Source organism: Mustela nigripes, chromosome 4 (genome assembly GCF_022355385.1).
Source record: "Mustela nigripes isolate SB6536 chromosome 4, MUSNIG.SB6536, whole genome shotgun sequence".
Classification (NCBI taxonomy): domain Eukaryota; kingdom Metazoa; phylum Chordata; class Mammalia; order Carnivora; family Mustelidae; genus Mustela; species Mustela nigripes.
The window spans coordinates 191,760,668-191,825,412 of record NC_081560.1 but is presented as its reverse complement, the minus strand read 5'-3'; the positions used below and the strand labels follow the sequence as shown (position 1 = coordinate 191,825,412).

General features: G+C 57.4%; 6 protein-coding genes and 1 long non-coding RNA gene across 19 annotated transcripts in view; 5 read left to right on the top strand and 2 right to left on the bottom strand.

Moving 5' to 3' along the window:
• The first annotated feature begins 7,731 nt into the window (after window positions 1-7,731).
• On the top strand, window positions 7,732-10,972 carry LOC132015468 (olfactory receptor 226-like). Its single transcript, XM_059395964.1, has 2 exons — window positions 7,732-8,203; window positions 9,410-10,972. Exon 2 carries the CDS (start codon window positions 9,445-9,447, stop codon window positions 10,360-10,362), a length of 918 nt encoding a protein of 305 aa, XP_059251947.1. The 5' UTR covers window positions 7,732-8,203; window positions 9,410-9,444; the 3' UTR covers window positions 10,363-10,972.
• Window positions 10,973-12,925: 1,953 nt separating this feature from the next.
• SPRN (shadow of prion protein) lies at window positions 12,926-14,646 on the top strand. The gene is made up of 2 exons (XM_059398918.1): window positions 12,926-13,176; window positions 14,102-14,646. The coding sequence occupies exon 2, from the start codon at window positions 14,117-14,119 to the stop codon at window positions 14,558-14,560; it is 444 nt and encodes a 147-aa protein (XP_059254901.1). The 5' UTR covers window positions 12,926-13,176; window positions 14,102-14,116; the 3' UTR covers window positions 14,561-14,646.
• Window positions 14,647-14,657: 11 nt separating this feature from the next.
• Window positions 14,658-17,021, top strand: LOC132016913 (uncharacterized). Its single transcript, XR_009404056.1, has 2 exons — window positions 14,658-14,998; window positions 15,393-17,021. It is a non-coding gene; the product is annotated as an uncharacterized LOC132016913 (long non-coding RNA).
• MTG1 (mitochondrial ribosome associated GTPase 1) lies at window positions 17,012-31,512 on the bottom strand. Of its 10 annotated transcripts, none has more exons than XM_059398908.1 (12): window positions 31,331-31,500; window positions 30,035-30,135; window positions 27,367-27,438; window positions 27,183-27,248; window positions 25,112-25,192; window positions 24,537-24,593; window positions 24,119-24,209; window positions 22,720-22,781; window positions 22,148-22,244; window positions 21,826-21,907; window positions 18,054-18,166; window positions 17,012-17,668 (listed from the first exon to the last, which is right to left on the bottom strand). In XM_059398908.1, exons 1-12 carry the CDS (start codon window positions 31,440-31,442, stop codon window positions 17,535-17,537), a joined length of 1,068 nt encoding a protein of 355 aa, XP_059254891.1. In that variant the 5' UTR covers window positions 31,443-31,500; the 3' UTR covers window positions 17,012-17,534. The 10 variants fall into 10 exon arrangements, with proteins under 10 accessions (XP_059254891.1, XP_059254893.1, XP_059254892.1 ...); XM_059398910.1 differs by having other exon boundaries at window positions 30,047-30,135; XM_059398909.1 differs by having other exon boundaries at window positions 27,367-27,471; window positions 30,071-30,135; window positions 31,331-31,499.
• A 2,122-nt stretch (window positions 31,513-33,634) lies between these two features.
• PAOX (polyamine oxidase) lies at window positions 33,635-43,679 on the bottom strand. Of its 2 annotated transcripts, none has more exons than XM_059398906.1 (7): window positions 43,351-43,679; window positions 42,324-42,810; window positions 41,359-41,558; window positions 39,450-39,702; window positions 36,733-36,848; window positions 36,205-36,362; window positions 33,635-34,034 (listed from the first exon to the last, which is right to left on the bottom strand). In XM_059398906.1, the coding sequence occupies exons 1-7, from the start codon at window positions 43,532-43,534 to the stop codon at window positions 33,891-33,893; spliced, it is 1,542 nt and encodes a 513-aa protein (XP_059254889.1). In that variant the 5' UTR covers window positions 43,535-43,679; the 3' UTR covers window positions 33,635-33,890. The 2 variants fall into 2 exon arrangements, with proteins under 2 accessions (XP_059254889.1, XP_059254890.1); XM_059398907.1 differs by having other exon boundaries at window positions 36,733-36,845; window positions 43,351-43,678.
• Window positions 43,680-50,750: 7,071 nt separating this feature from the next.
• ECHS1 (enoyl-CoA hydratase, short chain 1) lies at window positions 50,751-58,486 on the top strand. The gene is made up of 8 exons (XM_059398905.1): window positions 50,751-50,899; window positions 52,092-52,289; window positions 52,751-52,878; window positions 53,630-53,729; window positions 54,979-55,083; window positions 55,533-55,652; window positions 57,063-57,130; window positions 57,979-58,486. Exons 1-8 carry the CDS (start codon window positions 50,812-50,814, stop codon window positions 58,042-58,044), a joined length of 873 nt encoding a protein of 290 aa, XP_059254888.1. The 5' UTR covers window positions 50,751-50,811; the 3' UTR covers window positions 58,045-58,486.
• Window positions 58,487-63,449: 4,963 nt separating this feature from the next.
• The window catches only part of FUOM (fucose mutarotase), a 7,412-nt gene continuing 6,116 nt past the window's right edge, over window positions 63,450-64,745 (top strand). Inside the window, exons 1-2 of one of the 3 annotated variants that reach the window (XM_059398903.1) lie at window positions 63,452-63,570; window positions 64,331-64,399. In XM_059398903.1, coding sequence (XP_059254886.1) covers window positions 63,486-63,570; window positions 64,331-64,399 — 154 coding nt within the window. In that variant the 5' untranslated portion in view covers window positions 63,452-63,485. Of the gene's footprint in view, window positions 63,571-64,330; window positions 64,400-64,745 lie in introns of all 3 variants that reach the window. The other 2 variants (XM_059398902.1, XM_059398904.1) reach the window with 2 other exon arrangements.

The window sequence follows — 64,745 nt, the reverse complement described above, 5'->3', positions numbered from 1 at the left end:
AAATGAAATCTTGCCATTTGCGACAACATGGATGGAACTAGAGCATATCATGCTTAGCGAAATAAGTCAAGCAGAGAAAGACAACTATCATATGATCTCCCTGATATGAAGAAGTGGTGATGCAATGTGGAGGGTTTAGGGGGTAGGAGAAGAAAAAATGAAAGAAGATGGGATGGGGAGGGAGACAAACCATAAAAGACTCAATCTCAAAAAAAAGACTGAGGGTTGCTGGGGGGAGGGGGGATGGGAGAGGGTGGTGGGGTTATGGACATTGGGGAGGGTGTGTGAAATGTGTAAACCTGGTGATTCACTGGCGATTCATTGTACCCCTGGGGATAAAAATACATTATATGTTTATTAAAAATTTTTAAAATTAAATTTAAAAAAAGATAAGCAGCTTTTGCAAAGGAAAGGAAACATTCAACAAAACTAAATGCATCCTATGGAATGGGAGATGATATTTACAAATCTCTTATCAGATGAAGTTAGTATCCAAAATCTATAAAGAACTTATCAAACTCAGCACTCAAATAATCCAGCCAAGGGGCACGTGGGTGGCTCAGCAGGTTAAGCCTCTGCCTTCAGCTCAGGTCATGATCTCAGGGTCCTGGGATCGAGCCCCACATCGGGCTCCCCTCCCTGCTCAGCGGGGACCCTGCTTCCCCCCTCCATCTGCCTGCCTCTCTGCCTACTTGTGATCTCTGTCTGTCAAATAAATCAATAAAATCTTTTAAAAAGAAGAAGACATGGGGTGTGTGTGTGTGAGAGAGAGAGAGATGTATATACATATATATATGATGGAATATTACCCAGCCATCAAAAAAATGAAATGTTGCCATTGCAATAAGGTGGCAGAACTACAGAGAATTGTCTAAGTAAAATAAGTCAGAGAAAGACAAATGCCATACGATTTTACTCACGTGGAATTTAAGAAACAAAACAGATGAATAGGAAAGGAAGGAAAAATAAAATAGGATGAAAATAAAGAGGAAGACAAACCACAAGAGACTGAGGGTTGCTGGACGGGAGGGGTAGAGGGATGAGGTAACTGATGACGGGCATTAGGGAGGACACGTGACGGAACGAGCTCGGGGTGTCACCTGCAACTGATGAATCCCTCAGTTCTACCCCTGAAACTAATAATACAGTATACGTGAACTAAACTGAATTTAAATAAAGAAGTTTTTAAAAGAATAACAATGTGTCTGTTAGCCATTTGTATGTCTTCTTTGGAAAAGTGTCTGTTCATGTCTTCTGTCCATTTTTTGACACAATTATCTGGTTTTTGGGTGTTGAGCTTGAGGAGTTCTTTATAGCTCTGAGAAACAAACTGAAGGTTTTGGAGGGGATGGGGTGGGTGGATGGGGGAGCCTGGTGGTGGGTACTAAGGAGGCACATATTGCATGGAGCACTGGTTGTGGTGCATAAGTAATGAATCTTGGAACACTCAAAAAATAAAATAAAATTTAAAAAAATAAATAAAGTAAATAAAAGAATAATGACATATCTCCTTTTCTTGCAAAATTGAGAAAAATGATTTTCAAATCAATATAGATTAGCAATGAACCCAGAATAACCAAAACAATCTTGAAAAAGAGCAATATTGTAGGACTCACACCTCTTGATTTCAAAACTTACTACAAAGCTATAGTAATCAAAAGAGTATGGTGCTGGCATAAGGGTAGACCTACAGACCATTGGAATAGATTCGAGAGTCAAGAAATGAGCCCATATCTAGGATGAACTTTTTGACCAAAGTACCAAGACCATTCCACAGGGAAAGAACAGTCTCTCCAACAAACAGGCTGGCACGACTGGACATCCATCTGCAGAAGACTGAGGCTGGGGCCCTACCTCATGCCATATGCCAAAATTAACTCAAAATGGATCAACAGTGAAAATATATTAGTTAAAACTATAAAACTCACTAAAGAAAATACAAGATCAAATCTTTATGACCTTGGACTTGGGAAAGGATCCTTGGATATGACACCAAGAGCTACAAAATGAAGAAGAGATGAATCAGCATTCATAAAAATTTAAAACTTTTGTGCATCAGAGAATAGTACTGAGAAATTAAAATGATAACTCACAAAATGGGGTAAAGTATTTGCAAATCTTGTGTTAATAAGGGTCTAGTATACAGAACATATTTTTTTAAAAAACACATCTCAACAACTAAAGGACAAACAATCTAACTTTAAAATGGGCAAAGGACTCGAATAAATATTTCTCCAAAGAAGACATACAAATGGCCAACAAGAACATGAAAAGATGCTCAGTGTCATTAGTCATCAGGGAAATGTAAATCAAAACCATGAGATACCACTTCACACCCACCGTAATGCCTATAATTTCTGTAATGGAAAAGGACAAATGTTGGTGAGAATATACAGAAATTAAGATCTTTGTTTACTGCTGGTGGGAATGTAAAATGGTGCAGCCTCTGTGAAAAACTGCAATAATCCCTCAGAAAGTTAAACATAGAATTAGTATAGGACCCAGAAATCCCACTCATAGGCATATATCCAAGAGAACTGAAAACCAATATGCAAACAAATACCTGTACATGAATGTTCAGAGCAGTACCACTCACCGTGGCCCACAGTAGAAACAGCCCTAACGCTCATCAACAGATGAGTGGAGAGGTAAAATGTGGTAAACCCTTACAATGGAATGTATTCAGTCATAAAAAGGAATGACGTCCTGGCCATGCTGCAACACGGACGAACCTTGAAAACATGGTTAATGGGAAGAAGCTGGACACAAAACCCTCCGAACTGCAGGATCCCGTTACAATAGGTATTTCCCAGACAGAACGCAAGCCGGTGACTGCCAGTGCTGCAGGGGGAGGAATAAAGAATGCGGCAGAGCTTCCTCTTGGGGCGAAGAGAACACGCTGAGCCCAGACCAAGACCACAAGGGCACAACATCACTGAATCCCGCTGAAAAGCTCTCACTAGTGCATGTTATGTTGTGTGAATTTCACTTCAGGAAAAAAAAAAAGGAAAATGAAAAAATGCCTAAAAGAAGGAAATCTTAAAGCATATCCATGAATAGTAGAGATGCATATTATTCTGACCTCAGAGTAGCCAAGAATTTCCTTTAGAAAATGTGAATCATAAAAGAAAATTTTTAAATTTCTGATAAATTGTTAAAATTAAGACCTTTAAGGGCGCCTGAGTGGCTCACTTAGCTAAGTGTCTGACTCTTGATATTGGCTCAGGTCATGGTCTCGGAGTCTTGAGACCAAGCCCCGTGTCAGGTTCTGTGCTGGGCACGGAGTCTGCTTAAGATTCCCTCCCCCTCCCCCTCCTCACCCGGCTCCCTCTGCCCCTCCCTCTGCCCCTCCCCCTGCCCCGGCCCCTCCCCCTGCCCCGGCCCCTCCTCTCCACGCCCTCACTCTCTTCCGTCCACTCCACCAAAAAGACACCGCTAACATCGGACCAAAGAAGATGTACAGATGGAAAATAAGCATACGAAATGAAAAGTTGTCAACAAAATATGTTACTAGAAAATTGCAAATTAACACGAGATACTACTACTTGCCTATAAGAATGGCTAAATCTCGAAAACCTGACAATGCAAAATGGTGGTTCGGGTGCGGAGCAACATTGCTAGTCAGAAAGTGAAACGATAAGTTCACTCTGGAGCATAGCTTGGCAGCTTCTGATACAACTAAACATACTCTTGCACGTGATCCAACCATCACACTCTTAGGTATTTACCCAACTGATCTGAACACTTACGACCACACAAGAAAAGTGCACAGGAATGTTGCTACCAGCTTTACCCAAAGTGACTCAAAACTAGAAGCAACCGATACATCCTTTAATAGATGAATGGATGGATGAAGTCTGGAAAGCCTGCATACAGTATGATTCCAGTTATATGACATTCTGGGAACGTCAAAACTAAGGAGACAGTAAAATGATCAGTTCAGAGGAGAGGAGAGGGTTTAGAAGGTAAATCTCAGGGGACTTTTAGGGCAGGGAAACTATCCTTTAGGATCGTGTAATGATGGAGACATGATACTTGTTGAAACCCATTGAACTTTACCACACAAGACGTGAATTCCAATGTGTGCAAATTTTTAAAAAGTCACTCAGAACATTTGGGGATCCGGGATGGAATGCAGAAAGTGGCAAACAATCTGACCATAGGAGTGGGGTGTGAGGGTGCCGATCTGAATAACCCTGGAAATGAGTGGAGTCTGTAAGACCCACAGCAAGAGAAACCACGCGAGCATTGCACCCCAGCTGACAAGTCAACCATCCTGTTGCCACCAGGCATGTACACTGGAGTTGAAGAGTCAAGTAGGCAGATGTTGGGTGTACAGACCTGTAAGGGCAAGAGGCTGGAATGACCACACAGTGGTGGATTAGAGGTGGGTTAGAGGAGATGTAGGTAAGATCTTGTGCTCAACGTAACATGGGTACAGGCGGCTCCGTACAGAAGTGGCTGCAGATGTGTGCACTGACTGGACAAATATTCGCACATAACCCTCTCTTCTCTGTCTGCTGGGAGGGCCTGGAAGCCACAACACTCGGGAGCAACGGGTTACCTAGTGGGGGCCCAGGTGTCCGTGTCTAGTACAAAGCACCGGATATCCTTGGGGAAACAGCTGAATCTACAGCTGGGAAAGGAAGAATGCAGGATGAGCCTGGCACATCGCCTCGTGCCAGAAATGTAGTAAGTGTTCGGAAAGACAAAAACACAACGGTGGGGTATGTCAAAGGGGCCTGGGAAACAGCTGAGTGCTCTCGCCAGCCAAAGCTAGGCCAACAACAAAAGAAGCACAGTAGTACTGGAACATAACCCAAGGTATGAGACAGCTATCCATGAGTCTCTAATGATATAAACTGATATAAATGGAAAGAACAGATAAACGTCCCACAGGAAGAATTCCAAATAGTCTGTGTACATGTTCCTCTCTCCAGGAGGAAGAACACAACTTCCCACCCCTTCAACACGGGCTGTGCACAGCGACCTCCTTCCAAAGAGGGCAGGATAGAGGGGGTGTGAGTAACCTGACAGTGAAGAAACCCGACACATGGCCTCAGCCCAGGACCAGCCATGGCCATCCGTGCAGATAACATGCGCCCTTGATATGGTGTACTGGGAATGCCGCTTCTCGTCTATGGTCTTCCTCTGAAGATTCACAATCCTTATCTAGTCATGTGAAAAACATGAGACTCATCCCAGCTGAGGGACACTGTACAAAACAGATGACCAGAACGCCTCAAAATTGTCAAGTTCGGGGCGCCTGGGTGGCTCAGTCGTTGGGCAGCTGCCTTCGGCTCAGGTCATGATCTCGGGGTCCTGGGATCGAGCCCCGCATCGGGCTCTCTGCTCAGCAGGGAGCCTGCTTCCCCCTCTCTCTCTGCCTGCCTCTCTGTCTACTTGTGATCTCTCTGTGTGTCAAATAAATAAATAAAATATTTTTTTTAATTGTCAAGTTCATAAAAAATAAAAATAAGGGAAGTTTGAGAAACCCACAGCCAAGAGGAGCCTAACGAGATATGACAACTGAATGTAACGCGGGATCCTCTATTGGATCCTGGGACCCAAAAAAAAGGACATTGGATAGAAACTAAGGCAATCCAAACAAAACGGAGGGCATCTGTGATGAGCCCCAGGTGTTGTATGTAAGTAATGAATCACTGAATTCTACTTCTGAAACCAACATTGCACTGTACGTCAAGTAACTAGAGCTTAAATAAAAAATTAAAATTAAAATGGGAAATGGAAATTAATACCTAACTGAAAAAGGAAATCCAAATAAAGTATAAATTTTAATTGATAAGAACATATCAATATCAGTTCATTAATTCAAGAAATGTACCATGCTAATTAATGTAAGTTACTAGCACTAGAGGAAACTGGTTGTTGCGTGTATGAGAACTGTCTGTAATACCTTTACAACTTTTTCATAAATCTAAAACTGTTCTAAAGTAATTTTGAAAACTGTTCATCAAAACACATTCTATGGGGCGCCTGGGTGGCTCAGTGGGTTAAAGCCTCTGCCTTCAGCTCAGGTCCTGATCCCAGGGTCCTGGGATCGAGCCCCGCATCGGGCTTTCTGCTTAGCGGGAAGCCTGCTTCCTCCTCTCTCTCTCTCTGTCTGCCTCTCTGCCTAATTGTGATCTCTGTCAAATAAATAAATAAAATCTTTTAAAAAACAAACAAAAAAAAAAACCCACATCCTAAAGGAACTAAAAAAGAGTTCCTATAACCTGAAGAAAGATAGTTGCAAAAGATGCTAAAACTTATAAACCACTCATGAAAGGAATCAAAGATACCATAATTACATAGAGAAATGTACCATGTTCATGTTCCCACACGAAGATGAAAGGTAATTCAATTTTCAACACACAGTGCCAGGAAAAATCATCTATCCATATGCAAAAAATGAACTTTGCTCTGGAACCCACACTCAAAATGGACCAATGACCTAAGTATGAAGCCTTAGACATATGGAGAAAATGTTCATACAGCAAAAACTTCTTCAATACAACATTAAAAACACAATCCATAGAAGAAAAAAGTACAACTGATTTCATCAACTGCAGAACTTCTGATCTTTGAAAGACTATTGGTGGAGTCGAAAGACGAGCCATGATTGGGAGGGTGGCGGAGGGGGCGGATTTACAAATCAAATCCCTGATGGAATATCTGTGCTCAGAATTTAGAATTCTCGAACTTGAAAGGTAAAGAAACCGACAGAATAAGCGAGTGGGTGTAAGAGCTGAACGGGCATTTCACTGAAGACTGGGTAGTGAGCACACAGTGAACAGCAGGAGTCGGCGGGAAATGCTGGGAAAAACCGTTAGGAGCGGCACCTGGCTAGCTCAGTCCAGCGTGCGATCCTTGATCTCTGGGTTGTGAGTTTGAGCCCCACACTGTTTTCAAAAATCTTTTAAAAGATTTTTTTTAATCTTTTTTAAAAACCCAACACCACAAGGAGATACCCCTACAAACTTTTTAGAGTGACAGTTTTTCAAACTCTATACCAAAGGCAAAGTGGCATAGCCACTCTGGGCAACAGGTCAGCAGCTCCTTCCACAGTGATACTGCATGTGTTTAACAGCTGTTTCTGGATGTTGGACAAGAGGCAGTGCAGGACCGTGTCCTTAGGGGGCGGGTAAAGGGACAGGAGTTCCGGGTGTCACGCGTGGTTTGGGAGCCACAGGGAGGAGACACACACCGGAGCCGGGGGACACTGAGGCAGGTGTCATGCAAGGGATGACTGCACTTGGACCCCCACTTCTAGCCAAGGTGGGATACAGAAACTGGATTTACCGTCCCACCTGGAAGGAAACAGACAAAATTGTGAAAGAAAAGGGAAAAAAGTGGTTTTCAAGACCCCGAACGTGAGGCAATGACAGATAGCGACCCTGAGAGGAGGGAAGCGAAGACACGGGCTCAGCTCTCCCGGCTCTCTGCGGCACTCTCCGGCCGGCAGACACGGACAGGGGCCAGGCAGAAGGAGCCAGAGCCCCCCAGCTGCCCAGACGGGCGGACCCCAGGCAAATGCAGCTGCCGAGAAGAGCAAGATCTCAGTGACAGGAAAAGGCAAGACCTGAAGGACGACATAGAGCAGGACACCCTTCCTGCAGGCCGAACACAGGCGGCACTAAAAGATCGTGTCCTAACCAGAGCACTTGAAGCAGCAGCGGAACCCCAGAGCGTGGGCCCTGGGAGACGGGAGCCCAGGGTCGGGGAGGAAAGGAGCTGAGGTTTACAGGTGGTTGGTTAGCTGCGTTACTTTGTAACCAGATGAGTAAAGGGCGCGCCTGAAAAAGAAGCAACTGAGCGTCCGCGGAAGGGCCCTGAGCCCGGGGCGGGTCTGCGGACCGGCCTCCCCCGCGCCTGGCCGCCTGGAGGGCAGGCGACCTGCAAAGACCTATTTGCCGCTGAGGAGAAAGGGGGCAGGTCGGACCCATCCCTCCGGGGACCCCGCCGCGCCCCTTCACAAACTGCTCGGAGAGTCCTGAGGGTCCCGCGCCCCTGGGACTTTGCAGTTCGGGTGCTCCCGACCTGGCGCCGCGCACCTGGGAGGGAGGCAGCGCCGCGAGCGAGCCCGATAAAAGCCACCTGGGTCCAGAGGCAGCGGGGCCGAGGGAGACGCGGCGAGCCTTCCCCAGACCCTCGGAGACCTGCGGAGACCCGGCGGAGGCCGCGCATCTTGTGCGGGGGCAAGGTTGTGCTTGAGGCAGGGGCCTGGGGGAGGCGAGGCGGCCGGTTCCGGGAGGGTCTCCAACACCCTCCGTCCGCCTGGGCGGCACAGAGCGCGGGGCAGGAGCTCCTGGACCCCGGACCCCGGCGGCCTCAGCCCGCGGGTCCAAGAGGGTCCCAGCGACCGAGGCCCCACCCTCTGTCCTGCAGACGCTTCGCCGAGAATTTGGGGGGCGGTCCTCATCGCTCCGCACCGGGGCCTGTGCCCCCACCCGCTCAGAGCGGCCTGCGCAGCCCACCCTCCGTCAGCCAGCTCCCCGCAGGGCTGAGCGGGTCGCGGGGGGCGGGGGTGAACCAGCGCGGTCCCTCCCGGGGTGAGCAGGAGCTGCCGGCTCCCCCTCCCCCCGGAGCGGCGGGAAAGCCTGGAGGAGCCCCTGGGCCGCAGGTGACCGGTGGGGATGGTCACCCTCTCCCTGAGATACGGCTGTCCTTCAGACACCTAACTTCAGTCCCAAACACCACAACCCCTTAGCGGCTCTGAGAGGACCGCTCTGTCGACCCCCTAAATAGCCATTTTGCTCCTCAGAAAACACAGGTTAAAGGCCTCAGGCTGGCTCAGGCATGGTCTACTTGAGGACATTAGAGCTGGGGATGACCCCCCCCCTTCCGCAACCCCCCTGGCAGCTTGATTCAGCCCTAGAGAGCTCACTGGTGGTCAGACGGAAGTGGTGTCCTTCCCCAGGAAGGAGCATTCTTCTGGAAGGAGACCTGGGTGAGGCCAGGAAAGTGCCTGGGGACACAGCCCGAAAAGACACAGTGGGCAGAATGGGTCTTGTCTCTTGCTGTGTGTGTTGTGCACACCTAGGGGTGTGTGTGTGGAAGTATGTATGCACCTGCAGAGGAGATGTGGAAGGGGGTGCACACCTGGGAGTGTGTAAGAAGTGCACACCCGGGGGTGTGGTGCGCCTGGAAGGATGTGCATTTGTGCATACATGTGCACGTGCATGCACACACACCTGGCCCTGCACTGGCGGGGGGGGGGGGGCAGGTGCAGGAAGAGCTTACGCCTGCGGCTTCTATAGGAAATAGGAGTAAGAGTGTTTGCACCCAAGGCCCCTCTGCCGGTGCTAGATCTGGGAAACTGCATGTTGGACTGGGGGTTGGGGTGACAGGTCAGTAGGGCAACCTTGGAGAGCGGACATAGCACACCTGCCTCTCTCTGCTGTTCCAGGGTGCTCAGAAGAGACCTCCCCACCAGGGAGGGCGATGAACGACTCCACTGAGACCCTGGTAACAGAATTCATCTTGCTGGGCTTCCCAGAGCTGTGCCATCTTCGGGGACTGCTTTCCGGGTTATTCCTCACAATCTACCTGGTGACCATCCTGGAGAACCTGGTCATCGTGCTGACCATCCGAGCCAGCCAGCAACTGCACACACCCATGTACTTCTTCTTGGCCAACCTGTCCGTGCTGGAGACCCTCTACACCTCAGTCACCGTCCCCAAGCTGCTGGCTGGCCTCCTGGCACGGGTGAGGACCATCTCCTTCTCAGGATGCCTCAGCCAACTGTTTCTCTTCCTCTCGCTCGGCTCCTCCGAGTGCTTCCTCCTAGCCACCATGGCCTGTGACCGGTACCTGGCCATCTGTCGCCCACTGCACTACCCAGCCACCATGAACTGGCAGCTCTGTCTGCGCCTGGCCCTCAGCGCCTGGCTGGGCGGCTTCCTGGCCTCTTTCGTGTCCATGGCTCTCATCTCCCGCCTCAGGTTCTGTGGCCCCAATGTCCTCAACCACTTCTTCTGCGACATCTCACCCCTGCTGCAGCTCTCCTGCTCTGACACCACTACCATCGAAATTCTGGACTTCGTGGCAGCCCTGGCTGTGCTCGCAACCTCCCTGCTGGTGACCATGGTCTCCTATGCACACATCCTGGTCACAGTGCTGAGGATCCCTGGCTGGGCCGGCCGCCGGAAAGCCTTCTCCACCTGTGCCTCCCACCTGGTGGTGGTGGCCACCTTCTACACCACCACCATTTTCATGTATGCCCGGCCTCACGCTGCCAGCTCCTTCGACATCAACAAGCTGGTGTCCGTGATCTACTCAGTTGTGACGCCACTGCTCAACCCCATCATCTACTGCCTGCGGAATCGAGACATCAGGGAGGCTCTGACCAAACTCCTCTGAGCCCCTGGTCCCTCCTGAGCACCATCTGCAGGAGGCCAGCCCCACTTCCCGGCCCTCCTGGGTCCTACCTGCCCTGTTCCTGAGCCCATGTGGATGGCCTCCATTGCCTAAGCAACCAACCTCAGCTGGCCAGACTGTGAATGAAGTGTGTGGGCAAGGCCAGACGGTGCCACAGGCCACACACTTGCCGCTTTTCCTCAGAAACAGGACTGTCATTTGACTTAAAACTTGATGGGTCTAGTGAGTAGACGGCATGCCCATACTTGGCTTTTCTGCCTTTTCTTTGTTCTCTGGCACTTAGTGGCAGAAATTGGGTTGATCCAACACCTTCCTTCTTACTGGGCTGCTGTCCCTGGTCAGGGCGAGTGGTTCTGACTCGAACCCATTGCTTCCCACACCCCAAGCCCTCCCCTGCCCTGGCCCTGGGCGCGATGTGTTTGGTGTGCGCCCTGGGACAGTACGCGTGTATCTGCAGGCGTGCCGGCTTGCTTGGCGTTGAGAGTTTTGAATTCATGGGAATGGTTTGGTGCTGTAAATATTCTCTTACTGTGCTGCTTGATTATTTTGAGGTTATGTCATTAAGTACATGAAATTTAGAACTGTGTTGTCATCTTCCTAAATTTAACCTCTTGTCATTAAGAAGTATTACTCTTTGTCTTCAGTGACACTTCTGCCTTCCTCCGTCAAGCTTCAAGTCCACTCAGTCTGATGGCAGCAGAACTGTCAGCCTCCCTTCCGTTCGTGGCTGCTTGTGTGACACTTTCTGCGCCTCTTGGCTTCGGACCACTGCTGTCCTCGGCTCTGTAAACCACACTTCTGGGTTGTCAGCTGCTCCCTACATCTGTGGAGAAGTCAGTTTGTTTTTACTCCTTTTAGGTAATTGGGTTTCCCCTACTTCTGGAAGCTTTCAAGGTCTTCCGACAAGAAGTGTGGTGCCTGGTCCCCAGGGTGTGCTTTTCTCTGTCTTTATCATGTCTGGAGTGTGTGATGTTTCCAGAATTGCGCCTTGCCTCATCAGTTTTGAAAATGTCCAGCATGTGCCCCTCAACACTGCCTCTGCCCCAGCCCTTCGCTGCTCTCCTTTGGTTCCCCACGTCCACATGGGGTCCCCATGGGGTCCTCATGGCGGGCCTGCGGCAGCCTCCCCTGTGCGCCGCAGCCTGTTGTTTTGCTTTCTCCCCGGGCTTTCTTCTGGGCATCTCCTCATCTTCCAGGTCACTAACCCTCCCTGGCCAAATCTAACCTGCGCTTTTAAGTGTATCTTTTCAGTTCTAGAATTTCCACTTGGTTCTTTCCATTTCCCACTCTCTGTCCCCTCCTCCGTGTTGTTCTATTCCTGTAGGTACGTGTGCATTCCTCCGTGAGTCTGTTAGCGATCCTGGTTTGCCTGCGCGGCTGTTTCTTGCCCAGACTAGTAGTCTTATTGCCCTGACCTTTTATAGCGTCTTAATATCTGACAGGGTGCCTTCTTCTTTGATCTTGTTTTTCAAAATGACTTCTATGAGTACTTCTTTCACTTTTCCATATGGACTTTAGAAACCCTCAGGTTCTCTATGACTTTCCTCAGGCCGCCGTAACAGAGTGCCATAGTTGGGATGGCTTAACACTAGAAACTCATTTTCTCATGGTTCCGGAGGCTGGAAGTCTGGGACAGCATGTGCGCAGGGCTGGTTCCTTCTGAGGCCTCTCACCTTGGCTCACAGATGACTGCCTTCTCCCTGTGTCCTCACGTAGCTGTCCCTGTGCTTGTCTGATGTCCTCTTCTTGTAAGGACAGCAGTCAGATTTGATCAGGGCCTGCCCTCCTAATCTCATTGTACCTTAATTACCTCTGTAAAAACCCCGTGTCCAAATACAGTCCCATTCTGAGGTCCTAGGGGTCAGGCCTTCAATACAGGAATTGGGTGGCCAAGACTGTGCGTGGAGCAGCAGTTCAGAGCCTCTGGGAATCGAGGGGGTCTGATGGAAGCTAAGAGAGGTCACATCACACCAACAAACTGGTCCCATCAGGTCACTGTTGAGGAGGTCCTGCAGTCCACCCCTAGAGCCATCAGGAGAGCTGGGTGTCCCCAGGCAGAGTGGCTGGGTGGGGCACCCACAAAGGTGGAGAGCAAGATGGCGCCATGTCAAGGAGTCCCAGGGTCCTATCCAGCTGGGACTGGGAAGGCTGGCTGGCTGGGGCACCTTGCTGGGCAGTGGCCACCGGGAGGGCTCCCTGAGGGGTCTGAGCAGTGGCACTGCAGAATGGTTAGAAGGTCACCCATTTCCTCCTTTCTGGATACCAGAGGGATAACCCGGCACCTCCCAGTGAAGGGCACTGGACACCAGGATCTAGGGCTCTGGGGCTGCCCTAGCATTCTGTGGCCCGTGTCTGGGACACCGCCTGGGGCAGGGATGAAGATGGGGTGGGGAGGGTGGGAGAGGGGCGGGGTGTGCGAGGGAGGGGGGAGGAGGGGCGGCGTGAGGATGGGGGTTGCTGGGTGCAGGAGAATCGGGATGGGGTTTGTGCTCACTGGGTGGTGGGGACAGAGTGGCGCGGACGCGCGTGGAATCAGGAGGTGGGGTGGGGGCAGGAGTTGGCGAGGATGAGGTGAGGCCGAGCGCTCCTCTCTGCCGGCCTCTTTCTCCGCCCTTCCCGTCTCCCGGGGGATGAGCCTCCGCGTCTGCCCGCCCCCATCCTAGGGCGGAGGCCTCGCGCACCGCCCAGACTCGGCGCTCGGGTGCGGGGTCTTCGCCGCCGCCCGCTCCCTCCCGCCCTGCCGCGGCCCCTGGGGCAGCCGCTCCGGCCCGCGGTTCCGACAGAAGCCCGCGGAGGGTAAGGCCGGGCGACGGGATCCGGGCGCACCGGAAGGCTGGGGCGGGCACCCGCGGGGCTGGGGATGGAGGCGCCGCGTGATGATCGGAGGCCCCGGGAGGAGGGTCGAGCCGCTACCCGGGTCCCCCGCGCCCGGATTCGGCCCTGCGTCGCGTCCCGGTCCCCCGGCCCAGCGGCTCTGCCGAGCGGTCGGGGGTGGGGGGTGGAGCGTGGTGCGGGGGCGGGGCGGGAGGGAACTGTGCCCTGGGTCCCGGCCTGCGGGGGCGGGGTCTGCCCTGTGTCGCGGCCGCGAGTCCCTGCGCCGGCCCGCGCCCGCGGTGAGGCCAGGACCCCCGCTCTGGGTCTGCGCGCTATGCGCGCTGCCCCCAAGGGCCGGAAGAGCCCGACAGAGGCTCACGCTTGGTCCTTTCTGCAGACGGTGATCTGGGTCCCTGGGGACCCTCGGTCCCTGAGACTGTGTCCTTCAAGTACATCCCCCACCTCAGTGTGGCCTCTTGTCCCAAGCCGTGGAGGTCGTCCCACGGCCTGGCCCCTCCCCCAGGCCTCAGCGCCCGACCGCAGGGAGTTCACCACCCTCCAGCCCCAGGCACAGAATAACCCCGAGGTGCTCAACCCTCTCACCCTCCGGGTCGCCCCTTCCTGGTTCCCGAACAAGACTCCCACCCTCGGTCGAGGCCTGAACGCCGCCCCTCCCAGCCCACCCTGGCCCTGAGCCAGTCGTCCGCCGGATGCTGAGGGCTCCCTGTACTGCCAAATGCCGAGTCTCCTGTCCCCAAGCCCTGGGCCCGCTGGTCCCCCAGCCCGTGTCCAGGCCCTGAGCCCTTGTCCCAAGCCCTGAGCCCGCTGGTCCCTAAGCCCCTGGGCCCAAGGCCCCTGGTTCCCTGATCCTCGCAGAAGCTGAGGTCCTTTCCCCGTTCTGCCGCAGGTTTGCTCCACAAAGATGAACTGGACGGCCGCGACGTGCTGGGCTCTGCTGCTAGCCGCCACCTTCCTCTGCGACAGCGGTGCGGCCAAGGGAGGCCGTGGAGGGGCTCGCGGCAGCGCCAGGGGAGGGTTGCGCGGAAGCGCGCGCGGGGCCCCGAGGGTGCGCGTGAGGCCGGTGCCCCGCTACGGAGGCTCCTCCCTGCGCGTGGCGGCAGCGGGGGCGGCGGCCGGGGCTGCCGGGGCGGCCGCCGGCCTGGCAGCGGGCTCCAGCTGGAGAAGAGCCCCGGGCCCGGGGGAACACGACCTGGAGGACGAGGACGCGGGACCAGGTGGCAACAGAACGGGCCAAGGCGTCTACAGCTACCGGGCATGGACTTCAGGCGCGGGGCCCACCAGCAGCCCCCACCTCTGCCTGCTGCTGGGCGGCGCTCTTGGCACCCTGGGGCTCCTGCGGCCCTAGGCCCTGCCGCGCTCCGGCAAGATCTGGCCCCCAACCAGTGCCCTCCGGCAGGCCTCTCCAACCTGCCCCAGAGACCTCCAGCTGCTGAGCACCCCCTTCCCACCGCTGCCCACTGCCTCTGAACCAGGGAGCCCAGTTCCACCTCTCACCCAGAGGCGGCCTCCTGCTCACAGCCCTCCACAGCCTCTGCAGCTTCCCCATTTCTCACCCTACCAGAGGCCCAGGGCCCATCAGCTCCAGGATGCCCCACCTACCACCAGGTCAGGGTCCTCCCCAGCCAGAAACGTGGTGCCTGTGCTGCCGTGACCAGCAGTCCAGCATCTCTCCCCAGCTGCCCAGAGAGATGTGCCAAACCAGGATGTTCAAGCCATCCCAGCTCCCCTGACCCCATCCTGGACCCTGGAGGGGTGTGGACAGTGCTGACCACCAAGCCAAGAGGTGGGCCCTGAGGACACTGTGGCCCTCCCCCACAGCAGCAGCCAGTACAGACTGAAGGCCTAGTGGCTCTGGGGAAGAAGAGGTTTCTCTCACAGGTTCTCGTGTGCCTACCACCTGTCCGCAAAAGGCAGTCTGGGGATTTCGGGGCCCACACGTGCCCATCATGGGTTTCTGGATAATGCCCAGGGCACCCCTGCCACAGCGGCTGCCCCAGAGCCTTGCCAGCCACCCTTGGGCCCAGAGGCATGCTCCCTCCCTGGACACTCTCAAGACCATGGACCCATTGGGGCCACTGCTCCCACGTGGAACAAGTCACTCAACTCTTCTTGGGACCTATTTTAGGGGGGAAAAAACCACATTGTTTAACTTTCAAGAGCTTTTCCTTTTCTTTAAGGTTTAGGTTCACATTCTGGAATCAGTGCTCGCTGGTCCTCAGGGACCGCACGGCCGCTCCCACTGAAGAGCTCTCCCAGGACAGCCAGCCGTGTTTTGGGCAGATCAGCAGCAGGCAGCCCCCCCGGGGAAGAGGGGTGTGAATACGGCCGGCCCGATCTCAAATCGGAACCAGCAACCAGCATGGCCACGAGGCAGGTCCCTGGAGGCGGACGGCGGCCAGGCCCAGCACCCGGCAGGCACAGCCAGTCGCGAGAGTGCTTGGGCTCAGCAAAGCAAGCCCCCCCACCCCGCCCGGAAGCCGAACCCCCGCCCGGAAGCCGAACCCCCGCCAACACCGAGCATCTGAGACCGTGCTGGGGCCAGGACAGACTCCCCGAGAGGACTCTGAGGAAGCGCCAGGTGGGCCCAGCAAGGGTTTGCCTCTGGCGCCCCAGTACCCTCCGCAGAAAGCCGGTCCTTTGGTTCTCAGGCGCCCAGAGGCCCGTTTCCCTCAAGCCTCAGGCCTGGGTCCCGGTCCACAAGCCCTGGGGGTCTAGGCTCTTTACCACTTCCTCCACCCCATGTCCCACAGCAGGACAACCTCCCAGGCCTAGACCCTCTGGATCGCCCCGTCCTTCGGTGCTCACTGAAAGCCTCACCTGCCACTGGGCTGCCCCCCAGAATATGCCCTCACACCCGCCCCTGGACCATGGGGCCTTCGGACTCAGCTGACCAATGCCAGCACCTCCCATGGGGGAGGGGGCGGGAGGGCCTGCCCGCTCTGCTTTCCCGCAGCTGACACACAGGTCTGGTTAGGGTGAGGGTCTCCAAGCTACCAGCAGAACCCTGGACCAAGCATCGCTCTCCAAGGCCAGGACCCAGAGCTGCAGGACACAGCTCTGCCTGTACCCACAGCGCCAGCCTTCTGGGGGCACAGCAGGCCCCGACGCCACGCCATCCATTCTGGATCACACCTGCCGCGACCAAAGACCAGCACGGCGGAGCCCTGCCTGGGGCCTCAGGAGCTGTGCAACCAGCCTGCCGCCGCACCCTTCGGGCAGGACAGCCTTGCACAGGGACTCAGCTCTATCTGAGGGGCCAGGAGCGGGGGCCCAGTCAAGAGCTGGGACGCCGGAGTCAAGAGCTTCCACACCAGCCTGACTCCAGGAGTGTGTCTGGCATTCGGCACCGCCGCACGCTGGCGTGCTTCCCGCGCTACTGGTCAGGGTTCCAGCGGGAAGCAGACAGTGCCCGGGGCCGGTCTCCTCAGGAGAGGCCAGTGTGTGCGCTCCGGGAGTGGACACCTGCAGGAGGGGAGGTGCCCCACAGACACTCTGGTGTTTCCAGGAAGGCCACACCCCCACGGGACACCAGGTCCGCCCGGCCCCCTCCTTCCTCTGCCCTTTGCTGGAATGCAGGCTGGTAGCTCCAGGTCCGTGGGGAAGAGTCCCACCGACCTGTTGGCTTGAAGGTGCTCGGAGGCAGCAGGAAAGCTCTCGAGTCTCCACCGACCACACCAGCGACCATCGCAGCCCGTACGCGGCTGGGGACAGACCGTCCGTGGGTTCTGCCACGGATCCTGGAACCTCTGTCCGTTTTGTGTGCACATTTTAGTCGTGTCGTGAAATAAACACTCTGTTGGCAAACAGACCCGTCTTTATTGCAGGACCCAGGGCGTTAGGAGGACCTAACACGAGAGCCCCGACAGCATGGCTCACATCCTGACTGCTCTGGCTGAGACACGGGCCTTAACGCGTGGGCCCACGGTGCTACTGCGCACAACAGACGCGCCGCCAGCAGAGACAGGCCTTCTAAAACATTTAACTGCAGACTGCACTTTCAGCTCCGGAGAAAACGTCAGCTTCTCCCTAAGAGATACTCAGCAGGTGTGCGCCGCACAGGGACAGCTCCGGCATGTCAGCAGTCCCAATGTCCAGACCCTGGGCACCGTGCCCTGTGACCAGCAGCTGGCCAGGCTGTGCGGTGGCGGCAGGTACAGGCTCCTTCTTAGAGACAAGACCCGAGTACCGTATGGGGACCAGCATGGAGATTCTAGGAAAGGGAGTCCCAGCGTCAGCTTCTTGGGTGTGAGGGCCTGGGATATCCCAATCTCCGGTGTCGAGGGCCAGGCTGGGGTGAGGCCCCTGCCAGCTGGACCCACTCAGGGGGCTGCCAAGGGGAGGCTCTGCAGGACATCCCTGTCCAGCATCACTGGGCCGAGCAGCCCGCTGCGGAAGGTCCGGAGGAAGTCTCGGGCTGCCGCGGGGTAGTTGGGCTGGATGACGTTCACGTCCCCTGGGGGAAACAAGACGGTCTGGGAAGGAAGGCCCCTCTGTGCAGGGCAGGCCCGGGATTCAGACGCACCCCTCCCTGCCCATCCTCAGGGACTGGCGGTGGGAACCGGTGGAGCTTGGGCCCCAGGGCATATTCAGAAAGAAACCGGAGTCCGGGCCATGGCACCCGGACCTCAGAGGCTCCCAAGGGGTAGGACACAGGATGTACCCAGCACGAGGCAGGGCCACTCTGCCCTCCTCTCCAGGCTGGACCCCGAGCCCCACCCTTGCAGCACCTCGGTTTCCAAAACAGCCACGTGTGCCCGCCATGCCCTCCCCAAGAGCCGCAGCCGCTCCACAGGCTGGTTGTCCACGCCCAGCCCGGGGCTGAGGCCTCCGCATCTCACCTGTGCCTGTGAACACCTTCACCTTCTGCGTCTTTCCCAGCCTCACAGCCACCCGCTTCAGCACACTGGTGATGTCATCACAGGCCCCGTCCAGGCCGTAGTGCTGCACGTACCTACACACACACCCATAGTCAGGGAGGGACAGCCAGAGCTGACCTGTGCTGGGCCATGCCCAGCTCTAGCAAAGACCCCTCCCACGGTCCCCACCCTTGGCCGGCCATGGCCAGGTGCCCTGAGGCCAGCTTCCCTGCAGGAGCCCGTGGCTGCAACATCCACCCCATTCCTAAGCAGGCCCGGGGCCTGGAGCCCTGGGTCAGCATGGCCAACCACCAGAGGCAGCCGCATGAGGTCAGGAGCACCAGGGTCACCAGCACTCTCTCCAGTGGAGAAGGAAGAGGTGTGCCTGGCGTTTTCGGCAGCCTGCGGACCAGCAGACAGCGCCCACCACTTCTGAGAACCGCCCAGTGGCCCCCGTGAGCTCCCTGTCCCACACAACTCCGGCTCTGGGCCCGATGCAGGAGGCCAGCATGGGGCCGGCACGGCCTACCCTGAAGGGCTGAAGGAGAAAAACCTCACCCACAGCCAAGCACCTGCCGAACCCCAGGGTCCGGGAAACTCTAGCCTGGACGGCCCCACAGGCAGAGGAGACAGTGGATCTGCCCCACGGTCCGCAGTGGGGAGCGGGGCTCAGGCACGAGCAAAGTAAGACACAGACCCAGCCCCCATGTGGGCATCAGAGTGTCCATCTCAGAGGGGGTCTGAACCCTGAGAACACAGGTCCCAAGTCCAGCTTCGGAGGGCGGCAGCCCCACAAGGCCTTCTGTCCTGACGATCTTGAGAGCCGTCCCCGGAAAGCTCTCTCACTAACACAGCCGGGCGTGGCCACCCGCAGGGACTCTGGAAATGCTCTAGAAACGCTGCAGGACTGCAGATGCCCAAACAGACTCCCACACAAATGAGGCAAAAAAATTAATTTGAAATTCTACCTCCATGCAAAAGAGAGTAACAGGAACTGGATTTACCTCCCCTGAAACAACCAAAGACACACAAAACGGTTTTCAAAGCACCAGACATCAAGCTATGAACATAAACAGGGACCCGGCGCTGTCCTGCTTGGCACCTCAGGACCCCACGGGGCCCAGGGGGCTGCTGGAGCACAGACGCCACCAGCAGAACCAGAGAGAGCAGAGCTGCCCGCAGAGGGAGTGCCGAATTCCGCCAGCCTCCGTATTTAGCAGATGAGGGCTCAGTGCACGTGAGAAAGGGAATCCTCCGAAGCCAGAGGCCGGGCGAGACCCCCAGCAGGGCAGAGGGACACTGGCCCACGCTCACAGAGCCAGGAGCAGGTGGAGGGGACACAGGGCAGGGGAGGGCCCCGTCCCACGCAGGGCAATGGCTCCAGACCCACAGGCCTGGAAGGAACTGCTTCCGGACAATCGTCCCAAGCGAAACTCAAGGATTCGTGCAGAACTGGTAGACGCCCGTCACCCAAAGAGACAGAAGTCCAAACGCCCAGCAGCCAGGCATCCACCACGACACACGGACAGTGGGGAACAGACTCATCATGAGGAGAAAAGCCGAAACCGCCCCAGACGTCAGGGTTAGCAGAGACGGCAGAGCGGTTTGTGTGACCACGGTCCACGTGTCACGAACTCAAGAACACAAACCATGTGACACGCGCTGTGAGACACACACTGGGGGCGCGAGCAGCGGGTCAGACATGCAGGGGCACAGGCGCGTGTCCAACCCACGGGCACCAAGTCCTGACGACAGGAGAAGGCAGACGCTGAAATCACAGGAAGAAACGGTGGTCGAAAATCCGAGAAAAGCTACAAAGCCACAGATCCGAGAGCACCACAAACTCTCAGCTCAAGAAAGGAGAAGAAAGCCGCGGTCATAAGACCAGCTATTGGAACAGAGACAGACATGACCCACTACTCATCAGAAACAGGGGTGAGAATGGGGTGGGCCAACCTCTTTCCAGTCCTGGAAACAGCTGTCCATCGAGCCTATCACGCTCAGTGCAAGTATCTTTCCAAAATGAATGTGAAAGAAAGACGTCTCTGAACAACCAAAATCTGACCGTTCAGCAGCAGCACAGGCGCTGCAAGAGGCTGACGGGAAACTCTCCGACCTACGCCAGGCAGCGTGTGGCACCGCGAAACACCAAGCATCGGATCAACAGCTAAGGTCTGTTTCTTACGCTTGAAGTCTCCGTAAAAGCCAGACGGTGCAGCTCAGGGTGACAAGACACATCCCAGTAGGACACAACAGCAAAAGCCCACAGATCCAGCGAGGAACGGAGACGCGCCGGCGTACGGAGCCTGCACTCGAGACACACTCTGGTGTCGCTCAGAGCTGCTCCTCAAACACCCGGGCAACCCCTCCAGGAGTTACAGGCGACAGGCTGACGGAGGGGACAGAGGGACATGGTAACGTCCAATGCATCCAAGAGAGGGCAGAGGGAGGGAGAGAGGCAGAGGATGCCCAGCAAGGGGACAGGCAAAGACGGACAGACGGAACAGACAGCGAGACAAGAGATTTGGGTTTTTTTTTAAGATTTTATTTATTTGAGGGGCACTTGGGTGGCTCAGTCATCAGGAGTCTGCCTTCATCTCAGGTCATGATCCCAGGGTCCTGGGATCGAGCCCCACGTCGGGCTCTCGGCTCAGCAGGGAGCCTGCTTCCTCCTCTCTCTCTGCCTGCCTCTCTGCCTGCTTGTGATCTCTCTCTGTCTGTCAAATAAATAAATAAAATCTTTAAAAAATAAATAAATAAATAAAATGAAAAACAGAAATGGTCAGACTGGAGAAGAAACTAGCCCTCACTGTACGCAGCCTGCGAGAAACACATTTTTAACATAAAGACACAATTAAAGCAAAAAGTGAGAGAAGAAAAGGCCACCGCATTGACACCAAGAGTGGCCACCGCGTCCTTGCCAGACGAGGCAGATGTCCGAGCAGCGAGAACTGCCAGGACCAAGGCAGCCCTTCTGAGCGACGAGGGCATCAAATCAGTGACACGAAGACCCGCAGACCGTCCCCTGCACCTCCCGGCACAGCCTCGGAGTGCGGGAAGCAAACACACAGATCCGCAAGGACAGACAGACCAGCCACAGGCAGAGACTTCAGTACCGTCTCGTGGCACCTGGTGGCAGAAACAGAAGAAAGCCGGCAAGGCAGAAAGAGGGAAACAGGAAAGACCGAACAGTAACCAATAAACTAGAAGACAGAAAGACAATGGAGAAAGTCACTGTGACCGAAAGCTCTTGGTAGAAATCAGTAGAACTGACAAGCATCCGGGGCACTGAGGTCCTCAACACGACACAGGACGTGCGGGAACTCCCCGCTCCCCGCAAGAACAAACGGGTGCGTCCGTCTGTACCACGGAACACGGTGCGGCGGCCGCCAGGAAGGAGCGACACGCCACACAACACGGAGCAGTCTGGGAGCTATCTTGTCAAGCGCAGGGAACCACACCGTGGGACTCTATTCCTAGGACATTCGAGGACAGGACAGAAGGCAGATGGCCGCCAGCTGTGGCACCGGGGTCAGGAGACCGTCTATAAAATGGGAGCAGGAGGGTAGGGAGGAGCCGTCCCCAAAGAGCGCAAGAAATTGGGGGTTTTCTTGACTGTGTAAGAGTCAAGCGTGTCACACTGCACAGAACGTGCGGAGTTTACCTAAGAACACAAGAATGCTGCTGTTTTCCTTAATGATGTCTGTCCAGGATGAGACAGGACGGCCCGCCCAGCCCCCGACCCCGCACTCACCCAAAGAGCCGGTGCCTGTTGAGCGTGTAGAGAAGGTAGTCGGCCAGGGTCTCCTCCCCCACCAGGTGGTCCAGCACGGTTCCTGGAACCAGGAGGCCAGGCTGAGCCCCGCAAATGCGCCCGGCATCGGCACTCAAGCGACCCCTCCCTGCTCAGCCTGAGACACTGCGGCTCCCAGCAGCCCTGCCTCAGCGGTAAGCTCTCCAGGCCTCGGTCTGCAGGGTGAGCGCAGGGGCTGGCCCGCCTCAGCTGGCCCACTTAGAGCAGGCCCAACCCGTCAGGCCCGGCGGCAGGAGGGGGCGCTAAGGGGGCCCTGACTCACCGCACAGGGCCAGCTTCAGGCCCATCTCCACACTTTCAATCCGTGGGGACAGCACCCCAGGAGTATCCAGCAGGAACATCAGTGGCCGGTCACACACCTGTAGACAAAGAGGGCAGTCAGGCCAGCCGCCCCCTCCAGGTGCTCTGCTGGGTGGCCCCCAGAGGCAGGCTGCTAGGTTCTGAGGCTCTGAGGAGGTTCTGGGGCCCCGTCCCAAAGGGTTCGTGCTCTTCAGGAAGCTCTCCGCTTCCCCACACCATCAGTTCCCACTGAGTTTGGGATATAAATCTGGGCCTCGGGTTCTCCTCCCAGGGCATAAAGGGCGCATGTGGACAGGCTGAGCTACCCGGGGAGAACAGGCCACCGAGTGACCTTGGGCAGGTGCTCGGCTCCCTCCTCCATGAAATGGGGGTGACAGCATGCCCTCCCCCGGGTTTGATGTAAGGGCCCCCAGTGTGTGGCACATGGCGAGCACTCGGGGGGAGCACAGTGGAGAAGACAGGCCACCCCACAGCCCTCGGGAAGCACCAGGCATGTGCGTGCGGCACTCGAGACCCTGCAGCCGAGCCCCCTACCTGAATTCTGGACATCACAGCTCTGGTGATCCCGGGCTCACCGCCGACCCTGGTAGCTTTTCCTGCAGGATGGAAACAGGCCGTCAAAGGTAGCCACACACAAGGCCTGGCACAGAGGCTACAGGGTAAGAAATGATACACACAGAACCCTACGAAGGCCCACAGGGGCTTGGGCTCGAGTCAACTCCAAACCCGCTCACAGCAGTGACTCTTCCACCAAAACTTCTTCCCAACACCTGCCCAGGGACCAGCAGGCAAGCACCTGACCATGAAGGTCCCAAAAGAGCTCTCGTGGTAGCACGCCAGCTGCTGCCTCCAGGACCTGACCCCATGCCTGATACCAACCCTGCACCCTGCAAGTCCGTCCCCACAGTGCTGCCCGCAACAGGCCTGTGAGCTGAGTTCCTGTCCAAGGGGCCCAGACAGCTCCAGAGTAAAGAGATCCACCTGTTTGCCAGGCGTGCGTGGAAAAGCAATTGTGGTCCAGAAACCCAACAGAGTATGACTCAGCCTTGGAAAGAAGGCAGTCCTGCAGCAGCCGCAGGACGGACCCGAGGACATTACGCTGACCACTAGCGCTGACTGCACACATGTGAGGTCCAGAGAGAAAGAACATTACTGGTGCCCAGGGCTGGTTAGGGTTTGTTTAAAGCCGTCCAGCTGGAGACAATGGAAAAGCCTAGAATAGTGGGATGGACGGACAGCACTGAATATACTTCATGCCACAGCATTTTTAAAAAGCTATAATTTTAAAAAAATAAACTTAAAAGAACAGACGGTTTGCCGAGTCTACAATGAGGACCAAAAATGCCACCTGCAGACTCGCAGTTCAGCTGCACTGGGCTGGGGTCTGCGCACGGCAGCCCGCTCATCACGGCTCTGGAGAACAAGGCTAGCACGGCTCTGGCGCGAACCCTGAAAACCCTGAGTGCCACAGAAGCACGGCGGCGTAATGGGCGCGTCTGCGCAACCCTGACACCGGGCGAGCACAGTCGGGAGGTGCCCAGGAGCTCCCGGAGGCCATTCCCAAGCCGGGAGGAGGCAGATTTCCAGCTGGAGAGGGGGCCCTCACCAAATGTCTCCTGCCTGACATCAGGTCCCACGTGTGCAGTGGCGGCCTGAGACCTCGGTGAGGACAAGACCGCCGCAGAGCAGAGAAGTCATCCCCGCGTCAAACACCAACATCCCACGTTCAGGAAAGAAAATACATTCAGTATAAAACGGGTAAGGATGACTCTGTGTCACCCCTTAACCTCACATCGGACACTTCAGTGGGTCCTTTCAGGGCAGAGACAACCCCGAGGGGCCGTGAGGCTCCAGCTATGGCCGTGTTGTCTGTTGTCAGGACTGAGACAACTGCTCACGGGGAGATGAAGGGCCACAGCAGCAAAGAAAGGACCTTTCCCGAGGTGCTGTCTCCTGAGTGCGTTGATGAGTGAGGACTTGCCCACGTTGGGGATCCCAATCACCATGGCACAGTACTCCAGGTTCTGCCAAGGCACAAGAGCAGGGAGTCAGGGGTCTACCCAGACCACCCACGGCCTCCTGTGGCCCATGCTGGGGAACCCACAAGCCGAAGTTTGTGATCAGAGGGAGGAAGACCAGGGTGGAGGCCCCGCCTGGCTCAGCAGGGCCACCCCACCCTTCCTGCCTCGAGAAAAAGAACACGCAGGGCAGCTGCCCCTGACCCCCAGGCACCTGCAGCAGCCAAGGGGTCGTGGCCCAGCACAAGGACTGCTCGGCCACTGCTAGCCACTGAGCCTTGACCCCTCAGCAGGAGGCACCAGCCCACGGCCAGCCCGGGCGCCACAACCAACCTCTCCTCGATGATAGCGGTAGCTGCCCTCAACCAGTCCTCTGACCAGCGGTATGACCTGCAAAGCACAAACAGCAGACACTGGCCTTTTCTGGACTTCCGGGGTGGCGTCTGCCCAGGTCCAGCATCCAGGAAGCAGGGCTGTCCCCATCAGGATTTAGAGTGTGCTGGGGCCCGGAGATGGGGGGAGGTGGTGACCTGTGGCCCATCCTGTCCCTCCACCATCAGTGAGTGGGTCCGTCCCCCAGAGGGCGACAGCTCTGACTGCAGCCACTCCAGCCACGCTGCCTATCAGCCAGTGAAATGATCCTCCAAATACGGCTGCAGACACGAGGCCCCAGACCCTCCAGAAGCCTGTGGGAGCCACAGCCCCGAGTGCACGCAACAGCCCACTGCACTCCTCAGACCGTCACAGGCTGCCCAGAGCCCACTTGCTCTCGCCCAGAGAGGAGCGTGCCCCTGGGCCCCCAGCAAACCCTGGACTGTCTCGAAATTCTGCTTCTTATAATAACATGAGCTGTGGGATTTCTTCAACGTATCTAAGCGAACGCACTGGGTGTGAAACAGAGTGTGTACCTGCTTGATGTTCTCCTCCTTCACGCAGTTGGTGAAAACAACATTTTTTAGGCCTTCTCCTTCTAAGTGTTGTATGATTTTCTGAAAGAGAATATTTCCATTTCATACAGTCAATGCAAAGACGGGTGGTATACTGTGCTAAAATCCAAGGATCTGAAACTGATCCCACCCCCACCCCCGCCACAGGCCAGGCTGTTCCCTGGCTTGGAGCCACCCCAGCAGGGTCTGGAGACGAGGCAGGCTGCGGGGGGGCAGCGGTGCAGGCGCAGGGGCCCCTGGGAGGGGGAGTGAGGGTTAGGGTTAGGGTTCGGAGGCCCTGGGAGGGCAGGAGGGACGTGTCCCAGTCAGGGGCCTTGTACTCCGGGCTCCAGCGGGGACCAGGGTTCAGCACAGACGTCACCTGCCTCTCGGGACTCAGGACCTCCGTGTGCAAGGGGCCACTTCCAGCAGCAAACAGCCTGTTACACCCGAGTGTTCTGCCCAGCCCCCCTGTAAACTGAGGCATGACCCAAATCCAATCACAGAACATATCTGATGTTCTAAAAGCCCAAAGGTAACCTAAGGTTAATACGAAGTTACCGGTCTCAGCATTAAGCAAAAGCAGTGTAGGAACCCTGGTTTTTAAACCAGTATGAGGACATTCAATCAGCTACCGACCTAAACATATGGTTGATGCCTAAATGAACAAAAGGTCACTCACTTGTTCGGGTTTATATTTTAGTTATTTGTTGGGTGATGCAGGTTAAGAGACAGGCCACAGCAGACACATCTGAAGCCACGCTTTGAAGTACATAAATTCACAACGGTGCTGACCCAGCACTCGAGGTCGACACGAGGGGCGTCCACTCGGGGCTCCACCCCTCCTCTCCAGGACCTCTGCCACAGTAGCACCTAAGAACAGCTCCCTGCCTGGGGAGACCCACTGTGGTGGGTGGAGACCCACATCAGTGCCCAGCACTCTACAAAAATTAGCATTTAAGGGCAGAAGCAATCACTGATTAAGACTCAAACCTCAACCAATAAAAGCAAAGCTTGTGGTTAAATGACTACATGTGCACATGTACTGAGACCCACAGACACCCAGCTCCTGGAGGGCCTGAGCTGCCCGATCTGCACAGCGGGAAGGCTTGAAATGACCCCAGCTGCTTGCACCTGGCTGAGGGGTCGCTGCTGCTTGGATTTTCAACGAACAGAACTCTGGTGGCTTCCGTGTTGGATGTCTCCCTGGAAACCTTGACACAGAGTCTTGTGGCTGGGGCTTATGTGACTCAAACATGCCACGATCAACGAGGAAACCTGAACCAAGGGGCGCCTGGGGGTCTCGGTCTGTTGAGCGTCTGACTCTTGGTTTTGGCTCAGGTCATGATCTCAGGGTCCTGGGATCGAGTCCCTCATCGGCTTCTTCCTCAATGGGAAACCTGCTTCTCCCTCTGCTTCTCCACCCCCAATCCCGCTTGTGACCTCTGTCTCTCTCAAATAAGTAAACAAAAGGAAAGAAAAAAGAAACAATCCTTTTTAAAAACAAGAAAAGAAACCTAAATGACATTCTGGAAACAAAGAGCGAACTGCACCACTGACACCCTGACGGCAGCCGGGCTGCAACCCACAAGGCTTTGGTGCAGCCCTTTGGGCAGGAAGGGCAGAGGAGAGCGCTTGAAAACATGTCCAGACCTCCATGTTTCTGAACTTCTGCAACACATGGGAAAGCCCTGTCCTCGGTCACCTGGTGCCTCGTGTCCCGATCCTGCCTTTGAAGAAGTTCCTTGGGGCCTCCCCACGCTTCTAGTTTCCAGCTCAGTGGCTATGCGGGGCTGGCCGGCTGGTGCGGGTGCCTGGGACAAGCGTGGCCGTCACGGGAGACCTCTAGGTCAGTACCTGTGGCCTGAGCCTGTGGCCACTGGCCTCACACAGCCACTGAAATGTAGCTCACCAAAACGATGTAAACTGTGAACGTTGCGGCTGCAACAGGAGCCACATGTCAAGTGCTCCCTGCCAGACGGGCCAGAGGCCACACGGTGGGCCACGGGACTCCAGCCCCACAGCCTGGCCATGTCCCATGGGAGAGGCTCACCTTGGTCTTTTGGACCGTAGACATAGAGGGAGGCTCGTCATTCTGAGAAATTGCATGCGAATACCTCTGCAAACAAAGTGCTGTTTGCCGAAGCAAGCCCGTCCGGGGGAACCAACCCCGCATGCGTCTGCAATCCCAGACGCGGGAGCCCTGACGCGGACCGCGCCCTGACGGGCACCTTCACCTGCTGCTGCTTCAGATCCGCCAAGTCCATTTTGTTGAGGACCAGCACGTGCGGCTTAAGCCCAAGAGTTTCCTGAAACAGAGGATTGCGGCCTGAAAGTGGAATGTGCGGAAATTAAGGAGAAACCCCGTCAGTGCTGTCCCGGCCCATGGACTGACCTCGTCCACCGCACCACCCAACTGACGCCACCTTCAGAAGGAAATCTGTAGAAGGGACTGAGCAGAGCAGGAAGCCCGGTCTCAGCCCGGCCAGCCAGCCCAGCCCCACACTCCTCACACTCCCCGCCGGCTGGGGAGAAGGACACCTCGTCGCCGCCACGGTCCCACAGCAGACATGCAGGACAGCGGCTCCCGCGCACCTTCCCAAACAGGAATGACAGGGCAGACAGAAGGCAAAGCTCAGTGGGAGGCTTCAGAACTGGCTCTTTGTTCAGCTGCCAAGGTGCAGGAGTCCAGAATGAATGACGTGACCGCCCTACGGTGCGGCCAGTACTGCCCTAACCAGTCTATGTCCCACCACTGCCACCCTCTGGTGACCGCCAAGGAGATGAGGGTCCCCCGTGGAAACCATCCCTGAAGGTTCTGCCTCCTCGCCAGCACTGTCGGGCCCTTCCGCCCTCAGCCAGGGACCCTTAGGGAATCAGGACAGGTCCCACCTTATGGGACCCGAACACGGGCAGAAGGATGGCCCCTAGTTATCCTCTGAACACTAAGCCACTACCACTGCTCCGTCTCCTACTGAGTCCCCAAGGCCTCCAGCACACCCTGGGTCTGGACACCTGTTAAGGGCTGTACCCTCACCCACACAAAAGGACTTTCCACAAATCTCACTTTTCGCTCAAGGGTTAAGCAATACCAAAAGCCCAGACTCCATCCCAGGATCCCTAACGCAGCCTAGGTCTCCTTGCCATGTCCTGGGGAAAAAGACAGAGGTCTAGAAACCAAAAGGACAGATGTCCACTCACTGCACAATAACAACTATAGCTTTGCTGTTTTTGCTAATCAAACACAGGACTGCCCAGCGTGGACTATCCTGTAAACTGACATAGTTAGCCTACAGTAAATAAACTTGACATCTTGGTACACAAGTTCCAGAGTCTGAAATAGTGAACACGGTCCCTCATGTGACATCCCTGGTAACAACTCCCACAGCAGCATCTCCATCACATAAAGAGAGTCCAGACACACTCAAATACAAGAAGAACAAGGTCTGAAAGGTACATTCGTTACTGAACAAGATCACTGGATCTTGCCAATGCACACCTCAGGCCCGGAGGAAAACCCCACTGGCCAGCACGCTTACGTGAAGCTTGCATACCTCACCTAGAGAACCCACTGCTGGACTGGACTGGAAGGTCTGGGTGTGCCAGGCAGAGGTCAGAGCAAAGATGCTGCCCTACACACCAATGCAGAGTGTCAAAAGACACGGGCCTGGACCCCACGCCAGAGAGGCTGGTTAACTGGTCTGGAAAGGGGCCCAGACCAGGATTTTTTAAAGCCTGCTGGAGAAACCCTAGTGTGTAATAAGAGCGGAGAGCCACTGCTTCAAGTGCCAGTAACTGAGAGGCGAGGGCACCAGCCTGGTACAGCAGACCAGAGCAGAGACCAAAAGAGGAGGTAGACACAGACCAGGTAACATCAGGAATGCCTCCTGCTGCCTGAGCGCCACGCAACCCAGGACGAAGGGTCCTGGGTCCTCTTCCCACTAGGGTGCCGCACCCAGGTCTGGGAGAGTTGGGAGCAAGAGGGCTCACGACAGAAGCAACTCCGTGACACCAGCTGCATGTCCTATAATTCCACTCAACTCTAACACGATCTACATGGATAAAGAGTCAGATCCCACAGGCTAAGGGCTCAGTCCCCACATGCCCCCAAGGTACCTACCACAGTCCAGGCCATCACTTGTGCTTCTGACCCACGACCCCTCCTTGGATTCAGTGAGTTTGCCAGAGTGGCTCACGGAACTCAGAGAAAACTTTACATACGAGATTCCTGGCTCATTATAAAATGACGACTCAGGAATAGCCAGATTCGGCCACATTCGTACAAGTGCTGTGTAGGATGGAGCACAGAGTCTCCGTGCTCTTCCTGTGCCCCTCGGGCTCAGTCAGTTAAGCATCCAACTCTCGATTTCAGCTCAGGTCGTGAGATCAAGCCCCATATCAGGCTCAGCACTGAGTGCAGAGGCGGCTTGTGAAATTCCCTCTCCCTCTCCCGCTCCCAGCCCTGTACTTGCTTGTGTGCCACACCCCCCTTCTAAATAAAATCTTTTTTTTTTTTTTTAATAATAAACATGCCTCTCTTCCTCTATATCCATGTTTGCCAACCCAGAAGATCTCCAAACCTTGTCTTTTTAGGTCTTAATTGAGGCTTCATTATACAGGGCTGATTAATTAAATCATTGGCCATCAGCAATCAATCCAACCTCCAGCCCCACACCCTCCCAAAGGTCAGTGGGTCCAGGGGGTGGAACCAAAATCTCCACTCCTCCGACCGCAGTACTGTTCCACCGGCAACCAGCCCTCAAACCTAGGTGACTTAGTGGCTTTCCAAGTCACCCCATGGACAGACACCTTTATCTGGCTCATCACCTGGGAAATACCCAGGGCTTTAAGAGCTCTGTGCCAGGAACAGGGACAAAGACCCAACATACACATATTTCTTTTTACACATCTTTTTACAGGATCACAACCACGGAAGGATATCCGGGCGTCATGGACCTCGATGATACAGTCCACCAGCTTCAGGCTGCTCTGCATCTTCTTCAGCCCTGGAAAACAGAAGAAACCTAATGGGTTTAAACAGAACAGGTTTACGGGGCGCGTGGTGGCTCCGTGGGTTGAGCGACTGCCATCGGCTCAGGTCATGATCCCGGAGTCCCAGGATCGAGTCCCGCATCGGGCTCCCAGCCCCATGGGGAGTGTGCTTCTCCCTCGGACCTTCTCCCGCTCACGGTCTCTCTCACTCTCTCAAATAAATAAACAAAATCTTTAAAAAACAATAATAAACAGGATAGCTTTAATGACCCGCCACCACAAACCATCTGCGGGACCTGCCCGACAGGTGCCCGCAGAGCGCCTCCTTCCCGTTCACAGCGGGGCCTCCGGAAAGGGACAGGCCAGCCAGAGGGGCAGCAGCGCGTCCGGGCCCCACTCCCGGGGCTGTTAACCCCCGCGGGGCCGGTCTCAGCTACCGAAGCGGCGCCCCCGCCCCCGCGACGCGCTGGGCCCTCCACGCTGCACCGAGGAGCTGCTGCCCAGCGACCCCGCGGCCCCTCCCGCGGCCCCCCCGCCCCCGCCCAGGGGCCCCCCACGGAAAGCAGCAGCGACCGCACCGCTCACCGCTCAGGCCCCTCACGCCGCCTCGCCGGGGCCCCGAGGGCGCCCTGGAGCACCGCACAGCCCCACCCGCGCGCACCGCGGGAGCCGGAGCCGGAGCCGGAGCCGGAGCCGGAGCCCGCCGCGGGACACGGACGTGCGCGGCCCAGGCCGCGGCCCCGGCCCCGCGCCCCGCCGGCCCCGGCCCCGCCGGCCCCGAGCGCGAAGGGAGCGGCGCAGGAGCGGCCACCGCGGCCGGACGCCGAGCGCTCCCCGACGGGCCGGTAGACCAGGAAGCGCCTCCTCGGGCGGTCTGGCGGGGCAGCGAGGCCCCTGCGCGGTACACGTGCTGCGGGGACCACGCGGCTCGGAGAGGACCCGCCGCGGCCACGGCGCCTCGTCCCCAACGTCCGAGCCGGGACGCGTCCCCGGGTGGCGGCGGGAAATACGGCGGCGAAGGGACCTGCGGGGACCCGGGCCACCCCAGGGCACCCTGCCGTGCCCCGCCGCCGCCCGCCCCACGCGCCGTCAGCCCGCCGAGCCAACGCGGCCGGGGACGCCGGGGCCGGACGCCGGGGCCGGGGACGCCGGGGCCGGACGCCGGGGGCGCACTCGCGGGCAGACGGACCCCGCGCCGCCCCGCCTCACCCTTGGCCATGTGTCCCGGGAACCAGCGCGCCACGTCCCGACCGCGCAGGGGGAAGCTCTCCCGCCAGGCGGCCCCCGCGGCGCTGCAGAGCGCGTGCAAGGCCACCCGCATGGCGCCGCGTCCCAGGCACAGCGCGGCGCGGGGGGACCGCTCCCGCGACGGACCGGCCCGCCCGCCCCGCGACCCGGCCCTGCAGTTCCGGCGCTTCAGGGGCCGCTCAGCGACTCGCGCCGGAGCACTACGGTGCCTTGGGCGGTGCCTGGAGCCCGGGGGCGGAGCCGCGGGGGCGGAGCCGGGCGGCGGGGGCGGGGCTACCAGCCAACCTGGGACCTTGTGCAGGCCAGGGACTTCCCAGGGGTTCCCAGTTCATGGAAACTTTTTTTTTTTTTAAGATTTTATTTACTTGTTTGTTAGACAGAGACCACAAGCAGGCAGAGAGGCAGGCGGGGGCTGGGGGGGGGGGGGGGGGCAGGCTCCCCGCTGAGCAGAGAGCCCGATGCGGGGCTCGATCCCAGGACCCCGAGATCATGACCTGAGCCGAAGGCAGCGGCTTAACCCACTGAGCCACCCAGGTGCCCCCATGGAATTTTTTTTTTTTTAAGGAATTCATAGATATATTAACGTTAACTACATTTTAAAATTTCTAGTTCCTCCTCGACTGTATTCGGAGCATAACTGTGATGCAACTCAGCAGCCCCTTTTTACAAATTGGTTACAATGTTCAAATACTACAAATAGTGTAGTTATATATGTAATATCTCCCTTTTCTTTTTCAAATACGCCACGTTTTAAACAAAGCCTTCGGAAACGCTGAGGCGGTCCCGCTCCGCGGTCAACACACGGAGACAGATCCCGCGGTCCCCTGCTCTGCGCAGCGTCAGGTTTTAGCTTTAGTTCTGGGTCCCAGCAACTCCGCCACACACGGTGAGTACAAGAGTGTTACTCTAATGGAGTTTCCGGGGAAAGCTGCTAAAATCCCAAACACGCTTGAATTCTCAGCACAAAAATGTCACTACAGTCCCGGGACTGTGGGAGGTGAGCCCTCCCAGGCGGCTCCCAGACCAAGATGATGGACTCAGGGGTGGAATCAGACACCAGATGAGAATGAGGACGAGGTCGCAGCCCCCAGCCCGCCTCACATAGCAGCCGTCCCACCAAGAGGGCAGCAGGTGCCCTGTTCACCTTTGTCCCCTGGGGTACAAAAAATGTCTCCCCAAGGCACGCGGCTTGAAGAAACCTGAGAGGTCAACAACACAGAGGGAAGCAGCATCTCTCAGAGCCCTGGGACCACAAACCTGAAACAAAACCCTGTCCCATTCCGGTTTCCCACAGCTGACTGGCAGGTGTCCCACACAAAACACTCGAGTGACAGAGCAGTGGACACACGTGCAGAACTCTGGGACAGCAGCAGGGAAGCCCCCTTGGAGGGGCCATCTGACCCAGGAGGGGAAGAAAGAGATGGGTCCGTGCAGGGCGTGCTGGGGCCAACTTGGGACTGGAGAAGAGCCCAGGCAGGCATGGCCCCAAGACCTCTCCCCCAAACACACATACACGCTTGCTCATGCCTGTAGCCAGGGTCCTCCCCGCCGCCTCCACCAGAGCCCATCGCAGGCTGCAGACTGAGGCACAAGTGGAGGCGGGAGCCACTGGCTTCAGGGTGGGTGCAAGGCCACAAGCCCCACCGCCTGCAGCTCCCGCACCTTCCTCCCCAGTGCCACTGACCACAGCACCAGCCTCCCTGGGCCTGTCCTGGGAAGAAGACCAAGCTCTGCGGGGGCAGCCCTGAGGCTGACCTTGACCTCCAGACTTTCTGTCCCCTCCTCAACTGGGAAGTGGCAGCGCTTTGACCCATTCCTGGGACACTTTGAGAATGCAGCAAGGTATGATGGGGTCAGCTGAGCCGAGCACCCCGGCATCCCGACACACTCACCCCAACACTGCCCACTGCACTGACATGCCCCCCACTCGCCCTGACTCCGCAACCACCCCACTCCTCTGCACTCTGGAGGGATTTTTTATTCACTTCCTCTGGAAAACCTCACTCCTGTGTCCGCACTCTCTGGCCCTTCCCCAGCACCGCACACCTGGTGTCCACTAAGTATCTGTCACCGTGGTCCTGGGACCAGCAGTGAGAGCTCGAGAATATCTGAAGGCGCCAGGGACAAGGGGCAACCACAGCACCCAATGTCCAGGGAACTCAAGGGAGGGGGCACCTGGCCCTGCAGTGGCCCAGGCCTGGGGCCTGGCGAGGACAGGTGTGACGGGCGCCGCAGGCCTGAGCTGCAAGAATGAGGAGACACGGAGGCGTTAACAGACTTTATGTGGCTGCCCCAGCAGCAGTGGCAGCCTCCCATGCCTCCTTTCTCCAAGAAGACTTCGCACTCAGCTCTAGCTAGACCCTGGCCAGACTCAGGGACATGAGAGATGAGAGCTTCCTCCAGTCACCAGAAAAGGCAGGCTGTCATTAACATCCCCAAATCTCAAGCCAGGACAGACACTGTCTGTCCGAGGAAAGGACGTGGTCAGCCTCCCCGTGGCACTGGAGGGGCGGAGCTGGGCTCAGAGCCAGGGCCCGGGCAGCTGTGCCTGTGGGTCCCGCAGAGCGATGAGCCGGTCGGCCTCCCTCCAGCCAGACAGCAGAGCCCCGTGCGTGGTGGAGTAAAACGTGCGATGTGTGGCTTCCCCTGCAAACAGTATCTGGAGCTGCAAAGAAAAGCCGGGGTTAGCCGGGCGTCAGGCCGCAGCCTCTCGCCTCTCACTGTGGCTGCAGAGCTGATGGCAAGTGTGTGGCTTTATTGTTCATGAATCCCGCTGAGCTCTGCCGGTCAGGAAGCGTGAGCAAGAATACAGACAGCAGCCACGCCCACGATCAAGAGAAAATGCAAAATGGAAACCCAACAGACGGTTTGGGATGCGATGTTAAGGACTTCACCCAAAACAAAGAGTGAAAACCCAGAGACATGGAAGTTAGGAGGGAAAAAGATTATAAAAAAAAAAAAAAAAAAATGACCATTCCCCATCCAAACAACAAAATCCCACAAAAGAGGGAAGCAGCAGAGGAGAAGAACAGGGAGCAGAGATGATTCCAGGCTTCCTACGAGGTAAGAAAGGAAGGATGCTGCATGGCTTCGGACTTCCCGAGCAGCACTGCAGAACGTGTTCAGAACACTGAGGGACGTGCCCCTCAAACCAGGCTTGGCTCCCCACGCGCGGCTCCTATGGGGTTACGAGTTCCTGGACACGCCTCCCATAGAGAGGCAGCGTCTGTGTCCTGACCTTGAATCTGGGCAGGCTTGTGACCACTGTGTGGTGGGGTGTGGCAGAGTGGCACTTTCTGACATCCTAGCTGGGCCACAGGAGGCGACACAGCTGCCTCCTCCACGGGAATGTCTGGGCCACCACGTGGGCAGCAGCAGCCATACTGTGAGGAAGCCCGAGCCACTCAGAAGCCACAGGCAGGGGGGCCCGTCAGTGTCCCAGCCCAGCGCAGCCACACAAGACAAGCAGCCTCAGACGACCCCCACCCCAACCCCGAGTGACCCTGGCATAGGTCAAGTCTTCCCCACTGAGTCCCCAGACATCATGGACAGAAAGAGATGGCCCCACGTGCCCACCTACAGAGCCTGTCAGCGTAACAAAGTGGTTGTTCCCACCCCTGGGTTTTAGGGTGGTTTGTTTCTTGCTGGCAGGACTGCAACATACAGTCTAAGGGGGGAAGGACATTTCCACACAGGCAAACTTTCTCTAAAACCTCACCTCCCCTGCACCCCCTCATCAGGGAGCTACTGGAGCAAATGTTCCAGAAAGTGCATGCACGGGGCAGGCAGGACACGGGGCGCAGGACAGGCTAGGGCTGTGCGTCAGGAGCTGAAGCTGACTCAGGGGTAGGGGAGGACGTGAGAGAGGACGGAAGGAGTTAGCAGAGTCCAGGCAAGACGGGCACAGAAATCGGAGCCCTGCACACTCCCTCCCTCGTGCACGCAGTCACATGCACTTGCACATGCCACACCTCCACACACCGGCCCAGAGCCTCACAGACACACACGCATAAAGTCTCGCACAGTTGCACACTCGCATCTACAGACAGGGAAGGAACCACAGTGTCCTTGGGGCCTGGAGCAAAGCAGATGACGGAAACACTGAACAGTGGTCTTACGAAGAGCACTGCGCCACACGTGGGGAGGCTGGGGCAGAGGTAAGTGCTGAGTGGGCAGAGGAGGGCGAGAGACCTAAAACCCTGTCTGCCACAGGGAGACTCACCAGGGATGCCAAGAACTGAAAATCCAAGGAGCAACATTATGGAACAAGCAGGCCATGAAGAGATTATAAGGCACTTGGGAAACGGAGCCCTTAGTTTCAGATCATACAGAGGAATTATCATTCATTTTTAACTTGGACAGCTTTGCTATAGTTACACATCCTCCGAGGGCGTCCCGGTCTTTAGAGACCCACTCTGGGGTGTCTGCAGTAAAACGATGTTGTCATCCCATGGTGTGGGGGATGGGCCACGGCTGCCACTGCACAGCGTAAAAGCCACAGGCACAGCCCAAAAGTCTGGCTGGCTCATGCACATACCCGAAGTTCTCCATGACTGAGTGTTTTGTAAAAAGAGGCAGATGCATGTGAGACTTAGAGATGTGGTATTTGGAGCTGAGCCTTGGCTCTGAGGGCCTGGGAAGGGGATGCTGGAGGCCCTTGGCAGCCGCCGTGGTTTGTTAAGTTTGGTATTCGTACCAGCACTGCAGGATTTTCTGATGCTTTAGGCTATGTGCGTATAAAATTCTGATAAAATAATGCATATTTCATGATTCCTAATTTCAGAAAGCACAGCGACCCAGTGCAGGGGTCCCAGCCCCGCCCACGCACGCCTCACCTGTGCCTCTGCGCCGTCCGTGGGCAGGGGCTGCGCCAGCTGGTCGATGTCATCCCCGGTGCTGCCCACGGCCACGTAGCTGTAGGAGCCCCTGGTGTACGGGGCGCTGTGCCAGCGGGAGCGCAGCACGCTCCTGGGCGCAGGGAGCTGGGCGTTTCCTGCGCCCAGAGACACCCGTCAGTGTGGCCCCACTGCCCCTGGCCCCATTCCAGCTTCCCTTTAAGACCCCGCGGTTTAAACTGAAGGAAACTACCCAGGAAGAAAACCTCACCACGAGTGTACTCCTCAGAAGCTCTCCTGTCTTACCGCTTTGCTTAACTCAGGACACCCAGAAACAGAAAAAGGCAATGGAAAGTGTTTGCAAAGCCATTTCAGTTCCTCAGACATAAGAACTGAGTGACCCCACTCGCAGCAGGAGGACTGTCCCTGGAGGGTCAGAGCACCAAGCTCGTTCTTGCAAAGCTGGGCTACTGTCCAGAGATGGCCAGCGAGGAGCCCCCGCGGTGCCCGGCCATACACGCTCCATACCTGTCACCCTGCGAAGCACTTGGGTCAGAGACAGAAGCACGTCCTCGTCGGACAGCGACTCCATGAACTCAGACTCCAGCCCGGCGATGAAGCCACAGAGGACGTGGACAGACCTGCTGGGGAGACACACACTGAGACGACTTGCAGCTCACCTGTGCTCAGCCCCTGCGGTACCCCGACAGCAGGTGTGGCCCACAGCCCACCCTCCGGGGTTCCAGCCCCCAGGGACTGTGAGGCCACAACCCTTTCCACAATGCTGAGACAGTGTTTGCTTTTTCTACTCTGTCAACATCCACACTGGCGTGCAAGGTCCACAGGAGTGAACGGCTGTCCCTTCCCAGAATTGGGACCAGCACATGGTGTCCTGCCATGACACATACCCCATGAAAAATAAATAAAGGAACAAAAACACCAAATTCACTTGAGAATGTCCTAGATGAAGCAGCGCACATCATTAACTGTATTAAACCTCGAGTTCTGCTACACGCTGGTGTGGCACCGTCTTCAGGACAGCCTTGGGCGGTGGCTGGAGTTGCCAACTGCGCAGCTCCTTTCACAAACACCATTTCTACTTAAGAGAACGCGACCGGTATTCAAGCTTGGGTGTGTGGCAGGCAGGTTCTCGAAAACGAGCAGTGTGTCCATCGCGAGGAAAGCAACTGCAAGCATCTACTGCCTATGAGGAAATTTAGGTGCTCAAGCAAAAATTACAATTTTAGAAAACTTGTATCTGCCACCAACAGCTCGATAGGTTCCCAATACCAAGAGACTTTCCTGAGATCCGTGGTGATATTAATAAACATAATTCTTCGCGGTCGTACATGAAACAGATCAGTGTCTGGAATGCCCAAGCTCGGGACGGGTGCACGACCCATTCAACGTGCGGCACAGGCAGAGTTCGGAGCACAGACGTCCATGACAAGCTTCCCGACTCCACACGGTGCCTAGCCCAGGAGGAGCGACTGCATCTGCAGTTTCGGTGCCATTTCACAGAACACCCGCAACCATCTGAAGACTAAGCACAACCCCTTCTCCAGACTGCGTGTCTGAGTCAAGATGTGTCATCCGCTTCAAGTGGAATGAGGCACGGCCCCACCACCTTCCAACAGCCTTGAGAGCCAAGCTGTCCGGGGCCACCCCAGACAGTAGAGGGGAGAAGAAAGGCAAAACATCACTACTCTCCTCGCTAAACTTTGTTTAAGAAATATAGTTATTTTTATTTAATAAACGTTAACATGATTTCATTTAAAAGTATAATGGGGCCCTGAATGGCTCAGTCAGGTGACCGACTCTGGATTTCAGTTCCGGTCGTGATCTCAGGGTCTTGAGACCGGGCTGCATGCCAAGCTCTGCGCGGAGCGTGGAGTCTGCTTGGGATTCTCTCTCATCCTCTGCCCCTCCCCTCTCTCAAAAACGATGCTAACATGGTATAGATTTACTCAGTTTAAAGAATAAGCATTTGGGGTGCCTGGGTGGTTCAGTCGTTAAGCATCTGCCTTTGATCCTGGGGTCCTGGGATCCAGCCCTGACTCAGGCTCCCTGCTCAGCAGGGAATGTGCTTCTCTCTCTCCCTCTGCTCCTCCCCTGCTGTGAGCTCTCTCTCTCTCTCTTTCTGTGTCTCAAATAAATAAATATAAAATCTTTTAAAAAATTTTTTTTAATTTAACCGTTTTCATTTCTAGTGTGGTAAATGTACAGACACAACCACCTAACGGACACTCTTTGGAACCCTCAGTATTTTTAGAGTATGAAACGGGGTCCAGAGACCACAAAGTGTGAGGGCCACCATCCTGGACCACAGAGCGTCCTGAGAGCTGTGGTCTCCACCAGTGTCCTGAGCACAGGCCACAGAGCCAGGCATGGGGCAGCTGGCCGAGCACGCCAGCCACCGCTCCACTACGCATGCGCAGCCCTGGGTACCTTTCCAAGCCCCTGGATGTCTGCCTTCTCTTCAGTGCAAAGGACACGTGTGGGTCCCCTCCTAGGTGGGAGGGCCCCACGCACCCAGCTCCTTTGGCTGTTGGGGATGAGCTTTGCTGGAAGGCATGCCTGAATTTTGTCCTCCAGGCCCAGAATATGGTCTCCAATCCTGCCACATCTGTGCATCTGTGTGTGGAAACTTGGACTCTCATCTGCCAATCGACTACCACACACTGGCTACGTCTTTGGCTCTTATGGGAAAAATCGTCCCTCTGTCCCTAAATGATTCGTGCTCTTGTTTTCTGAGTTGACACCAAGCCCACGTAGACTGCTTGATCCATGCGTCATAGCCAACTAACTTAGCCATGGATGGGTCTTTGATTCCTGAGTTATAAGGAAACACAAGGGTGTTTCCTCAATTACTGCATCAGGTTGAGATACTGTCTCCCAGTTACAGACCCTTCCATGTTTCAAATTCCTTCTGTAACCTACACACCCCAGCTTCCTGGGAATTTCAGTAAACACTTTCTTACTGATTGAACACGCCCTCCCGGCCACAAGCTCATTCTAGCACTTAAGACACACCAACAGGCTGCCTGCAAGAGGCTTCCATCCAGCCCTGCAGTGGTTAGAGCCCCAGTGTCCGTCATCAGTGCCCTTGGGTGCCCTTGGAAACCCACCCAGAAATGCCCCAGAAATGCCTCCCAGTGAATCAACAGCCAAACTAAGGCCAACGAACCAGCTCCTCAATGCTGGTTCTGAGCGGGTCCTCAGAGAGACTCAAGTAGCATACATACTCAAAGGAAGGCAGGACCAAAAAGCCAATGAGCTTCTTGAACCAGATGTGCCGCAGCTCAGACGTGACGTCCTCCAGGGGTGACGTGTCCTCCCATACCACCTGGATGTACTGGCAGTCTGGCTCCCAGAAGGGCTCCTCAAACTCCAGGAAGATTTTGTTGTTCGTCCCAAAGCCCATCTTCCTGATCGCTTCTGCCTTCTCAGTGGGCAGTGGTGGTTCAAAGAAGGTGTCCAGATGTTCTTTAAGAAAACCTGGAATTCACAAGTGGACTCAACTTACACCACATAAATCTCATAAACTGGAACTGACAGCCACAGGAACCCATCCAGATGCCCATCAGAGGAGTCAGCAAAAGGAGGCATCCAGAGCCCATGTCTACTCGAGACCCACACCAGCCCCAGCTCAACTGGGCTCCCAGAAATCGGGCTGGCTCTGGCCACTGGGACTCGGCCTCAGTAATCAACACCGCAGTGGAGGGACGTGAAAGGCCCATGGCCACCTGCTCAGGCAAGGACAGTTGTCATGCCCCACCCAAACTGCTCTGTAGGACACTGTCTCACTTCGAAACCTATCTGCCTCTCAATGTCTGCAGACCCCGCTGCTCCAGGATAGTGTGGAGAAGCACCACAACACACAGGCTCTCTCCAGAAGCCACAGGAAAAATAATCTGCATGCCAAAAAAATTTAATTCTGGGCCAGAGTCAGACAACAAGATGGACTGTTTGCAGCACAAGCCAGTCTCCTTACAACACAGGTAACCTGCAAGCCGGTAAGAAAAGGACAAACAGCCCAGGAGGAAACAGACCCACAGAGGCTGCAAGGGCCCACAGACGGGTCCCATGCCCCCACCACAGTCCCATTTTCCCAGACCCTCAGCCTGGCAGCTCCCACCACCATGATTTATGCCACAGATACAGTCACACAAGTGTTTGTGTTTCCACCACACAGATGGAAAATGCTTTGTGAAACAAAAAAAGTGAAAATAGGCTGAATTTCCATCAACTAAGGAATATTCAGCAACGACCCTCACGTACAAGGAAATACTACGTGCCTATAAAGTGTGACCGGTGTCCCCGCTCCCGGTGAGCCACACCAGCAGACACAGTGACGCATCCACTGGTGAGAGCGGGGGCCCCGCAGGCAGCACTGCAACACAGACGCTGGCGGGGCGGGGGTGGGGTGCTGACTGGGGCGCACTGACAGACGTCGGATGAACCTAGAAAGCAGGGGGCGGCAAACAGAGCAGCAGAAGACGATGCTCGTACGTCCAGTGTGGTTGCACGTGTGGGAGACAGGAGCAGGGTGCTGAGCGAGCTAACCACAGCCGCATCCCGTCCCAAAGGAACCCCGGGAACCCACATCTTCCGTCAGCTCGGGCCCTGCCAGCTTTGTGAACCTGCACAACTGACTGCTGTCATTCCATCCACCTCTGTCCAAGAGGACAGGGAGATACACGCCCCCAGCTGCCTGCGGGGTCAGTGAGACGGCACAGGCCCAGCTCAGCTCAGCCGCCTCCACCTTTTGTCAAGTCGCCGAAAGAGCTTCTGTCTCGGGCGTCAGATCTAGAATCAAACAGAACCGTGTGCTCGAGCCATTCCTTGATTACACCAGGACGGAACCTGAGAACTGGCTCTCACACCCACTTCCGTCTCCAAGAAAGCCCAGCAGGGGGAACCGGAGGCCGTCCGCCTTCCCATAACCGTCCCTGGAAGGAGCAAGACACACGTTTTCTCTCACTGTGAAACTCAATGCCAAAGCACGCAGCTGCTACAAACACGAGAGAATAATCCTGTTGGGAGCTAGACTGAAAACGGGAGCTACCACCGGACCCGGCCCTCCAGAGCCTGCTGCCGGGGCCCCGGGGGTGGGGGAACCAAAGGGAACCCCGACGGGGCAAACGGCTTTACCTAAGGGCACAGTGACGATGACGTGATGTGCAGGGAAGCAGGCTCCGTCCTCGCACTCCACCAACACTGGAAACGTCTCCCCGAGAGACGAGGCTTCCTTGAAGGACCCATTCCAGTGAACAGTCTTCACAGGCTTGTTAAAAACAATCACGTCCTCTGGCAAGGAGGCCATTATGTGGTTTGTGAGCCCCTGGTAGCCCCTAGGAGACACAGAGGTGTGGGCGTTTTCAGAGGAAGCTGCCATCGGAGGAGGCCCTGCAGGGAAGTGGGAGGAGGGCAGGATCTCCTCGGGAACACAGACACCACTGCCCAGGCTGACAAGGGGATCAGGTGAGCGTGAGCAAATGGAGGTAACTGAGGGTTCCTCCCCACCCACCTGGAACCTGCTTCTGATCACAAATGCCCTCCCCTGCCGGGAGCCTTGGGGTGGTGATGCCAGAGAGCCCAGCGGGACAGTCCTGTGAGGGCCTCTTGAGTGCTCGGTGGGGGACAGCCACCCGCCACAAGGGTGGGCTATCTGTCCATCACAGAGGCTGGAGCCTTACGCAGCACTTAGCACATGAGAAGCCTCATAAACAGGGGAGGAAGAAAGCGTGATGAGAGGTACGGCCTTCTTTTAATCATCTTTTCTTGAAAATAATTCTTTTTCCCCAGTGAGCGAAACTAGAGAAACAAACAGGCAATCTCTCTGAAACGAGGAAGACCAATGGCCTCCTGGCCTCTCACCCTTCCCCTACTTCCCGAAGCTCAACCGGTAAATGGAAAGGGTCCCAGGGTGCATGGAGGGGAACCAGAGTACCTGGACAGGGACCAGGGTCCATAAAGGGGGGGAGGCTCAGAGGGGACCTGGGTACATGGAGAGGGTCCCAGGGTACATGAAGGTGGACAAGGGGGTATGGAGAGAAGCCTGGGTGCCTGGAGGCGGCGCACGGAGGGCTGACTCGGTGGGTGGGACATGCACATACCCAGGAAAGGTGCAGTCCAGCCCTGGCAGCACAGTGTACTCCCCAAAGGGCACGAGGGCCACCAGGTCCATGCTGTGGGTCCCGCTCACACAGCACTCCACGTTGAAGAAGCTGTTGAGGACTGCCAGCTTGAGCTTCCTGGTCTCCTCATCCTCGGGCCAGCTGGCCGCACGCTGACGGATCTCCTTCTTGAGGTACTCCCCAACACTGGGCACTGGGGCATCCGCCATGTGTAGGAACTCCCGAGTCTGGTCTATGAGACCGTAGAACAGACTCGCCATCTCCACTACCAGCTCACGGCTCACACTTACCCCAGAGCTGCCATAGGACACGGAGGGCAGGCCCACATGACCCCCAGTTTCGGTCAGTTGGTTCTCCTCTGACAAGTCCTTCTCCCTCAGCAGCTGGTACTTGGCAGCCAGCTGAAAGACCGGGTTGCCCTGTGAGGGCCCGTGGATCCAGTGGGCACCCAGCTCTACCACACCACCTGGCAGGGGCAGCAGATGAGACTTGGAGGTTCTCTCCCCACAAAGGCCAACCCTGAGCCCTTCTCCTGGACCGCACCAGCCCCGCCCTCCCCAAACATGCTCTGAAAGCCCCAACAGAGGACACAGGGTCCCTGAAGACTACAGTCCTAGGGCCTGCTCAGACCTAGTTTTAGGGGAACATTTGGCCTGCGCCCGCCTTCAGAGGACATTTAGAGAGCCGCTACGGGGGCAGAAGGGGTGCCTGGGGGTGACCCGGAGGCTGGAGGAGGAGCTCCTCGAGGGACACAACCAGAAGGACTGCAGAGACACAGGCTACCCTCCCCGGCAGGGGCCGGCCCTGCCAACGGGACGGCTGAGTTTCGGGCACCAGTGAACTCGGCCTCATTCCTGGGCGGGGCGGGAGGGGGGAGAGCGGGCAGGCAAGGCTTCCGGGTCGGCCAACCCCGGGTGCAGGGCTGCCCCGGAGCGGCAGAGCCCGGGCCGCACCCGTTGGGCTCCGGAAATGGGCTCGGGGAAGGGGTTCCGGGAGAGGCCGTTACCGAAGCAGCGCTCCGAGCGGATGCGGCCGCCGGCGCGGGCAGTGGCCTCCAGGACCCGCAGCTGCGGGAAGGCCGGGTGGCGGCAGAGCCTCTGCGCAGCGCCCAGCCCCGCGATTCCGCCGCCCACCACCAGCACCCGCGGGGCGCGGCCCGAGCCCTCCGCGCGGCCTTCGCTCGACTCCATCGCGCCGTCCCGGGCAGTCCCCGTGCGCCCCCGCCGCCCCAAAGCGCGGAGAGCGCAGAGGATCCCCGGCAGGGGCGGGAGGTGGGGCGCGGGGCGGGGCTGGAGGCGCAGCAATGGGGATGGGTGGGACCGGGTCCGCGCACCCGGAGGCCGGCGACCGGACTGGGGGCGGGGGCGAGCCGGGACCCGAGCGATAGGGAGGGGCGGGGCGAGGGCTCGAGGCGGACGGGAGGGGAGGAGTTGGAGGCGGGGCGATGGGGGCGGGGCGAGGGCTGAAGTTGGGAGAGGCGGGTCTGGAGGCGGGGCGATGGGGAGGGGCGGGGCGAGGGCTCGAGGTGGACGGAGGGGCGGGACGGAGCTGGAGGTGGACGAGCGGGGCGAGGAGGGGCGGAGCGATAGCGAGGGGCGGGGCGGGTAGGTGGAGCGAGGAGCACGGCGGAGGCCACGCCCGGGCTGCGCCCACACCACGTGACCGTATGGGCTGGGCCTGGGGCTTCCGCGAGAGACACCGCCCACGTTTGGGCCGCGGGGCGGAGTGTGGGCGAGCGCCGCTGGGTGGGAGTGTGCCCGCCGTCGGCCTGTGCGGGGCGCGGGCCTGCTGCTGGCCGGCGTGGGCGCGTGTCCCCTCGGAGGGCGGATGGCGCCGGCCGTGCGGGCGGCTCGTGTCTCCTTCCGAAGGAGACGTGGGGGAGGCGACCAGAAGGTGGAGGAGGCGCCTCTCTCCTGCCGCCGAAAAGCGCGGTGAGCGCCTTCGCCCGGGACCCCGGGGAGCCTATGGATGAAAGTCCGAGGCGGGCAGTGGTGTCAGGGTGGGGCGGGGAGAGCTGAGCGCGTCCGAAGTGGGGCTCTTCTGAGTGTGTGTGGGCACAGGAGTTTATACACACGAGGTACAAAGTTCAAGAGAAAGGGGCCCCTTCCCCGCCACCCGCCCCAGGAGACATTTCGTGCGTATTCAAGCACGCAGGCCTTTCTAGAGAACTGCCCTAATTCAGGGAGGTCTGTTCTCTACTGTCTTGTGAGGGTTAGAAAGCTTCTGCCCTCTGCCCAAAGGCTTTCCTGTAACAGGGTGTTAGGGCACGTCATTCCTTCTTAGTCATGCGCTAGATCCTGCTGTCCTAACCCACTGGGAGGCTTCCGTGGACTTTGTGGCCCCGTGTTCCAGCCAGTGAGGGTGGCCGGGATGGGAGGCTCTGCAGCCTTCAGCTACCACTCCTAAGTCAGCTCCAGACTGGGTAGATGGTCTCTGTCTGGGTTTTCCCCTCTCCATGTCCCAGAGGATTCCCTCCTGTCCCCCTGTGCGGGCTCTCCTCGGCCATCTATTCTTGTTTCTTAATTCACTCACCTGTTTGGGTGAAACTGAGAAGAGGTGTCTGGGAGATCATTTTTTTATAAATACTGCGAACCTGAAAATGTCTTGGTTTCGCCCTCACACTTGATTTGTAGTTTGCCTAAGCATAGAACTCTAGGTTAGAGACCTCCTCCTGCAGGCTGTGAAGGCATTGTCTCATCCCTTCTAGGAGTGCGGTTAGGAAACTCACAGGCAAGGGCACCTGGGTGGCTCAGTGGGTCAAGCATCTGACTTTCAGCTCAGGTCATGATCTCAGGGTCATGGAGTTGAGCCCTGCGTTGGGCTCTCGGTTTAGTAGGGAGTCTGTTTGTCCCTCTTCCGCTCTCCATCCCCCCATTCGTGCGCGCTCTCTCTCTCTCTCTCTCTCAAATAAATAAAATCTTTAAAAAAAAAAAAAAAAAGAAGAAGAAGACTCACAGGCACTCAAATTTATAATCCTTTACCACAGTGGCTTGTTCTGCCCTTCAAATATTTAGGATCATTTGCTGAAATTTCACAGTGTGGTGCCTCCATGTGCCTGGACTTTCACTATGTTGGGAACTCAAAGTCTGGAAACTCTGTCCATCAGTCCTGGGAACTTCTTTCATGGGTTATTTCACTAATCAGTTGTTTCCACCAATGATTTATCCCCCATGTGCTGTTAAGCTTTCTCAAATTCCTACTCTAGGGGCACCTGGAGGGCTTAGTCATTACGTGTCTGCCTTCGGCTCAGGTCATGATTCCAGGGTCCTGGGAACGAGCCCTGAGTAGGCTCCCTGCTCAGCAGGGAGTCTGCTTCTCTCTCTCCCACACCCCCTGCTTGTGCTTCCTCTCTCACTGACTGTGTATGTGTCAAATAAATGAATAAAATCTTAAAAAAATAAAATGAAATTCCTACTTTAGGACATCAGAGGTTCCAGACTGAACCCTGGATGCTCAGCGTATTCGCTCCTGTTTTCCATCTTTACCTGTTGCTCTGCTTTCTGCAGGATTTCTCCCCATGAGGCTTTTGTTTTTGTTGTCACAGAGTTTAATTTCCAAGAGTTCTTCTTCCACACATGTCTGTTTTTAGAGAAATGTGCTGTTCTTCAAGGAAGCATGTCTGAGGATATAAAAAGAAACTCTGAAGTGGCATTCTCCTGCTTTGGGAGGTTTGCTCCAAATTGTTTCTTCTGTTTCTATCCTCCAGGAAGACACTTTACACGCAGGCGAATAGTGCCTGTTTGCTCATGAGGAGGAATAGGCCAAAGGGATGTTTGGAAATAGGTTTGTAAGTGGGGCTCATTGAATTTGAGCTTGACTCTGCACTGCTCAGGGTGGGGAGCTGTTAAATGGGGAACCCCCCATCAGTATCTCTAAGTCCTTCCTTTGGGCTGGCCAGGCTCCCCAGTAAGGTCTTCCAGTATTCTTCCTGCAGCATATAGGTCTGGCTGCTAGTATTTTTGAAGCCAAAGAATGGACAGGAGTGGGGAGGGTCAGCATTCTGGGTGCTGGAGACCCACCTCCAACTGTGCCTTCTTCCAGAATCCCTCTGTGCAAAGACAGATGTCCAAGCTGCTGCCAGAATGGCCTAGGGCCAGTACTGGTAATTGAACAGCTTCTTAAACATGAGGGAACCTGTTCAATAAATTCAAGGTGCTCAGAACTTGCCCCAGAATAAAGACAAATCCCCCTTATGGCATTCAGAAAATGGACATAGAAATATACATAAATATGTGATTCACAGTGAAACATACATGCAAGGGGTGCATGGGTTTTTGAAGAATGATGTTGGGAGAGGTGTTGCCATTGGCAGAAAGTGGTGTCTGAAAATCCTTGCAGAGTGCCCAGACCAAGGCTGCCCCCTCTCCTGATACTGAACGGTTTCTGTGGCTGGTCATATAAGAAACCAAGCAGGTCAAGGTGCCCATGAGTGACTGCCAGGAACGGCCTGCTGTCATTCTGCACCCATCCCAGCTCCCCAACACGGTCGTTGACAGCTGGCTGTGCACTGCCCCCCGACCCAGGGCTTGCGTCACTGTCGCACAGGGAAAGCTCCTAGGTGACAACACCCGTCAGACTGTGATCCTCCTGTGAGGTAAATCCTGAGTCCGATGGCTTGCACCTGGCTGCTGCACAGCCCCCAGGTGGGGACACAAAGCCCTGGGCAGAAACCGGAGGTCATGGGGACCCAGAAGTGGGCTGCAGCACTGGGCCTCGGACCATTTCACAGAGCTGACTGCCTGACCCCTGGCCTTGTCACTCAGCCCGACACCTCAGGCAGTCTGACTGAGTCCGCATATGTTTGGGTGCAGTCACCCTGCCCCCAGTGTCACCTGTTTGTTGAGAGGAACAGCTCTCTCTTTGGGGGAAAATTTACCCCCTGCCAGCTCCCGAAGCAAAGCTGCTGGCCCCTGGGGATTTCCTTCTCAGAGGTTCCCCCACATGACTTCTGATTCCCCCCAGGGTTCAACTCAACAGTGTCACTGTGCTGCGGCCAGTGTCCCAGATGTCTGGTCTACCACTGGGGATACTTCAGCCCACAGATTAAAGATTCTTTGAGGCCCCAAACTCAGCAAAGTGGCTGCTGTTGTCTGGGTTTCTCACAGGTATGCCTATGGTGAGGGCAGGTGGTGGAACCTGAGAGGCCCAACGGTTACCAAAGTGGCCTGTTCTTTTCCTACTCAAGACTGTTTGTGAAATAACCAAGCGGTATTTCACAGCAAGCTGGTAATTTATTCAATGACCAGAGAATGGAGAGGAGGAGCTCAAGCTCTGAAGGTATCTTCTTCCTGATTTGGTCTCATGGTCAGGGTTATATGGGGTTAGGGTAATTAAAGGGCTGGTAAGCAAGCTGACTAGGGGTTTTTTAGGGAAGAGGAAGAGGTGCTGTCTTGGATTCAGACTGCCACCTCTTTTTTTCCCTTAAATGGGTGCAGGTGGATTTGTCAGTGCACTAATAGGTGTTTGGCGTTTTTTTTTTCAAGATTTTATGTATTTATTTGGGAGGGGGCAACACAGCAGGCAGAGGCAGAGGGAGAAACAGACTCACTGCTGAGCAGGGAGCCCGATGGGCTCGATTCCAGGACCCTGAGATCATGACCTGAGCTGAAGGCAGAGGCTTAATCAACTGAGCCACCCAGGCTCAGTGTCTTTGTTATGACAATGACATGGTCATGATCCTGAGGTCACCTGCAAGGTTAGTGCAGTGTCTGAACTGAATCAGACTGGTCCAGAACTGGGTCAGTGGGGCTTCTTTGGAGTTACGGCTTCTGGCACCTTAGTTTCTGGTGGCAAGCAGCACCTGTAAGCAGGGCTGGAGACGTGGGTTTTTGTGGGCTGTTTGGAGCTTACTGGAGTCTCGAGTGAAATGCCCACTGCCCCTGACGAGGCAGCCCTATGCCACCTTCAGGGATTTGACTGTGGGACCGTGAGGGACATATCTGTATGCTCATCCTTGGGTGAAAGAAGCCTCCTAGCACGGGCCATGACCACTTTCAGCAGACCAGCTGGCTAGACGCTGCCCTCTCCAGGTGACTACAATGACTCAAGGCTGCAGCCCCATTTTCAGGTTGCACCGTCACTGTCCTTGCCCTGTGAACTGGCTCTATCCCCCTGAAAATTACCCTGTGTTATGTTTTCTGCTATCCTGTCCCTTTATAGTCTGCCAGTGGTCACCCAGCAGTTGGCCCTAGTGCGGGTATTCCAACACTCGCTGACACACTGCCTGTCCGGTCATAGGGATTCTAGTACGTAGGAAGTGTGTCCGCATTTCCCTAGTGAATAATGATATCGAGCACCTCTGTGTGTGGGCACTGGCCACTTGCATATCTTTTTTTTGTTGTTTTAAGATTTTATTTATTTGTCAGAGACAGAGGGAGAGAGAGCGAGCGAGCACAGGCAGATAAAGAGGCAGGCAGAGAGGGCGCCTGGGTGGCTCAGTGGGTTAAGCCGCTGCCTTCGGCTCAGGTCATGATCTCAGGGTCCTGGGATCGAGTCCCGCATCGGGCTCTCTGCTCGGCAGGGAGCCTGCTTCCCTCTCTCTCTCTCTCTCTGCCTGCCTCTCCATCTACTTGTGATTTCTCTCTGTCAAATAAATAAATAAATAAATCTTAAAAAAAAAAAAAAAAAAAGAGGCAGGCAGAGGCAGAGGGCAAAGCAGACTCCCTGCCGAGCAAGGAGCCCAGTGTGGGATTCGATCCCAGGACCCTGGGATCATGACCTGAGCCGAAGGCAGCTGCTTAACCAACTGAGCCACCCAGGCGTCCCCCACTTGCATATCTTTATTGGGGAAATTTCTGTCCGATCCTTTTTTAAAAGCTTACTTTTTTATAGTCATCTCTGCACCCAACATAGGGCTCAAACTCATGATGCCAAGAACAAGAGTCTCATGTCCTTCCAACTGAGCCAGCCAAGCACCCCTCCTTTGCCCAATTTTTAATGGTTTGTCTTTTCATTATTGATTTGAACATGTTCTTCAGATATTCTAGAAAGAAAACCCTTACCAGATATATGATTTGCAAAACGTTTTCCCATTCTGGGGGATTGTCCTTTCACTTTCTTCATGGTGTCCTTTGAAATACAAAAGTTTTTAATTTTGCTGAGGCCCACTTACAGATACATATATATGAAAATTAATGATGGGAAACCTCACAGAACGGAGTCAGGAGGCCAGAGGGGGAGCCATATGGCTCCATGGTGAGCACAGAACCAACTGTGAGTTACAGACCCCAACAGAAGAGCCCTCAGCAGGAGACAATCAACCACGGCCCCACCAGAAGAGGTGAATCTGCATCCGCCACCAAAACTGGCCCACCCCTGCGCGAGGCGAGGAAGCCCTCGGAGGCTGAGCACCGACGCGCCGTAGCGGAAGTAACGCAGGTGCACGTACTGGTAACACTGTAACAGTCACTGAGTCACTGGTAACACTGTAACGAACTATGCGTGACGTCGAACTCAGAAGCCACCAAGCTGCTGGCGGGGAGCACCGGCTGAGCGCGTCCTTCCAGTACACGCGTCTCCCGGGTTTTGGTGGCTTCACGCGGCTGAACAACCCTCGGCGGCGCGCACCCCGGCGCGGAGACGCGGGCCGAGGTCACACCGCGGGAAGCGCCGCTCGCTAAGGGCGGCGTCGGTACCCCCGCGGGGCTAAAGCCAGGGTCTTGGGGCCACGGTCTTTTTTTTTGGTTAGATTTTTATGTATTTCACGGAGGGAGTGAGAGAGGGCGCGCGCCCGCGCCGGGGGAGCGCAGGGGGAGGGGAGAGGCAGGCTCCCCGCGGAGCAGGGAGCCCGAGGCGGGGCTGGGGCACAATCCGGGACGCGATCCTAGGACCCGGGAACCAGGACCCGAGCGGAAAGCAGCCGCACCCCGGACTGAGTCGCCAGGCGCCCCTTGCTGCCCCCGCCTTCTCCCGTCCACGCGCTTCCTTCCGCCGCGGCCCGTTCGTGCCCCGCAAACCCGGCTTCCGCGGACTTCGCGGGGGTCCCGGCCCCGCGCCGGCGGGCTGCGGGGCGGGAAGCGCGTCCCCGGGGGCGTGAGGCGTACCGAGCCCGGGTTCCGCCAGCGACTCCCCCTCCTCCCCCGCCTTCGTCCCGGAAGTGGGGCAAGGGCCGAGGGCCAAAGGTCAAGAGGCGGCGCCGGCTCGCCCGGGGGTCTCTGCGGGCCGCAAGAGGCCGCCGGGCGTGCCCTCCGGGGTCCTCCGGGCTGCTGCCCCACGGCTCGGGGTCACCGACGGCCAGCACGGGGCTGCGGCACCCCACCAGGCCAACCCTGCGAACTCCGCTCCCGGACCCCGACCCCGCCCACCGCTTGCCACGCCCCTTCCGCCGCCCGCTGGTCTCGCGAGGCCGGCTCGGAGTCGGGCCGGGCCCGGACTGGTGCAGCCGGGGGCGGCTCCGCGGGGCGGGGCGAGCGGCGGGCGGAGCGGGGCGAGCGGCGGGCGGAGCGGGGCGAGCCGTCCCCTGAGCGCCATGGCTGCCCTCCGCGCCCTGATGCCCCGCGTCCGCGGCCCGCTGCGCCCCCTCCCCGGCTCCGCGGCCTTGCGCCCCTTCTCCTCGGGTGAGTACGCGACTGAGAGCGCGTGGGGGTCCGGTACCGCGGCCGCACCCGGGACCTCCGGACCTCACTTCAGGGCCTGACGCCGGCCTCCCCCGGCACCCCCGTGCCTCGCCCTGGACCTCACCGCCTCCACCGGCCTGACCCCATCGGCCCTCCCCCTCCTCCCTGTGCACCCAGGGCCCGGCCCCCGCGGCTCTGCTGTTAGGCTGGGCCCCCCTTCCAGCACCTGCTGCCTCAGCGTGCTGACCTCTGCGGTTACAGGTCCCCCCCCCCCCCCCCCCCCCGGGGGGGCGGCCCCGCCGGGGCCCCGCCCCCCCCCCCCCCCCGTTGCGGGACTCGGGATCACGTGCTAAGACCTCTAGCCTCTTCAGTTTGGTTGTTGGTGAAATTCCGCGGGTTTGCAGGACTTGGAGAGAATGTGCAGCTGGGGCCTCTAGTTGGCAAAGTTGTGTCCCGCAGCGCCTGGGACGCAGGCCTGCCCACGGCCACTGGTTTTCCGACTCTTGTCTCCCCCAACTGGCCCGGCCTGTCCTCCCCTCGCTCAGCCCTCGAGCTAGGGCCGCAGTGTTCCTGAGGCGCTCTTGGCCCTGTGTCTGGGGGGGCGTGCCTGCATCCTTCTCCCTCCCGGGTGTCCCTGTACCTGCCCGGCTACCAGAGCCTGTTGATTTTCCCCGGAGCTCTCTTTGCTGACGGGTGTCTGCGGGTCCTGACCTGCGGTCAGCAGTCCTGTCCTGGGTTGCATCAGGCTGCTGCCAAGCCTCTCACTTGCATCCCTCCCCACCAGACCCTAGCGTGAGTGCCCACAGGCACACAGACCTGTGGCTTCCGAGGTTGTCCTTCTTCCTCTCCAGGCCATGCTGGCCCCGAGTCAGCAGCCTGCCTGCCCCTCTGGCCTGTGAGGCACCTCTCCCCAGTGTGTGTGCCTCCCGCTCTGCTCCGTGCACACACAGCTCGTTGCCTCACCCAGCTGCAGTCTGTGGAGGGAGCCCGTTTCCCAGCCCTCGCTTCTGCGGAATCCCAGGGTATCTGCAGAGTGCGTGCAGGGAGGTGTTCAGACTCCTATGAAGGTAGAGAGCGGTGCAGAGGCCACCGCGAGGCTGAGAGCTGTGGGCTGCTGCCCAAGGACTGGGCGGGGGACGTGTTGGGGTCACCCTGTCCACTGACCTGTCGGAGGCCTGCTCGAATCCCCTAGGTGCTGGCTTTCAGTACATCATCGCAGAAAAGAAGGGGAAGAATAGCAGCGTGGGCTTCATCCAGCTGAACCGCCCCAAAGCCCTGAATGCCCTCTGCAACGGCCTGATCACGGAGCTCAACCAGGCCCTGGAGGCCTTCGAGGAGGACCCAGCCGTGGGGGCCATCGTCGTCACGGGTGGGGAGAAGGCGTTTGCAGGTGCGCCAGGGGCTGACTGTGGCATGTGGCATTGTGAACAGACTTACCCCTGCGTGGTGGCATCAGAAAAGTCAGGGCAACTCAGGGTTGACTTAAACATCGTGGAAACAGACACAGAGCCGCTCTGCCTGTTTAACGTCCTTGGCAATCAGGTTTTGTATGTGTCGGGGCTTAAGTGACTGATGAATTAGCCCTGCCTTCCGAGTCTAGCTTGCATCAGTTTCCTGTCCCGCAGTCCCTCTGTGTCCACTTCGTCAGCACATAGCATGGCGTGTCGCCGCAGTCTCTGCTGCCCAGCTCTGTCCAGGTGGCCAGCACTGCGCAGGGCCTGCGTCGTTGGCCATTCGCAGCAGCCCCCAGTGCCTACATGTGCTGCACACTCATAGCTCCCTGAGGGTTTGGGGGTGCAGCAGTCCTCGGGTCCCTGCTCTCTGGTAACTGGGACTTGTTTCCACCCCCAGCCGGAGCTGATATCAAAGAGATGCAGAACCAGACGTTCCAGGACTGTTACTCCAGGAAGTTCTTGAGCCACTGGGACCGGCTTGCACAAGTCAAGAAGCCCATCATAGCTGCTGTCAATGGCTACGCTGTGAGTGTCAGACCACGTCTCCTCTCAGTGCACCGGGAGGCGTGGGATAAGCTACCTTGATTTTGAAAAGGCCGGAGCGAAGTTACAGTTCCGCCGTTCCTGCTGAGGGACGTCACAGATCCAGGACGTGCAGAGCAGAGGCGCTGTAACACCAGCTTTCCTTAGCGGGTGTTTGCTGTGGGCTTTCGCATTCTCAGCCCTGCCCGTGGCCCCTGGGCCCCTGCGACTCCTAGGAATCTCCCCCTTCTGCTGGGCTGTAGGCCACACGTTGCCTTCTCCGTGTGGTTTCAGTGGCTCCAGCCTGCTCTGCACCTGCCACGCTCGAGAGCACACTGTCCTCTGTGTGGTGTCTGGGTCTCTGGGCACGAGGACACCCGATCGTGGTGAAGCAGTGACGGCATCTCAGCTCGTGACCAGCTGGTAAAGCTCCCTGTGGATAAGGCAAGGCCAGCCAGTCAGGTTCATTGGGCCCCAGTCGAGCGTGCTGGTTTGTGAGCTCTCTGTGGCTGCCGTCGAGCCCCCACAGCAGAGCAGAGACTGGGGGCCCCAAAGCGGAGAGAGTTTGCCGCAAGGCCCTTCACAGAGGGGGTCACCAGCTCAGCCAGTTTTAAGTAACTTGTGGAAACACTTAAGTGACTTTGTGTATCTGGTAGTCTTTGCTGTGCCCTGGGCTGTGTTCGTTTTGATGGGAAATTCATATAAGCAAATGGAGTGACTCTGACCGGTGCCTGGTGGCCCCTGTGTTTTACAGCTTGGTGGAGGCTGCGAACTTGCTATGATGTGTGACATCATTTATGCTGGAGAAAAGGCCCAGTTTGCACAGCCGGAAATCCTGCTGGGAACCATCCCAGGTAGAGTGATAGCGTCTCCGGCATGAACGCTCCTGGCCATTCTCCAGAATCTGCCCACGTCTCAGGAGCTCGTGGCCTTTTCCAGTCACAGACCAAAGCATGCAGCTTGCCGGTGACGAGGGACCTGGGCTGTGGTCTGCGCGCGCTGGTGGTGGCCGCCTGTCTGTGCCCATTGCTCCCCCTGCCGACCAGCACACTAAGCCCGGGGGACACAGCAGAGCTCAGAGAGTGGCCCAGGGGGCCTTAGGTCCAAGCAGGCTCCACTGATGACTGCCAGATTGAGTGAGTGTCAGACACTATTAGGGAAGGCTGGCCACATCCCGCATTGTCACTGCAGTGACGCCTGCTTGTGACCCACGGTTCAGCAGAGCAGGGAATCTGATCCCCCACAAGTAGGGTGACGGGAGCCATGGTCAGACAGTGACTCCTCTGTACCCTGGGGGCTACCTGATGAGAGCTCTGGGCTTATGGCCCCACAGGGTCTCTGCCCTGCAGGTGGAGCCTGGAGCCCAGAGCATCTGCTGAGCAGCTGTCAGATCCGCAGAGGGTGTTGAGTTGGCCAAGGATGAGCACAGCCTTGCATGATGCTGTGCTGGCCACTGGGCTGTCCCTGTCCCAGGGCCCAAGGTCTCCGCTTCACTGAGGCAGCGCCTGAGTCTTGGATTGTAGGTTTCTCCATCAGGTGGTCCCTTTGGCTCACCCGGGCAGCCCGGGGTTCTCTGTGGGGCAGACAGAAGACGGGGCCTCAGGTGGGACAGACAACAGGGCCCGGGTATCCCTGTGGGGCAGGTGGACGACGGGGCCTCCGCGTCAGTGTAGCCAATGATGGGGCAGACCTCTCCTGCTCCAGGTGCAGTAGGTCGGGTGAGCAGGAGGGGGAGCGGGGCATGTGGAAACCAGCACTGGGCCAGAAGGCCACAGTCAGAGCAGCTTGGGAGGTAGAGCCCTTGCTCTTGCTTCAAACTCTGGGGGGAACGGGCCATGATCAGAGGCCACCTCAGCTGCCCTCCAGGTTGGACTGGGCCAGGGCTACACGGACACTGAGCTACACGGACCCAGTGTGCCGGGCATGGGGCCCAGTATGAAAAGGAGGCTCCCCTGAAGTTTCTTGGGTGGTCTCCTTTCTGCCCACCTGCCCCACCCAAGGAGCCCATCTTCATCCCTCAGAATTTGCTGGACGTGTGTCCGTGCCATCTGGGCTTGTACTAGCCATGAGCCAACTATGACCGATAACTCTCTGCCCCTGCAGGTGCAGGGGGCACCCAGAGACTGACCCGCGCTGTTGGAAAGTCATTGGCCATGGAGATGGTTCTCACTGGTGATCGGATCTCGGCCCAGGAAGCCAAGCAAGCAGGTGTGGGCCAGGGCCACCCCACGGAGCCAGCTGCCTGGGGAGCTGGGTGGAGAGGTTGGTGGGGGCTGCGTCCAGGTGTGCCCGTGGGTGACAAGCACCGTCATCTCGGGTGTCCTGAGAAGCCAGGGCACACGTGCCTTTGTTTTTCTTTGGAATGCCACCCACAAGAGAGTAACTAAAATATACATCAACTTCAGGAGTCAAAACATTCCTGTTTCCCTAGCCGAATGTCAGCAGTAAGGGATCTCCGAGACCTTTGCAGGCACACCCTGTCTCCGCCCCAGGGGACCTGCTTTCCCTCCCTGTTGGGGTGTCTGTGAGTGCGTCGACATGGCCCCACCTCAGGGACGGTGTGGAGCCTGGGTCCCCACAGCCCCAGGAGCAGCACCGTGACTGGGAGAAGCACAGTCAGGACCATTTGCACTCCTGTTTACCTGTTCGTGTTTTAGGTCTCGTAAGCAAAATATTTCCTGTGGAGAGACTGGTCGAGGAGGCCATCCAGTGTGCTGAGAAAATCGCCAGCAATTCTAAAATCGTACTGGCAATGGCCAAAGAATCCGTGAACGCAGGTAGGGGTTCTGCCAGGAGGAGGTTTTGTGCAGGCCGCCGGCAGGGGCTGGTCTGGAGCCGTGCTGCTCAGCCGGTCTTCCGAGGCCACCCTGGCCGGAAATCGGGAATATTGTTAACGTCGGGATCCCGGCTTTTTGTAGAGTTCCGGTCTTCGGGTGCTTGCTCATAGACTTCCTGAAATGTTCTGAATTGTCCTTGGTATTAGGACCCAAGAGAGGAGCTAGCCTGAGGGACAGAGAGTGACAGGCACTGGGGTGCAGGGCGATGGCCGGGAAGGACAGGACGATCCCTCAAGTAAAGGCAGTTCTGGCTGCCGAGAAGCCCGGCTCACCTGCTGGGTCCCGGTGGAAGGTGTTCTCTCCTCAGCCGCTCTGCCCGCAGCCAGGTGGCCACACGCGCCCACGGGACACCAGTGTGAGCCGCAGCGGGAGACACGCTGCTCCCGTTGCTCTGGACTCACAGAGCCACCGCCTCTCTGAGCCTTGCCGAGAGCTTCTTGAATCTTAGCATAGCAGATTGTGCTCAGCATTGGGGGAGCGCTCCCCAGGGCCGCTTGTTGAGAAGGCCGCGAGCCCGGGCCGGCCGCCGAGTCACTCGGGTGTGAGTGCTCTTCTGCAGGGAGGCAGGCCCCTCCCGGTGGCCGCCAGCCTTTCGTTGGCTGAGCTGTTGTTCCTGACGCATCCACAGGGATGAGCAGGTAGCATTTGCTTACACGGTGGACACTGCCATGCGTGGAGACGGCCAGCAAGGCCACAGTCAGAGGCCTCACCGCTCACCCCAGGTGCTCAACCAAGAAAGACCCTGCGCCTTCGCTGGAAGGACGACCCACAGCAGTGGTGGTCTTACTGCCCCGGACTCTTCCGGCACACTGTTCCTGTTGCGGGTTCTCATCCTTAATTTTCATGTCTTTTAAAACGTACTTAGTTCTGGGGTGCTTGGGTATCTCTGTCCGTTGAGCACCTGACTCTTGGTTTGGGCTCAGGTGATGATCTCGGGGTCATGGGATCGAGCCCAGGTCCGGCTCTGCACTCAGCAGAGTGTCGGCTTGTGACTCTCCCTCTGCCCTCCCCCGTCTCGTGCATACACGTGTTGTCTTTCTCTCTCAAAATAAAATCTTTAAAAAATGAAATCCATGTAATTGTGCAGGCTCTCAGGTCCAGTTGTGATTACTGGACAGAGTTAGCCTCCGCACCCTTTACTCAGTTCCTCGTGCTGCTCCTCTTGGGGCTATGGGAGTCGCAGCCAGGACAGGGCCTTTGAGAAGGGGGTGCTTCCCAGGCTCCCATCCAGATCCCGGCGAAGTGAAGGTTCACGTGGGTCAGCGGGAAGTGTTTCCTGTCATCATAAAAAAAGTTGCCTATACCCACATCTAACACCTGAGTTCTTGACTTCAAGCTTCTCTTTTTCAGCTTTTGAAATGACATTAACAGAAGGAAACAAGCTGGAGAAGAAGCTCTTCTATTCAACTTTCGCTACCGTGAGTAAACATTCGGTGGAGGTAACAGGTGGGCCAGCCATAGAAATCCCTGGAAATTTCCTTGCAGGTTTTTTCATTAAATGCTATTTCTCTTTGGTCAAACTGTTTGCTTTCCCTATAGCCAGATCAGATGTGTCCTGTCCGTGAGTACAGTGTGCAGAAGCTCACGCGTATTTGAGGTGACTTCCTGCTGTGTGGGGTCTGACGACTCGCACACTTAGGCAAAGAGTGCTTGTGTCCCGTGCAGGGCATCTGCGCCCGTGGTGTTGGTATCCTGTGTCATGCCGCTTACCTGGAGTTCAGGTGTATCCTGACGCCATCTCTGAAGCTTCATGTCAGGGTTTTCTAGGATTTGCTAGTCACTGAAAGGGAGTCTTTGTGAGTCATTAAAACCCACCTCTCCGTATCAGAAAGTCACGTTTAGTTGTTTTGTGGAAGAGAGTAGAAGTGACTGCAGCTGTTGAAGTGAAGGTGTGTGCGTGTGCACACGCAGGTGGCAAACGCGTGAGTGGCCCCACCAGGTGCGGCTGAAGCTCTCTGCGGAATGAGAGTTTATCGGACACACAGTGTGGTGGTTCCTGGAGGCTCACACCGAGGGACGGGGAGGGGCATAGACAAATGGCACTTCTAGATGCCGTTTCCAGGGCAAGGTCAGGGAACCCAGGCGGTTCTCAGGTTCCCAGGCAGTCCTGATGCGGTACCTCCCGCCTGTGCTTCTCCACTCTGTGGAAGTCCAAGGTTCTGAGGACCCGGCCAGACTGATCAAACCCCACAGACGGCCAGAGCCTGGCGCCTTGACTCTCTAGGAAAACGTGACCGTCCATCTCCTGTTTCCCATTTCCCACCAGGAAGACCGGAAGGAAGGGATGACCGCGTTTGTGGAAAAGAGAAAAGCCAACTTCAAAGACCAGTGAGCATCACTGCCTCTGCCTTGAGCCCTCTACTTAAAGACAAGTTGCAGTCTGACCGTCTTAGAGCAGATAAATCCTTCTCTTGTAAAGGGCCTCACAGGTGACACCAGTTTCTCTTCCAGTCGGGCTCTTGCTCCCCGGGGTGGCGGGCCGTCTTCACCCAGCGGCCATGAGAACCCAGGCGGGGGCGTGTTCACGCTCTGACTGAGTCTGTTCTTCTTAATCAGAAGTTACGGAGGCGCCTGGGTGGTGCAGTGGGTTAAGTGACTGACACTCAGCTCAGGTCATGTCTCAGGGTTGTGGGATCGAGCCCCACGGAGGGCCCTGCTCAGCAGGGAGCCTGCTTTAGGTTCTCGCTCCCTCTGCCCCCCCCAACTTGGGTGTGTGTGCTCGCTTGCCCACTCGCTCAAATCAATAAAAATCTTTCTATCAGTTCTGCTCATGAGCCTTTGGTGGTGTGCTCAAGTTTTTACTTGATTTCAGGACCTGAGAGATAGTTCAGTGCCAGACACTCACTCTGTTCAGTGAGCGGCGTTGGGCTGGAAGCGCGTCCCCCATGTGGTCACTGCAGACTCACAGCCGGTGAACGGGACCGCTCAGAGGGCGGGTGCTGCCGACAACGTGGCAGACGCTGGGCCTCTCTTCTCTGGAGGCCAACGCCACTTCGCTCTTCAGACTTCTGTTTTGTCGTGCTAGACCACAAGCAGACACGTCTGTCAATCAGTCCCCTGGCACACTCCCAGGTTAACCGTCATTAACAGTTGTGTAGCTTTCTAGATGCTTCTGTGCACACACATGCAGACACACACGGGATAGCTGCTTTCTTACAGAAAGGGCTGGTGCGTCCACACCTCTGCACAGTGCGGTGATCCATTACCTTCCGCTCCGGGCCCACAAGTGCACCGTCCCGTTTGCCCATCATCCCGTCATCGTGGTGACGTCTGAAACATAAAGCTTACTGTCTAAGTGGTCTTTAAATGCCCCGCTCAGCGGCACCACGGCCATCCCCACCATCTGTCCCAGCACTGCTTCGTCCCCAGAGACACTGTCCCCACCACATGCTAACCCTCGGCCCCCCGCAAGCCCGGCGCGCCCTCTGTATCCGGGAATTCAGTGCTGCCGGTCAGCCCATCCAGCTTGCTTTCCGTTGCTCAGCATTGCCCCTGTGAGCATTCCATCGAGGGCCCACAAGTACATTAGGGCACAGGAACGTCCCTAATTATTTATTTATTCCCGTGGTGTTGGACATTTAGGCTGCGTCCAGTTTCTCGTTACCAGCACTGTTGCGGATGACCCAGCAGTGGCCATTCTGCGTGTGAATCCTTGCACCGAGGTGCAGACACGTCTGTAAGATTTGGAGCAGCGAGCCTGCTGCACAACAGGGCCACCCGCAGTGGGCACCTGCTCGCTCGGCCCCATCCGTGGCCGTCAGCAGGGCCCCTCCCCTGGTGCTTCTCGGTGCCCAGCTGGCCGAGTCTCCATGGGTGATGGGCGACGGCTTGCATCCAAACCTCAGGTGTTTGCTTAAATCACGTGCCCAGAGCTGGATCAGAGCTATGGGAGGCCCTGAAACTCGTGGTCTCCGAGGCATCCGCGGTTCCTGGTACCCAGGAGAGCTGTGCTCTCGGCTGTCACGCTGAGTGCTGTTTGCTGTGGGGACAGAATTAACTCCACTGGCTTCAGACTCTGGTGGGCCAGCTGCATCCCCTGACCCCACCTCCCAGGGCATGGAGTGACCGGGGCAGGGGGTGCCCAGTTCCAGGAAGCCCTGTCCGCCTCACCAAACATCTGCTGCTCAATTTGTGGCTGAGCACAGCACCGTGCTCTGGACCGTCCGTCTCTCCAGGCCATGGAACAAAAGTCTGAGCACGGGTCAGAGACCATCCTCCTGCTTGGGAGGGCTTCATGGGTGCAGGGGCTGTCGCTCTCCCAGAGTGGGGCCCCATCCTCAGAGCATCCTCAGACCCTCTAAGGGGAGGTCAGGCCATGTGCATCTCTGCCGGCAGCCGCTGGGCACCAGGGGTCCCAGCTGGCTCTTGGCGCTGGTGCAGACAGGGCAGGTGCGGGCTAACTGATGGGCGCGAGTGAAGGGCGAGGCTGACTGCCATGGAACCCCCGTCCCTCACCCCATCAGTCCTGCTCTGTGGCGATGACCCCAGCTCTCAGGGAGAACCCAGGGCTCTGTCTAAGCAAGGGCTCCACAGTAAGACCCGGACCTGGCTGCTGCGGGGGCTGTGCCTCAGAACCCTCCTCCCCGGAGAGCCCGCTGTCCCTGAACCCAGTGGTGCCCTGGGGCCTCCGGTTAGTGATCCCGCCCACTCTGTCCTGCAGGAAGGTCACCAAGTAGTCCAGTGACCGGAACGCAGCCGAGATCACAGGGCTGGGGTGGGGCCCCGACTGTGTTACCCTCCCCAGCCCCCAGGAACTGAGCTGAACGCACCTGCACTTGAGAAAGAACTGAAATCATCTTCTCCAAAACTCTGGCTCTCTGAACACCTTCAACTACTCTCCTGTCATTCTTTGCACATAACCCTCAAGGTCTTGAACTGTGGGACACTTACTATGGAAGTAGGTACAAGGGGGGTTGGGTGGCCTGGTTTGGGCTCTCCCTGTGGGTAGGTTTGTCAGAAGGCTGGGCGTTCTTCCTGGTGGCAGGTGTGGAAATACTCATTGACTAAAGCTGAATGCGGGGCGCCTGGGGGCTCAGTGGGGTAAACGTCTGCCTTTATTTGGCTGAGGTCATGATCTCAGGGTTGTGCGATCGAGCCCCCTGCTCAGCGGGGAGCCGCCTCCCTCTCCTGCCACTCATGCTTGCTGTCTCTCTGTCTCAAATAACAAATATTTTTTTAAAAAAAGCACTGAATGCATACTCAGGGGTTTGTGCTGGGTGACATACAGCATATTCTAGATTCCAGTGCCAAAGGAGGACCTGAAAGGTGGCCTTCAGTTTTCACGTGCCTCAGGAAGTGGCCTCTATCGCTTGATTGCGCGACAGAGCCCCAGAGCTCCGCGGAGTTTTGATGGGCCCATGTGACACTTGCCTTCATACGCTTGACTTAGCCGTGCTCAGCCAGAAGCCAGGAAGTGGTTAAACCCTGAATCCGTACACGACAGTCTGTGTGCCTCAGAGGTCTGACTCCAGAGCTGGGCAGGGACAGGAGCCCACCCCCTCAGCCTGGACCTGGCATGGGGGCTCCGGGTTGGGTTGCTGACTGCCCTACACAGGACAAGCCCAGGGCCCACAAACCCCACAGCGAGGCTCCCACCCGCTCTGAGTTTACGGACCTCTGGCCCCATGTTGTTTGGGATTTTGATTCGTTTTTAAAGGGGGAAACTTAGCTTCTCACCTGTGCCACTTGGGTGGCCCCTTGCAGGCTGGTTGCCCTTCCCCCTCCCCATCCCCTGGCCAGCTCCTGACGCTACTCTGCCCAGCGGGGCCAGCCCAAGGCCCTGCGTTCCTGGCCCTGCTGGATGCCAGGCTGCTTTCCAATGGACTCCCTTGGCCAGTCGGACTCCCAGGGCCCGGCAGTAAAACACAGAGACATCTTTACCTTCTTCTTCAGGTTTTTGCTGTAGTTTTGTTGTTTTTTGTGTACAAAGCCTTCCCAGGAGTGGCCTGGCCTCCCAGCATTTCCTGTCTCCAAAGGACTGGAGGCTGTGACAAAGCACTGACCACACAACCCTGAGTCCCTTTGGGAATGAAGTGGAAGAAGGTAGGCTCCACAGGGAGGGAGCCTGGCCTTGGCTCTGGGTCGGACTGTCTCCTGCTGGGCCGGTGTGCCAGGCAGCCCCGTGAGCTGAGGCCAGGGCCCATTGGAGCTGAACAGGGTCCCATCTGCAGGGTGAACCATGAGGTTTGGTGCTGGGTCTGTAAGCGGGCCAGCACACGTGTGGGCAGCTGCGCCGCCGTCTGCCCTCCAGCCTGAGTGTGGGGGAGGGATTGGAAGAGAGCGACCAAGATCGAGAGCCAAGGACCTTGTCGGCAGGGCTTTTGGCGTCCATGTCGGCAGGGCCCAGGAGACTCCCAGACCCGTCAGCCATGTCTGCAGAATTGCTCCTGAACTCAGTAGCTCAAGGCAGCAGTCCTGGCTGTTCTCACAGTCTGTATGGGTGCCAGTGGGTCAGCCTGTCTTCACCTCACTGTGTCTGGGTCCTGAGTTGGAACCTTCTGACCAGTCACTCGTCTGTTGTTTGGTGCTGCCTCCCCTGGGCCTAGCTGGGGCTAAGGGCCAGAAGATCCACAGGGAGGCTCTCTGTGTGCCCTAGGCTTCCTGCCAAAACCGTGTCTGGGCTCCCTGGACAAGCGTCCTGACGAGAGAATCAGGAGGAAACCGTACTGCCTCTTATGACCTATCCTCAGAAACACCCTCTCCAGTACATTCTTTTGGTTGGAGCAATTACAAAGGTCCACCTGATTCAAGGGAAGGGAAGAAAACCGTCACTCAGTGGAACTGTGCCCATGGCCCTCCAGGATGGCAGATGGAGTGTTGCCACCATTTTTGGAAAACAGCCTGCTCCACAGCCAACCAGGGTCTGGCCCTGGACACAGACAGCCTGTGGGGTGCACCTCGGGTTGGTGAGCATCTTCCCGCAGGGAAGTGGTGACATGGTGGACAGGAAGGCACGGTACGGTTAGTGGTCCCAGCATCCCAGATCCCAGGTCTCCAGGGACAAGGGTCCAGCAAGTGGGGGACTCTGGCCAGCTGAAGGCAAAGTGGCCCCTCCGTTCCAGGGAACGCGCTGTGGACCCAACCCCCACCCCACCCCCAATCTGGACACCCCATCTTGGTGGGGTGGGAGATGGGAAGGTCCAGTCCTGAGGAGGATGGGCAAGCTGGGGTCCCGTGGGGGGGGGGGGGGGGGGGGGGGGAGAAGAGGTCAGGTCACTGCTGTCCTGGGATGGAACACGGCACCCCACTCAGGTGAGGGGTGTCAGCAGGTTGGTGCCTGGGAGACAAGGTGGAGACCCCACAGTAAGGGGCTCCCCGCATACCAGCTTGGCCCAGAGGCGGCTCCTGCCTGCCCTCCAGGGCAGGCCCGTGGCTGTCCTTGCGAGGAGGAATGTTGGTGAAGAAGTCGGACGGGACCGGCCACCCGCTCCTGCTGGGGTGGGAGTTGGGGTGGGGGGTCAGCCAGGCCTGGGGGCTGGGGAAGGGTGATGGGGAGGCCGCGAGGGGCGGCAGCGGGGAGCTCGGGTCTGGGACCAAGCGAGGGACCTGAGGCCCCGGAAGACGCCTGCGGGATGGGCCGGGTGTCGCCCCCGCCCCCGCCCCCGGTCAGCCGAGCCGCAGTCCTCCGTGCGTCCCGCCCCTGGGCTGGCGCGAGGAGACGTTCCCCACTGCCCGCTCCTGCCCCCGCTCCTGCCCCCACTCCTGCCACGCCCCTTCCGTCGGGCCACGCCCCCTTCCGCCGGGCCACGCCCCTCCGCTCCAGACCCGGAGATCATGGTGGTGCTAAAGGGCGTTCCGGCGCTGCTGTCCCCTGAGCTGCTCTACGCCCTGGCGCGGATGGGGCACGGCGACGAGATCGGTGAGGGGCGGGGACAGGGCCTCGGGACCCCCACCCTTGGGCGAGGCGCGAGCGGGACCCCCGCCACCCCAGGCCCTACAGGGGTCCCGACCCAGACTGTGCCCCAGCCCGTGGGCGACGACTCTCAAGCCCGGGAAGAGCCGGGTCCTGGGGTGGAGGCCTTGGTTTGGCCGCCCCGTCCCACTTCCCAATAGGACACGCCCCACCCTACCCCCCCCAACTCCTACCCCCAACTTCTTTAGGAAACTGGGGCCAAGTTGGTTGGGGGCCAAGCCCCTGCCCAGACCTTGGTCGGCCCCAGGCGGTCACGAGGACTGTGGCCCTTGGTCCAGGCAGCGCCGCGTCCGGCAGGTCCGGCCCCTCCCCCAGCCCGGCTTTCTGGGGCCCCGGGCCCAAGTTCCCAGCCGCGGCCTCAGGCCCAGTGCGCTGCTCGTTCTCCAGACCCCCTCCCAGACGGCCCCCAAGGGGCCACACCTCTTTCTCTGGCGGTTTGCCTTTCCTGGAGCCCTGGACCTCGGGCGGGGGCTGCACGGTCGGCGCCCCAGGGGGTAGAACGGGGCGGGGTCCCGAGTTCTCCCTAGTCCTCGCGGCGCCTGCAGCTTCTGCTCTAGGAAGCTTCCTCTCCCCGCCGCCACCTCTGACGAGAGGGGTCGGGGAGGGCAGGGGGCGTGGTCTACCGTGGGCGGCAGGTGCCCCGAGGTCTGTGCCCACCCACGCGGACCCACCAGGGGATGTCTGACCGGGTTGCGTGGCTGTTCAGTTTTCGCAGACGTGAACTTCCCCACCGCCTCCATATGCAGGTGTGGGCCGGAGGAGATCCGCGCTGACGGTGAGCCGCCGCTGGGCAGGGAGGGGTTAGGCTGGAGACCCAGTGCTCCAGCTCTGCGCTCCCCAAGCGTTGCCCTGTGCCCCCATCCCCACTTATGCCCCAGCCTCCACCGGTGACCCAGGGAGGCCCCCAGAAGTGACCCTGGGCCTCCTGCCCCATCTCAGGCACCTCTTGGTAGCTTCTTGCAAGTGGGGAAACTGAGGCCCAGTGGCTTGTTGGCTGGCTGAGCACTGATGCACCCCTGCTCCCCACAGCCCAGGTCAGGTGTTCAGCTTTTACTCTGCTATAGAAATCCCAGTACTGACCTCGCAGGCTCCGGGTGCCCACATGCTCTGTCTCTGGGACC

Excerpts from the sequence above, each read along its gene's own strand:
- LOC132015468 (XM_059395964.1), top strand. The coding sequence starts at position 9,445 with ATGAACGACTCCACTGAGACCCTGGTAACAGAATTCATCTTGCTGGGC.
- SPRN (XM_059398918.1), top strand. The coding sequence starts at position 14,117 with ATGAACTGGACGGCCGCGACGTGCTGGGCTCTGCTGCTAGCCGCCACC.
- MTG1 (XM_059398908.1), bottom strand. The coding sequence starts at position 31,442 with ATGCGGGTGGCCTTGCACGCGCTCTGCAGCGCCGCGGGGGCCGCCTGG. Across the intron at positions 22,245-22,719 it reads CTGTGATGTCCAGAATTCAG|GTGTGTGACCGGCCACTGAT; the intron begins GTAGGGGGCTCG and ends CTTTGTCTACAG. Across the intron at positions 18,167-21,825 it reads AACAGGCACCGGCTCTTTGG|GTACGTGCAGCACTACGGCC; the intron begins GTGAGTGCGGGG and ends GTGTGTGTGTAG.
- PAOX (XM_059398906.1), bottom strand. The coding sequence starts at position 43,534 with ATGGAGTCGAGCGAAGGCCGCGCGGAGGGCTCGGGCCGCGCCCCGCGG. Across the intron at positions 36,849-39,449 it reads TTGGTCCTGCCTTCCTTTGA|CAGGTCTGTCCACGTCCTCT; the intron begins GTATGTATGCTA and ends GTGTCTCCCCAG. Across the intron at positions 34,035-36,204 it reads CGGACGGCGCAGAGGCACAG|CTCCAGATACTGTTTGCAGG; the intron begins GTGAGGCGTGCG and ends TTTTCTTTGCAG.
- ECHS1 (XM_059398905.1), top strand. The coding sequence starts at position 50,812 with ATGGCTGCCCTCCGCGCCCTGATGCCCCGCGTCCGCGGCCCGCTGCGC. Across the intron at positions 50,900-52,091 it reads CTTGCGCCCCTTCTCCTCGG|GTGCTGGCTTTCAGTACATC; the intron begins GTGAGTACGCGA and ends CGAATCCCCTAG. Across the intron at positions 55,653-57,062 it reads CAAAGAATCCGTGAACGCAG|CTTTTGAAATGACATTAACA; the intron begins GTAGGGGTTCTG and ends TCTCTTTTTCAG.